Below are 61,531 nucleotides of genomic sequence, written 5' to 3' on the forward strand. Positions count from 1 at the left end.
ATCTGGAAAAAAAATGGGAGTTGTACTTTATTTCCCTACCTCTGTACTTTTTTCTTCTTGTATTCGGTTTGTTTGCTTTGATGCAAACTGCTATAAATCATTGTGAAAAGATCATTACCAAACAGAATGCCATCTGTTTCATACTACCACCCCCTAAATAGAATCACAATTAAGAATTAATCAGACTTCAAACCACAGAACTGTTAGCAGCAGAGAATGTAGAATAAGTAACACAATTCTCATCTTGGATAACAAATACAGTATTCTGTATTTTATATATTCAAAATTTTTGTTTATTCTGAACTTTATCCTTTTCTCTTTGCTTCAAATTATGCACCATCTCCTATTTTAATTATTGCCCTTCCACCTTTTCAAACTGCTCAAATATTGTTTTTCAAACGTTAAAATGCTATATGCTATAAAACATCAATTTTACATTCATCTTCATTGGCTTTCATAACCTTGCGTGTTTTTAGTCTACTTCCCAACTGCTTTCCTGATTGCAGTTATTAAATATGACTTTGACAAACTAGTCATTCTAGTCTCCTGATTTAGTCAATTGACTTCTTCAGACTTATTTTCCTCTCTGTCATCTACCTTCCACTACTTGTATATGTTTAACTTGGTTTATTAAGATCACTTTCTGTTCCTTTAATACACTGTTGACATTTGGGGGGGGGGTGTCATTTTATGATCACCAAAATATTTTCATCTTCTAAAATCTCCTTAAAACAGAATGTCATCAAAGTGGTTTATGATACCGCTTTTTCCTTGCAACTTTGTGATATAAATGATTTTGTTTTTAACCAAAGAAGTGTGCAACATTTTCAGATGCAAAGGCCACGTATGGTCTTTTAGTACTGTGCTAGGAAAACTAAACAAAAAGTTGGAGTTGGGGAACTGGAGAAAAAAATATTTAATTTACATTTATATTGCATCAAAATTCAACATAGCCTAACAACATGATTGCTGTCAGGCATGCATTTAAAGACTTTCTATTACATAAAATTAACATTTTGATACAACTTTTGGGAGTCTTGTGGGTTGCATTTGAGGACATCTGCTTTTAGGCAGCTAAGTACAAAGGAAAAGAAAAAGGGGAAGGAGGGGAAATGAATTGCCTATGGCTGTATTTATAGGGAATCATGTGTACAGTCACAGAAACTCTTCCCTAGTAGGATGGCTTATGGACATCATCTATCCTCCCCATCATTTGTTCTTCACTTCTATGGTGAATGAACATGGGAACAACCAAGAATGATCTTGAATTTCCATTTTTCCTTTACACCCACCGGAATTTGACGTAGGCAGCCCTATCAATTTGATAAATAAATATTTCTAATCAGTCTAATCAACATAAACGTGCACCCCCCTGACCCTCTCCTTCCATTCTTTTCATGTTCTGTGAAATGCAATATGTTAATAATCCTGCATCAACACAAATGCTTTTAAAGAAAAAGTTAATTATTCAGATTTTTTTTCCAGCTTCTCCTCCTGCAAGGAAAACAGCAAGGGGGATGGTAGGGGATATGAATGTGTGTTTTTGAATCTAGCAGGAATACTAAAACCTTGAATTTATTTTTTTACACTCAAGGTTAATGTTGCATTCTTACATTTTGAAATAAACAACACATCAGACAGGAGGTAGTAGTGCTTTGTCTTCAGTACTCTCTTATGTTTTAGGAAACATTAAAACAGCAGGAATCAAAATTAAAACTTTACAGTGGAAAAAATGTTTTTATACATAGGGAATTTTTCTACTGCATGAAGATGTGAGTAAAAAGAAAGGAATTCCTATGCTCTTCTGAAGACAAGAAAACCTGACATTGGATTTATTTTTAAAATTTCTTCATTACATGAGCAAATATATTTCTCAATGCTTTGAATCTTTAAATGAATCTTCGAAGCATGTATGCTATTACTGACATATATTGATCCAGTAACTTGTTTCTCCAAAAATTATTTTAAAAACCACATACTTGCGTATTTATTACAATAGGTAATGCCTTCAAATTGAAAAGCAAATGGACATATAATATATTAAGGACAATCACCTGAGCAGAAAAGAATATGCAAATCTCACTTATCTAAAGCCAAATATGAAACACAATAGCCATTATTCCTTCTACAATACTTCAACCAAGCACAGAATGGTGCAGCCTGCTAAAAAATTTAAAGACTTTGTCAATTGGTAGCAAGTTGCCAAAAACAATTTACAGGGAAAATGTTTTACAATTACCTGGTATTTGATGTGTATGAAAGGTGGTTCTTGAGAAGAAGGGTAGACAAGAGACAATCTCCTTCCATTTTTAGTGTATTCTATTAATTCAAGGAGTCTCAAACGTACGTCATTGAAGCTGCTATAGCATCTTTCCAGATTTATGGATATTTCAGTTGCTCTTTTATCGTTATCCAATATGCTATTTTTAGGAGAATTTAAAGATTTGTGTGCTACTTTAGATGAAGTCGATGTATTGGAAAATCCAGTAGGTGTTTCAGCACCAAACAAGGCCATTGACCGATTAATTGGTTCAGCTTCCAAAGTTTCTAGAACGGATGATTTTCTCAAGGCTCCTTTTTCATAAAAAATGCACACATTGGATGGGGATGTTTTTTCATAATTAGAACTTTTCACTTTCAGCATGTGTTTCCTTCTACTGGGTGACTGAATAAAAGTATTAACTGGTCTTGAGAGCTCCTGCTCCACAATACAATCCTCTGAAGCAAAGTTCTTAAAATGTCTTCTTTTCTCAGGAAGGCTAACAGAAGGCTCAAAAGTGAATGACAAAGTTTGGCTAGTCCCAGATTTTGATGAAGAGTCTTTGCCAGGTACTAATTCTTTCATCAGCAATCTGATGACGTATCTGTCTGAATTAGAGGAAGGAATAAATGTGGGATCGGTGAATTTTTGCTTGCCAACCAAAACTAGTAAAAGTTTATCTGTCAAAAAGGATAGACCTTTAGGTCGTTCATTTCTATCTAGCTGGATCCGTTGCAAGTTGGGCACACAGGATGATGTAACTGAAGAGACCAAAACAATATTGCAAGTATTAGAAGCTACTGCGACCATTTGAGCACTAAAGTCAAAGGCAATTACATCAGGGACCAAAATGCCTGGAATGCTGACTTTTCTAGTTCTGGTTATCTTTCCTTCATAAGTGACCAAGATCAATTGTGAAGAACACTGACCACTTCCTAAAGGGTTGACCTTCCTCCTCAAAGGTATACGACTGCGATCCAGTTTCCTGTGGTTTGCCAGGATACTGGTTAGATCAACTGGGCCTGAAGAAGATGAAGCAAGAGAATGCACTGCTACTGATTTATCCGAATCAAAAGACTTCCTTCTCAAATCCATTGAGTATTCTTCATCCCCAAGCACCAGAGTAGACTGCGAAGAATCTGTAGACATAAAATCCATTTCAGAACTTACCGGTAATTCAAATATAATACCAGCATTTAAACCAGGCACCTTATCAGGAGGGAGTTCAGTAGCCACAGCAATTTGAAAATCCAAAGTAGCTTCAATAGCACAGATATAGCCTCCAACATCAAATATTGGGCAAAAAGTGCAAGCATTCAGTGTTTTCTTGGCCTCATCCCAAATATAGGAATGAAGAGAACTGCTTATAGCAATAACTAGACGATTGCCCTCCTTGGTCCAACAAGCACAGTGGATGAGTCCTCTGCTTTTAATGTCTGCTTTAACTTTGGAATTGTCTAAACGAACTGCATATAAAACAGAAGCATCCCTTTTGGTAAATACTGACAAAATATCTTTCTTTGGGTGCCACGCACAGCCTTGAGGAAGCAACTGGAACGGCTCAGCAATTTCACAAGTCCGGAAAACCATCAGCTTATTCTTTTCCAAAACGTTATGGATTAGCTGCCAAATGCTAACGCGCTTCTTATGCTGAACAGCAAGCAGAGCTGGCAAGTCGGCAGAATAACATGCATTCCAATAAAGTGCGTGGACATGTTCAAACTGACCGATAAGAATTGAATCACCAAACCTCCATTCTTTGCTATGAAAACGCAATGGTATCAGTGTAACCTGCTTGCCATCTGTCCATGCAATCCCATATACTGGATGAATAGCCTGGTATAAAGCATTAAGGCCAGTTCTAGGAAGTTTAGCTTTTCCTAGCTCCATGCTTGACATCTTCTATTACTATTGCTTGGTGTGAAGTAGAGGTTCCATCAGATTCATCAGAACAGCTTGATGTATCAAAGTCTTCTAGTTATAGACCAATTCCATGTTGATAAGTGATAGCCTTTCTTTTAGGCTTGTAGGTCACTTCACTGTGAAATTCTACTGCTATTACTCTAAGAATAAATCTACTTCCAGACTGCTCTTTCTATGTTCTTTTCCTGGGAGAAGCTAATGAGCTTTAACTAATTACTGATCTCATCTATTGCATTTCCTTAAAAGACTATTTTTAACTTTTAAATACTGGGCTTTAAAAATAGCACTTTAATACCTGAAGTATATCTCCTATACTCAATAGAAGAAAGCTTTGAGTGTTGGAGAATAATTTGTTGTAGCATGAACTGAACAACCAAACTCTTCTGCTCTTTGAAGGGAAAACTAAGTGAAAGGAACCATTTCTTCAAAGAGTGACATTTGCAAATAGTTCACTTCTAAGCAAGTAATATTAATGATAAACAAAAATCAAAATAAAATATTACTGTATTCTGACTGATACTGCCATTTCCTTCTGCTGCATCTAACCTCTTTTCATTTTGCTCCTTTTAATTTGGACAACAAGAATATAAAAATATTTATTTCACATTTGCAGAAAGAAAATCTAGGTCTTAATCCTGTCATATTATTTTTGGAATAGACCTCTGATCAAAGATGTCTGCAACTATGCTCAGGAAAATAGGTTTTACAGTGTTTAATACATTTGAAAGCTGAATCACAGCTTTTGTAAGAAATCCTGGATATGACAAAAAGCAGATGTTTACAGTAATATTAAACTAAATGGATAAATGGTATCTTGGTACATTTTTCACAAACTGAATTTTTAACATACTATATTGTAGATGTTATTTGATAAGGTACTTATAATCTGTCTCATTAGTAACCTGCATCTGCATAATCAACCTGTCTTGCCCTCCCCTCTATAGTCTCATTCCAATCTATTTGAATCCTACATGAATTAAGCCAGGGGTGGGCTGCTGGGGGTTCGCAGGGGTTTGGGAGAACCTCTAGCTAAGACTCTGTGCAGTTCAGAGAACCCCCAAATCCCATTCCTGGCTGGCCCCACCCACCCCTCCCCTCCCTGGAGTCCCCATGCGGCCTGTTTTGGATGCATTTAAGTGCAGGGCACGCATAGAGGCTTGGGGAGGGTGAAAAACGTGCCTACCGGAAGTTCGGGAAGGCCAGAAATGGGTCCATTTCCAGCCTCCAGAGGGCCTCCGGAGCCTGGGGAGGTCATTTTCGCCCTCCTGGAGGTTCAAAGAAAGCCTCCAGAGCCTGGGAAGGAGAAAAACGCCCCCTGCCATGGTGCAGGAGGCCGACTAGGCCATGTCCACCATGGCCACGCCCACCCAGCAACCGGGCAGAGAACCCCTTGCTAAAATTTTTGAAGCCCACCCTTGAATTAAGCCATTCGATGAAGCTGATGAAATGAGATATAACTCACAAAAGTTTATGGCTTAAAGCAGGGGTCCCCAACCCCCAGTTCGTGGACTGGCACAAGTCTGCAGCATGCCAGAAACTGGACCGTGCAAACAAGTGAAGCCCCATCCACGGGATGCAGGCAACATGTGAAACCATGCCCCCTCTGGTCTGCGGAAAAAAACTCTTTCCACCAAACCAGTCCCTGGTGCCCAAACAGTTGAGGGCCATTGCCTTAAATTCTGTTAGCCAAAAAAGATGCTACCAGAATCCTTTTGACTTTTAGCTATAAATGGCAGAGAATTTGTACAAAACACAAAAGCCATACCTCAATCATCACCTTAAAAATATGCCAAGCAATCATTGGATGGACGCACCCAACAACACAGATAGTTGTACAATTACAATAATAACTGAGCCCAGAATTATAAGTCGTTATGGTCATAAGTTGAGTCTTACATGACTGGACCTGATTTTTAAATATTTTTTGTGACAGTCATTAAGTGAACATCATGGCAGTGGTGAAATCCAATTTTTTTTACTACCGGTTCTGTGGGCATGGCTTGGTGGGCGTGGCAGAGGAAGAATACTGCAAAATCTCCATTCCCACCCCACTCCAGGGGAAGGATACTGCAAAATTTCCATTCCCACCCCACTCCTGGAGGAAGGATATTGCAAAATCTCCATTCCCACCCCACTCTGGGGCCAGCCAGAGGTGGTATTTGCCGGTTCTCCGAATTACTCAAAATTTCCGTTACTGGTTCTCCAGAACCTGTCAGAACCTGCTGGATTTCACCCCTGCATTATGATCATTGAGAATATGGCAATTGTTAAGTGAACATTGCAGACATTAAACAAATCCATTTCAATAAAATGTAGAAAAAGTGCACTTGGGGAACGAATCTAAGCTAAATGAAGAAAGCGCACAACCTTCTCTACCTGAACTAACCATGAAGCAGTCAGTTTTTTTCAAAGTCCTTAAACTAGGTTACCCCAGTTTCTCAGGTAGGACAAAGCACATCACAGCTCCACCTCAGCTATTTCCAAAATTGAAAGGAACCATTGGTTTTTCTTTTCTTTTTTTTTTGAAAAAAGTTTTATTTTAGATTAAAAATAAAATAAAAAACAAAAAAAAAACACAACAACAATAACATAAAAATATCATCCTTACAAACGATCATAGACAGCATCTCAATCGGTTAAAATCATTTCGTGCTTACAATTCTCCAAATCTCCTCATATAACAATTATTCTTTACTTAAACTAAAAATACGTATTTAAACATTTCATATATGCTATCTCATCTCCACACTTTTTTATCAAACCATTGATAAAATATCTCCCATATCAAATAGTATTGTTTATCTTCCTGTTCTCTTATTTCAAATGTCAATCTACTCATTTCCGCACAGTCCAACATTTTCATAATAATTTCTTCATCGGTAATTATCTTCTCTCCTTTCCAGTTTTTGGCAAATACAATTCTGGCCGCTGTTAAAATGTTCACAATTAAGTATTGTAATTCTTTATTAAATGTCTCTGGTAAGATTCCTAATAAAAATATTTCTGGTTTAAAGTCAATATGTTTCTTTGTCATTCTTTTGACAAAATTGAAAGGAACCATTGGTTTTTCTGAAGATGCCTGTTTGTGTGATTCCAGTGAACATGGACGCAGTTGTGCTGCGGGGGGGGGGGGGGGGGGAATCAGAATACTTTTAGTCTTATCATAAGGTCAAGAGCAGCAGTTGCAGCCTTGGGGAGCGGAGGTCGCTATAGATACTTATCAAGTGGCTAGGCCTGTCTGCGTAGGTGGTTAGATACCACTGACGCTGACCCCTGGATGCATTCAACACCTATCAAGGATGAATTCAGCACAGCGCATTGATGCAATCTCCGTGCGTTAAAAAAAAAACACACGCACACACACACACCAAAGCTGGCCCCGAGAATAGCTCTGCCCGCAAGCATCCCGCCGTCAAAGGAGCAATCGCCGCTATCCAGCAGGAAGCAGATTGCCCATTCAGCTGTGCTTTTAGCCGCTCGCACCCACCCCCTTACTCCAAGCTGCCGCCGAGCAAGCCCAATGAAGCAAAGCCGGGGGCTTCCCTCCCCTCCCTCTCCGAGAGCCCGGCCTTTCTTCTGCCATGGAGTAGGGGGATTGGCTAAGAGAGCCGAGAACACCCCCCCTCCCATCTTTTTCATTGGCTGGACATCCTGATGGACAGCTCAGAGGGCAGGTGAGAGGGGTATGCGTTTGCCGAAGAGTCTTGCGGAGCCGGGGCTGAAAACGACAGCGTTGATTTAAGAAGCGAGCTTGGACTGGTGTGGGGGGGGCGGGAAAGCTGCTGTTGGATTCGAAGGCGTTGTAGCCATGGGAGTGGAAGTCGAGACCATTTCTCCGGGAGACGGTACGGTTCTTTTTTTTTTTTTTTTAACCTCCCTTTGCGACTTTCGGGGGTTGGAAAAGAGACTGCGGAGGTAGGAATGGTGGTGGTGGTGGTGGGTGGAATTGTAGCCCGAGGGAGCCGCAGAGGAGGCGCGCTAGCGCTCCAGCCGCCGCCGCCGCCGCCGCCGCCACTTCTCTGCAACTGCTGCAGGGACCAAGGTGGTATCTGTAGGGGAAGTGTGTGTATGTCGTATGTGTGTGTGAGAGAGAATGTTTAAAAAAAAGAAAAATGAAGACATCGGAGGAGAACTGGAATCCAGTATTTGGGACAGGAAGCCGAATTGGAGATTTTTTTTTTATCCCGCGAGAAGGATGTGCTTGCTACAAGGCAAAGGCGATGGGATGGACCAACATCAGTCCTGGTGAGTCAGTGTAAGGGAAGAGCGAATAGACTTCCCCGATGGACACTAAACTAAACAAAATGTTCAATTAAGGATAGCTGTCTGAATGGTGTAGCACCTCCCCGTGTATTCATGAATTTTTATATACTCTGTCCAGTTGGTGAGATTCAAATAATTTAACAACCGGTTCTCTGCCCTAATGATTTCTTCCAACAACCAGTTCACCAAACTGTTCAGAAAGTTAACAACCGGTTCTCCCGAAGTGGTGCGAACTGGCTGAATCCCACCACTGACTCTGTCCCTCACCTGTGTTTCCTTTGCCATAATCTGGGCTGCCAGATCAGTTGCTGGTTTCCTAAAATGTCTCCGGTAGTGTTTGATGGAAGTTTCAGATAAAAAAAAAAACGGTGAGGAGTTGGATGACTTTCCTCCAGATATTAGGAACTGTAACCCAAAGAGAATTGGAAAACCTAGAAGCAAAAATCTGTGAGGAAAAAACTGCCAGGAGAAAAGGAGTAGCAACAATGCTGTCAAGCAAGGAAAACTTGAGACTTCCTGATTTAGAAAAACGGAGGCTGGTGTCTTTCCAGAATGGCATAAAGAAGGAAAAATATCCAGAGGGCTCTATGGGGGTCAGTCATTTGCAGTTTTTGGCAAGAGCAGCCACCCCTAGCGATTAGGGTTTATTTAAATGGCATTTACTGACAGCTGCATAAATCCAAGCATGGTGAAGTAATTTAGGAACAAGAGCAAATTATAGTGACTATCACCATTTAGCAGACAGAGGAGATCTGTTTCTTGGTGCCAACCTGGAGAAGACTTTTATTCTTAGAGCAGCCAAGATTACAACTGCAGCACTTAGCAGCACAGTTTTGGGAGAATCAGGAGAAGTGATCAATAATTAGCAGGAGATTATTATTATTAATGGATATTAAAGAGTGAGGATTCAAACCCAAGTTAGTTTGCAAAGTTCTTGCTATTAGGGGCCATTTCTGATAGCATCTTTTCCAATCAATCCATTTAATTAAAAAGTATAAACTTGTGGTGACCTGAAGCTCACTTCATCAGATGCATAACAGAATAAGAGAGTTGAAAGGGACCTGGAGGTTTTGTAGTCCAACCCTCTGTTCAGACTGGAAACCCAATACCATTTCTGACAAATGGTTGCCAATCTCTTCTTAAAAACCTCCAGCGTTGGAGCATTCACAACTTCTGGAGGCAAGTTGTTCCACAGATTAATTGTTCTAACTTTCAGGAAATTTCTCCTTAGTTCTAGGTTGGTTCTCTCCTTGATTGGTTTCTATCCATTGCTTCTTGTCTTGCCTTCAGGTGCTTTGGAGAATAGGTTGACCCCCCTCTTTTTGGGGCTTAACCCCTGAGATATTGGAACACTGCTATCATGTCACCCCTAGTCCTTCTTTTCATTAAACTAGACATACCCAATGCCAGCAACCTAGCATAGAGGCTACACTGATGCAGATCTTAAATTGGGGTTGGGTTAAGCAGGTGCTGCTTACATGTGAACAAATTACAAGTACTTTATCAATTAACAATTGTAATTGGTTAAAAACCAGTAGTGTTTGTTAATATCCTCCATCCTTCTTAATTTGGAAAATGTTCACTTCTGATTTTTTGCCATCATAAACTAGCACAGATTTCCTCCTATGGCATCTGGGGTCCAGTGTTGAGGAGAATATGTTTCCCAGATGGCAGACTTGACATTGATGTCGATAGCACATAGGCAAAATGTGGTCTTGTGGTATCTTTGCAGAATTTACATGTGAAATTTTTGTTTAGCATATCTCATGACACAAAAATGACTCCTGTGAGCGCCTAAAATAGCCATAGTATGCTTGTCCTTAGCTATAAAGTTTTTGCAAAGCTTTCAGTCTTTAATATTTAGATGAAATGATGGCTAGATTTGGAGGAATAATGCGTTCACAAAACTCTTCGATTTCTATTAGTCATGATGAATATTTAGTACTTCCTGATTCAGAAGAGGAATATTTCTGATGGTTAGTTGCTAGGAAAATTAAAAAAGGGAGCTATTGTTTTCCAATTAAGATTATTAGCTTTTCAGAGGCATTAAGTTTGCTACTGTGAGAAATAGGCTATTAATGTGAACTGAGATTTTTTGTTATCCTGATCAGATAAAATCAAGAACCTTTCTTTAATAATTGCTGAAGTGTGTAGCAGGGATCTTAGAATAAGACTACCCCCATATGTGGCTGGTTGATCTGTCAAAAACATTGGTCTATGTCTATGATGATCTATATTGCAAACCTTTCATCAAACTGCTAATCTGGAAACATCAGTTGTGAGTGAATGTCATTTAGTAAAAAGACTGTTGATTTCTGTATACAAGCTAGTTTATTATTCTGGTTCATTGCACATTCAGCCAGATGTTCAGACTGGATTTATTATTTTTATCCATCTATTGAATCTTTCCTAAAGACCTGGGATAAGGAGATGTGGATGTGTTAAAAGTATCATTTTATTTATTTGTATCCTGCCTTTATTATTTTTACAAATAATTCAAGGTGGTGAAACATATCCACCGCACCGTCCGCCTCCTAGTTTCCTACAATGACAGCCCTATGAGATAAGCTGGGCTGAGAGAGAGTGAATGGCCCAAAGTCACCCAGCTGGCTCTCCTGGCTAGGGTGGAATTGAGCTCATGGTCTCCTGCTTTCTAGCCTAGTGCCTTAACCACTAGACCAGGGATGTCAAACTGGCGGCCTATGGGTCAGATGCGTCACATGCAGGCGACGCCCACCCCAGCTCCGCAAAGGGGAAAAACTTCACGGTACGTCACATGACAACACCGCGAGTTTGACACCCATGCACTAGACCAAACTGGTTTATATCTGAAATCATGCTTCAAAAAAACCCTTGAACTTTTAATAAAAGGTACAAGTAATAATGATTTATTCCTTCTATTCCTTTTCAGTAGTCACTTTTTGTTTTTTGGGTAATGTTAATTATTAGCATTTTGTTTCTGAAGATCAGGCTGAATTTCCATGTAGTCTGAACTTCCTTGAAAACTTAGTTCCCCAGAAACCCAGTCTACCTGACTATAAAAACTGGTTAAGACTTACATTTTTTTTTCTTTTTCAAAGTACAGCAAGACGAGACTACTGGATATTGCCATGGCATGTTCTCTGTTGGACTTAAGAAAACCTTGTAGTGGTTAATACAATGTAGGTGCCTCCTGGGATGCATTTTGCTAGAGACCATAAAAGATATGACAACAGGTTGATATGGAAGGTTTTACCCAGGGGGATAGAATTTTGAAAACCTGAATGAAGGGAGTAATATAGAGACATTACACTGATTATATGTGTAATTTTGCAGTGTGTGACTTTCCATTACATGTACAGACTGTTTGGCTTTTACTATTAGTGTTAAAAACTAAACTGAATTATTAAACTGCTTTATATTTTTCTTATGTAGTTTTATGTATTGGTTTATTCTGTTTTATCTTTTTAAAAGAGTATATTTTTACCAAAGAGATATCTAATAACTTCCTTTAAAGCATGTTTTATATTTTTAACAGGAAGGACTTTTCCAAAGAAAGGCCAAACATGTGTAGTCCATTACACGGGTAAGATCCATTATGAATAAAGTGATTTGTTTATTATTATTGCTGCTTTTTAAAATTTCTTATAGTCTTCCTCTCCCACCCCCCCCACCCCACATTTATACTTATGAATCAGTGGCATCCTAATCCATTCAATACCTATTTTTGGATTAACATAAATTCTATTAATTTGTGTGAACTTGATCATTGATATTGATTTCAGCTGTATGGTCACCTACCCATTCCACTTTGTAAAGAGTGACCTTGATGGAGATAGAGGTTGAGGCTGTAAATTGGAAAACAGCAATTTAGTATATTTTGAAGAGCAGAAATAGTTCTATTGCTAGTGTGCTACTTTTCCCATCCTTGAGTTTAATGCCCTTCCCCAGTCATTGATGGCAGGATAATAGTGTTCCAGGCAATGCTTTGAGATATGAAGAGGTAGAATGTCTCTTGATTCCAGAATGAATTATGGAAGCTTTAAAAAACTATCAAGCAAGGAGCATTAGAATCCAAGGATTTCTTTACCTTTACAGATGTGACAACTGATTTAAGAAGTTATAGTACAAAAGAATTCCTTCCAATATAGTCAGTATTATTCCAGTAAAGACTCCATCAAAATCTCAGAGCAGATTGTACTAATAGTACCAAATATTTACTCCTAATATTTGAGACAGGTGTTTCCAAAATGATGAAATGTTCTAACTCTAAATTCTAGAAGAAAATTTGAGTGACTTGAGGGAAGAGTGACTTGGTTCATAATATGGCTGCTCAGATCCTGTTTATCCTCTTCTGATAAGAATTGCCATATGTAGTATTTATTTATGTAGCAAAGCTAAGTGTACAACTGGAAATGAATATGTGGGAGTAGACTGTTATAATATCAGTTCTTGCAAACAGTGATCATATCAGAAGTAAATTGGATCTGGTACCTTGCTGCTGTAATTTTGGTGTAAATACAGTGACTTTAAAACCATGGTAGAATTGGATCTAAAAGTGATGGCTATTAAATTTGAATTAGAAATATCAAGAAGTCTACACTTGATCATGAATCTCAGTGGCTGAATTTTGTCCAGTTACTCTCCCTTGAAGGTCTGCTTTGGAGATAAAATTAGGGAAGACAGTTGTGTATGTGATAGAAATAAAATCAATGTGGGGAAACGTAGAATATCAACACAATAAGTAAAAATTGGTACAGAATTAGAGTGAGCAATCCTTCTCCAAGTCTGACAGTAATCTAATTGTCAAATATTTGTGCACTCTGGAAGTAAAGATACTTTTCATATATTCTCCCCCCTCCTTCTGTACCAGAAATGTAGTTTGGTTTTTCTCTGATTCTTTCTACACTTTTTACTCATGTTTGAATTTTTCCATTGTGCACTGAAGCTCATGAATCCATTTGATTCAAGACAGAGCAAGCTTGGGGGCTGTAGTAAGTATGCTTTTTGATACCAGAAGGAAACCAGGTGCCTGATAAAGGAATATAATCTAATAAAATATATGTGTCGTCCTAGCTAGATGGAAGACATCTATTACAGTGTAATGCCAATTGCACTGGAAGTAACATTACTGAAAATTGCATCACCACACATATTGTAATTGTGCCCTAGGAAAGATAAGCCAGCCAAAACTGGATTAGCTACAAACCACCACCTCCCCTGCAATTTTATTGTTTTTGCAAAGCTTCATCTTTTAAAACTGTTGCAACCTGAGATGGGATGTTCATTTATATACAAAGGTTCATAATTCATTTTTCTCTACATCATTACCATGTCTCAAAAGATGGAGATTTTTCTTTTCTCAGAAAATTGTAATGGCATCTGATTATGTATAAAATGCATTGCCAAGAGTTGTGGGGGTATTTAGTGATTCATAATAGCAGAAAATACAATTTGTATGTTTTATGTAAAACACGTCTTCTGAGACTGCAGAAATAGTTGTTTTGAAAAAGTCCCAGATGATGTCAATAAAATTCCCATTTTGCTTTTTTAGTGTTCTGTTTTTTAGAATGAAAGAAACTTAAGAGGACTACAGTATTGTGAACTGAATTACTAATAATTTATATTGGTAATCATACTATGTAAATAATTAAGGTGGTAGTTCTTGTTTTCATTTTTCATTTTCCTTCATAACAGGAATGATAAATTATTAGTGTTTGTTGCTTTAATTTAAAATGAAATGGACCAAAACTTTAGTAGCATCTGCGCTTTATTGGATACTTACACTACAGAAGCAAAGTAAGCAGAAGTATATACAGGTAGCCTAGAATTACAATCATAAGTCATTGCAGTTGTAAGTCAAGGCACCATGTGACTGAATTAGAAGTTACAACTTCTAACTAATGACATCATTAAACAAATGTAGCAATCATTACATGAATCCATTTTTCCCAATGGGCATTTTATGCTGGAAACCAGAAGTAAATGCTCTAAACCAGGGATGAAATCCAGCAGGTTCTGACAGGTTCTGGAGAACTGGTAGCGGAAACTTTGAGTAGTTCAGAGAACCGGCAAATACCACCTCCAGCTGGCTCCAGAGTGGGACGGGAATGCAGATTTTGCAGTATCCTTCCCCTGGAATGGGGTGAGAATGGAGATTTTGCAGTATCCTTCCCTGCCACGCCCACCAAGCCACACCACGCCCACAGAACCGGTAGCCAAAAAAATTGGATTTCACCACTGCTCTAAACCAGCATAAAACATTGCAAATCATGGTTATGTGCTGGGGGATGCTGCAAATAGCTGTAAAAGTGAACAAGTTTTGATAGTAAGTCAAGGAATACAAGTAACTGACTATAATATAAATAGTGGTTTGATTTCCATATCTCTGTTTTTAACAGTGCTATAAACATAGCCATTGTCATTTATTCACTTGTGATTTATGGCTCGCATTTTATAAGAACTTAGCAAGTTGTTGTATATTTAAGTTTACTATGGGTTGGCAGTTTGTGAAATTAATGTAAACCACAGGGGTCAAACTCGTAGCATCACATTGCTGTCATGTGACATTTTTTTCCCTTCGCAGAGCTGGGGTGGGCCTGGCCTGCGCGTGACGCATCCAGCTCATGGGCCGCCAATTTGACACCCCTGATGTAAGCTTTCCTCCAAAAGACAAGTTTTGTCCAAGGAAACTATGGACAAAATATATGGATCAGAGGTGGGTTTCAGCAGGTTCTGACCAGTTCTGGAGAACCAGTAGCGGAAATTTTGAGTAGTTTGGAGAACTGGTAGTAACCAGTTTGGAACCATCTATTCTCTGCCTCCCAAGTCCCAGCTGATCGGGGGGAAACGGATTTTGCAGTATCTTTCGCCTGGATTGGGAAGGGAATGGAGATTTTATAGTATCCTCCTGGAGTGGGGTGGGAATGGAGATTTTACAGTATCCTTCCCCTGCCACACCCACCAGGCTACGCCCACCAAACCATGCCACTCCCACCAAACTACACCCACAGAACTGGTAGTAAAAAAATTTGAAACCCACTACTGATATAGATGATGTAGTGTAGTGGCCACAATTTTGCCAAATTTTAATCCCATAGGAGTTGTGGATCCCAGATTTTTGATGCATTCTGTAATTTAGCCCATTTGAGGTATCTTGGTTCAGAAATTGTTTCTATGTGATGCACCGCTTCACCCAATTAAACGGACAACCAGTTTTATACAGATTATGGACTATAATAAGAGTACATAATACACAGGTACTATTTCTAACAGCATCGTTATTCTTATAACTTTAGGCCTGCTTAGAACCCATGTAATAGACCTGCAGGAATGAGATTATGCTGTGACCTCCATACCCACCATTATGTTCCTGCTGCTCAATTACAACATCTTCCAAAAATTAGAAAACAAAGCAGGTTAAATTCATATTCTCTATGTTTTGGCTTCCCATACCATTTAAAGCATAATCCAAATTCTACACTCTGCAGTAGAGAAGACACAAGAAAAGTTTATTTCCTGTGGCAGATATTAGTCCTTCAGCCTATGAAGTGTAAAAATGTGGGATAAGAATACAACAACAACAAAAAAGGCAAGGCCAGTGAGTGTGATCCACTCTTCTAATTAGAGCTGAATTCCAAAACACCTCAGTTGCTCTGACTTGCCATCATGAAAATCTGCAGTGTTCAAGATGTAAGAACTGCTTCTGCTTCTGTATGAAACTAGCTGAAAATTCTCTGAACAAGAACTCTTTATGCACATCAAATAATAGAATATATCAATTTAAATGAACAACGGTGGAACCTGAGGCTCTGTGACTTTATACATGCATCTGAACCAATCACCAAAAAAGGAATGTCTTTGGCCCAGATAAGGTTGCTTCCAAATGGAGGATTTTTAATACTGCACGTTGGGACATTGTAGAGCTAGTTCATTATAGTGCAGATACATAGCTGCACTTAACCAACCTGAAACGATCTCACAAGCTAAGATGGATTGGTATTAGTTAGTACTTGGGGGAACATTTGAGAAGAGTACATTGGCAGACCACTTCTGTATTGTTGCCAAGAGAACTGTATGAATGAATCAAGCTTGGCTCTAAGGAAACTTTATTTACATTTCCTTAATTTGGTTTTCCAAGGAAAGGTCAAAATAGAAAACGGGGGATTGAAAATGGAAGACATCATTAACTGAAAAATTCCCACCCCATGGGTGGAAAGCACCAAATTGAGCGAAGGCTTATAAATATTGTGGCTTTTTCTTATTAACTGTGGTTATTTAACCATCTCCAAGTTCTATTTTTTGCCTGGATCCTATGTCAGACACTGTAAATGAAAGAGACTTGAGCGATGCATCCAGTGGTGGGATTCAAGTAATTTAACAATCGGTTCTCTGCCCTAATGATTTCTTCCAACAACCAGTTTGGCAAACTGCTCAGAAAGTTAACAACCGGTTCTCCCGAAGTGGTGCGAACTGGCTGAATCCCACCACTGAATGCATCCCAATGGTGTTATGAAGACTGGGATGTGGATTAAACAGCTACTTTGCTTTTCATGCCAGTGTTCTTATACCTTTAATATCACTACAAGAAACAGCAGTTCAATCCTGCTGATTCTTAATCAAAGGACTGAATATCTAGGTGCTTTCCCAAATACTTTGAACATCAACTATAAATTCCACTCCATTCCCAACAAGGAAAATAGGATCACTGTTTGTGGGAGATGTAGTCTCAAATATCAAATAATACCACCCTGTTTGGTATCTTTACATCCAGATGTTTGGATGATTTTCATCCTGCTAACGTTCAAGAAGAGATTTCTCTATTATCCCAAGCTTTGGGGCAGGGGAAAGTTTGAATGCTGCAAAAATGGGGTATAGATACTCTTCAACTTACAACAATTAACTTAGTGACAGTACAAAGTTAGAACAGCATTGAACAAGGGACTTATGACTGTTGCAGCATCCTTTTGGTCATGTGATTTACATTCAGATGCTTGACAATGGTTTATGTTTATGATGGTTGCAGTGTCCCGGGGTCAGGTGATCATCTTTTGCAACGTTCTGACAAGCAAAGTCAATGGGGGGGGCAGATTCACTTAGCAACCTTGTCACTAACTCAAAAACTGCAGTGATTCACCTGACAAACATGGCAAAAAAGGTCGTAAAATGGGACAAAAGTAACCAGAGATCTCTGGGCATTTGACCAGTTAAAAGTTATGACCACAAATTACCGTACGTACGTATAATAAATATAGATATATTATAAAGTTGGAAACAAGTTAAAACAGCTTTAGAATAATATCTTGGATTTCAGTATGTTTACTGCAGAAAGGGAAGCGTGTTAAGCTAAGAGATGGTGGCTTGGCTGAAGCTATTAATAAGTTCATCATGACAAACATAAACATCTTCACTTCATTCCTAAGGAGGACCATATTCCATGCCAGGCATGTCCAGCCCACAGGCCACATGCAGCCCTGAGCAGCTAATAATGCAGCCCCACAAAATTGCAAACTTTTAACATTATTATGCGATTTATATGTGTTAACTGCAGGTAGTCCTCGACTTACAACATTTCATTTGGTGACTGTTCAACGTAACAACAGTACTGAAAAACGCATTGTAAGCCGCCCTGAGTCTCCGGAGAAGGGCGGCATATAAATCAAATTAAAAAAAAAAAAAAAAGTGACTCATGACCATTTTTCACATTTACGCCCATTGTAGCATCGCCATAGTCATGTGATTTACGTTTGGATGCTTGACAACTGACTCACATTTATGACGGTTGCAATGTCCCAGGGTCATGTGATCCCCTTTTGTGACCTTCTGACAAGCAAAGTCAATGGGGGAACCAGATTCACTTAACAATCATGTTATTGATTTAACAACTGCAGCGGTTCACCTAACAAACATGGCAAGAAAAGTCATAAAATGGGGCAGCACTCGTTTAACAAATTTCTCACTTAGCAACATAAATTTTGGGCTCAGTTGTGATTGTAAGTTGAAGACTACCTGTATTTTGGTAGTATGTTGTTTTGAGGCTGGTCCTGATTTCTTTTTGTCTTTTTAACTTAAAAGAAAATTTTTAATTATAAGCTGGCCACAATAATTGGCAGTCAAGTGACTATGTACAACCCATCTCTGCGTTGACGAAAGCTTACATCTTTTGAAGGTGGTCTCGCCATGCAGCTGTTTATAGGGTAAACACCACTTCTGAAAGAGAGACTAGCACTGTAGCTGTATTGCTGGCACCTGTCCCTTCACATGTTTATTTCCTCTCCATGAGATCAGACAATGTGTGAAAATACAGTCTAGTGTGAAAAGTATCTATGAGTGATTGGAAATAAGTCATAGAGGTGATAATATGTGAATAATTGCTGCTGCGATTAAGGACCTCTTGATGCATCAGTTTGGTCTCTCAGTTGGATATGAACAGCTGCTAGTACTGTGTCAAGTAGAAAAAGAAAAACAAGTAAGAATCAATTCTATCTTTTTTCTGTCTCAAGTTCATTTTTACGAACAGAGTTTTTTTTTTTTTAAGGAACAGATTTTTCTGATTTGTGAATATGGGATATGGACATGGCTAATAATGGAAACCTTTTAGCTTCTAGCCCAATTTTCTGTGAAATTCATATTCATAAAAATATGGCAATAAAAATGTAAAGAAAATTCTCAGCTTAGGCTTCATTTTTTCATTTTCTTTTAGTTGTCCAGCTCTGTCAGTGGCTCTTACAGAGGCTGAACAATTGAGGGAGGGGCAGAGGTGGTATTCAGCAGGTTCTGGCCAGTTCTGGAGAACTGGTAGCAGAAATTTTTAGTTCGGAGAACCGGTAAATACCACCTCTGACTAGCCCTGCCCCCATCTATTCTCTGCCTCCTGAGTCCCAGCTGATTGGGAGGAAATGGGGATTTTACAGTAATCTTCCCCTGGAGTGGGGTGGGAATGGAGATTTTACAGTATCCTTCCCCTGCCATGCCCACCAAGCCACACCCACCGAACCGGTAGTAAAAGATTTTGAATCCCACCACTGGGGAGGGGGGGGGAGTTGCCTCTGCTAGAAAAAATGTTTGCCTGTCCCATCACAGAAGCACCAAAGATGACATTGATAATCTTTGAATACGATTCTAGTTTGGAGCCAATCAGTTTTGCCTTTATGCAGCATGCCCAGATCTTTTCCCCATCACAACTGAAAATTGGCAGATATCACAATTAATGCTATTAAAATGTTTCTGTATAAGATACTAGCAAGCCACAGGCTCCCTTTAGTGCTGCTTCTTGTTGAAATACAACATTTGTGCGCATTTTGCACCTTGATGCTTTAAGCTCAGTCTTATAAAAATGTATGTACAACATGAGAAAGTTGCTATAAATTTATTTGTCATGAGGGGAGGAATTGGGCAGAATGGCATGTGAGAAAGAGATCTTGGGCTGAGAAGAGCAGTCTGCATCTGGGACTGAGTCACAGTTTTCTCTGTGTCAGGGCATCCTGTGCAGACATTCTCCACAGGTCAAGGTAAGCCAACACAGGTCACTAGTTCCTCTGATTGTATTCTTGGGTTTATATTAAGCACTTGACTGACTTCCCACCTTCAGCCTCACTCTACTTCTGTAAATATTTTCAATGCTGGTATCTATTGTTGACAGAGAACACCAGCTGAGAGTTCTCTTAAACCTTTCCTTAATGTGTGGCTCTCTGCCAATGGAAACTAGACTCTCTTGCTTAGACTGGGGAATGCAAGGGTGAGCAAAATTAAGATAAGCAGTAACGTCCTGAGTACAGTTTTCCACCAAATGCTTCCTGCGTGGAGAACAAGTGTTGTACTCCTATATTTTAAACACAGAGAGGTTTATATAGCTGCTTCCACCAGTACCCAGCAGGATCCAGTTGGCAAAAAATAATGATTGCCTGCAGCTCAGGGAGGGTGTGATAGCACAGTGGGGCTTTTAGTGGTGATGGGGAAGTCTGCTCATCCACCCAGAAAGAGGAAAAGGATAAAGAGAGATCTTGTGAAAGGGAGAGCAGAGAGTATATGCAGGGACCTTCTACTTATTTTTACATTGTGGCCTGGCTGACAGACATTTTCAAAAGCACCCACAACAGTTTCTCCCCATTCCAAATATTCCCCCTGTAAAAAAAATATTGGGGATGCTACTGTACAGAATGCAAATTTTCTAGTGGGCTTGAAGGTTTTAATTTAGTTGTGTTTTCTTCTTATTAAGGGAAGAATACCCTATACAGGTAGTCCTCACAAACACAATTGAGGCCAACATTTCTGTTATTAAATGAGACATTTGTTAAGTGAGTTTTGCCCCCATTTTTACACCTTTCTTGCCACAGCTGTGGAGCGAATCACTGCAGTCAATAAGTTAGTCACATGGTTGTTAAGTGAACCCGGCTTCCCCATTGACTTTGCTTATCAGAAGGTTGCAAAAGGTGATCACATGGGAAAACAACAACAGTCATAAATGTGAACTAGTTGCCAAGCATCTGAATTTTGATTGTGTGTTCATGGGGATGCTGCAAAGGTTGTAAGTGTGAAGCACGGTCATAAGTCACTTTTTTCATTACCGTTGTCATTTTGAATGGTCAGTAAACAAACTGTTGTAAGCCGAGGACTACCTGTAGTAAAGACATCAACCTCATGTAAGCTCAAAAATAAGCCATACTGACCTCAGTGAAACTTTATTTATGCAAGTTTGTGAAGTGTACATAAGTAATGTAAAATTCCATTTAGGAAAATGATAGAATGAAACATCTGTATCTCTCTGCTTTGGGGCTATATATATATATATATATATATATATATATATATATATATATATATATTCTGAGAATATATAATTGCCAAGAAGGCAGGGAAAGTTGGGTATGGACTTCAGTTCAGCTTTTAACTGTTGGCTGTTTGTATGTTAAGAGGTTACTATCTCACAAGTTTGTTTTCTGAAACTCTGCTTTCTGTCTAAGAATGTGACTAATAACTCTTTTCTTGCAGATGATACTAAAAATAAAGGGTATTTTCTTTTATTTCCTTGCAAAAACAGGTGGTTGAAGGGGCGTATGCATGAATTTGAAAAAAAAAAAGGGGGGGACAAAAGCAAAAGTGATAGTGCTGATTATACAGGAGAAAATAAAGGAGCGAGCTGGAAAAAGGGCAGTTAGAAAAAATGAGGGGGATTGGTTTGGGAAAGAGGAGGAAGAGAGAAGATTTGGCTTGGATAATCCTGACAACTTTATTTCCCTGAGCTGTTCCAGACTTTTTAAGTGGTGTGAGAACTTATCAGACTCTGTCTGTATTTTTGTGTTAAAGTTCATTAGAGAATATTCTATATTTATAAGTCTACTGAGAGATGGGGTGATAAGTTTTCAACACTTACTCAATAAATACAGCTCTTATGCTTGCAATTTGCAATACTTACTTGTTTTCTGATACATTAAGTGACTAATTAAGTGCCATCAAGTTGTTGTTGACTCTTAGTGACCATATAAATAGATTTTCTCCTTAACCTGGTTTTCCAACATTATACCCATTGCCACTGTAACTGAATCCATCCACCTTGCTGCTGGTCATCATCTTCTGTTTCCTTCCACCTTTCCCAGCATTAGAGTCTACTCCAGAAAGATAGGTCTTCACAAATGAAGGCAAATATACTGTCCCAGGATAATGTTGCAAGTTCCAATCTGGGTCAGTCACTGGGACCAGAAGTTTACTCTTCCGAGCTTTCGGACTCATGTCGGAGTCCATCCTCAGGGAATTTCTCTCTACAGGAAAATAGAATACGGAACTTCTCTACTACTTAACTTAGTGGGGCAAATTCAAGAAAACAACCAAATCCTTCTGAATAGTAAGAGCAATTTTAGATACGTCTTCATGTACAAAGTAGGATAAATTAAGTATTGTTATTTGTGCCTCAGTGAGAACTCTGGATTGATTTGTTTAATGATTCATTTATTTGTTTTCTTGCTTGTCCATGGCATTTTCAGGAGTTTTCTCCAATACCAATAGAAGTATGCAAGTATCCAAGACCAATAGAAATATTCAAGACAAAATGTTCCATCTTTGGAAAAGACCTAATAAGACATTCAGAATTTGGAACATTTCTGCATCAAAACATTTGCATATCTCTACAGGTAACAGATATGCAAACGTTTAACTGGCAACTCCCTTGTTTAAGTTAGAGAAGGTTCCCTGTGGTAAAGTCATGTATGTAAATTGGGTTTTTCTTTTTTGTCTCCACATTTCTTCTCTTAAATGGGCTTTGAAAATCAAATAGCTTCAGAGAAAGTTCCTGTTTGCCAAACTTAAGTTCAGACACTCTGCTAATGTCATTTGATGCCTAGCCAAGGAACTTGTGAAAAGCATGTTGGAATGAGTCACTAGTGAAAAAGGGATACAAAAGTTTGTTAAAAAAAACATTTACAATATTAGGCAGCAACAATCTATATAATTCCATTGTATTTGGCATCAGTCATACTTTATTTTTGTCATTAAAATGTAACAATTCAGGGAAACTGGAATGGGTTTTTAAAAAAGGCAAACTAGATGATAGAAGAAAAAAGAATCTGAAGTAGGATAGGAAAATCTTTTAAAATATCTGATGGGAAGCCATGTAGAACAGGGGTCCCCAACCCCCAGTCTGTGGACTGGCACTTGTCTACAGCATGCCAGCAAATGGTCTGCGCAAACAAGTGAAGCCCTATTTGTGGGATGCAGACAGCATGTGAAACCATGTCCATGGAAAAACCTTCCTCTATGGCAGGGGTCATGCGATGGCTGATGAATTCTGGGAGTTGAAGTCCACAAGTTGTAAAGTTGCCAAGGTTGGAGACCTCTGCATCTATGGAACCGGTCCCTGGTGACCCGAAGGTTGAGGCCCTCTGATGTAGAATGCCAAGATCAAGTCTTTTTTGTTTCTGAAGTAGGACAAGGCATAAAATACTTAAGTTAGTGAGGCAAATTCAAGAAAAAAAAATCCAAAACCTTCTGAATAGTAAGAGCAATTTGTGATTGGAACATGTGTTCAAGCAGATGCTGGTCAGTCATCTGTTAAGAATGCTTGAATTTGGAATCCAGCACTACTAAGTGGGGGATGGGAGTTTTTGACAATCTAAATGGCCTCTTCCAATTTAGTAATGGGTAACTAATCAAAGGTTAATATGGGCTTTTACCCAATGCTTGAACCTGGCTTTCAATCTTCTCCTGCCATTGATAGTTCCATTTGAGGGCAATTTTCTATATGTGGTCTCAATATTTCCTTTAGCATGTTTTGATGCATCCATAGGTGATCAATCCCTACATGAGTTCACTACTTGCAGCATACTTGGCTATTTATTTATTATAAAGAACCAGTCCAAACAGGGGCAATCCACCACTTCTCTGAGGGCTGCGTGCAGCTTTCCCAAGCTCTGTTTTTGCTGGCAGAGGCACCGCGGCCCGGTCCTTCGCTGTTTCCAGGACAACCCCGCAGGCCAGATGTAAGCAGCCCATGGGCTGAATCTGGCCTTCGGGCCTTAAGTTTAACATATATGATATGAAACATAACATGTTGGGAAAGCCGGTTGTAGAGTATGGAATAGATTAACATATCTGAAGCTTCATTGGAGATAGAAAAATTAGACAGAAAAGTCTAACATGTGGTCAGTAAATACACATTTTAGTATTATAGAGAAATGGAAAAAATAACTAGTATATTTCCTGCCTATGAAAAATTAAAGGCTAATGCACAAAGTTTATTATATGCAACGGGTCATTTGGTTTTTTGCAATATCATACAGAACATTAGCTTGGGTAGTAAATCTCAAAATAATCCCTGTGGCTCACTTGGCCCCATACCTGGAATCCATTCGATCAATAAAGAACTGAATAGCAGCTGCTCATTACCACAGGAATAAAAATAAAGGTTGCATTTTCACAAAGCCTGCATGGCATTTCTGAAGAGTACCTGTAGAATTCAATAATAAACCAAACATAACAATTATATGTCATTTGCATATAATGCAATAACTTCTTTACTGTGCCATTCAGTAACCAGAGATCTCTAGGCACTTGACCAAGTAAAAGTTATGACCACAAATTACCGTACATACATATAATAAATATAGACATATTATAAAGTTGGAAACAAGTTAAAACAGCTTTAGAATAATATCTTGGATTTCAGTATGTTTACTGCAGAAAGGGAAGAGTGTTAAGCTAAGAGATGGTGGCTCGGCTAAAGCTATCTAATAAGTTCAGCATGACAAACATAAACATCTTCACTTCATTCCTAAGGAGGACCATATTCCATGCCAGACATGTCCAGCCCATAGGCCACATGCAGCCCTGAAAAGCTAATCATGCAGCCCCACAAGATTGCAAACTTTTAACATTATTATGTGATTTATATGCGTTAACTGCAGGTAGTCCTCAACTTACAACATTTCAAATAGTGACCGTTCAACATTACAACGGTACTGAAAAAAGTGACTTATGACCATTTTTCACACTTACGACCATTATAGCATCACCATGGTCACTTGATTTACATTTGGATGCTTGACAACTGACTCACATTTATGACGGTTGCAATGTCCCAGGGTGTTCCCTTTTGTGACTTTCTGACAAGCAAAGTCACTGGGGGAACCAGATTCACTTAACAATCGTGTTACTGATTTAACAAACATGGCAAGAAAAGTCATAAAATGGAACAACACTCGTTTAACAAATTTTATGTAGCCCAAGACAATTCCTTTTCATTCAATGTAGCTCAGGCAAGCCAAAAGGTTCCGCACCCATGCTCTATGCCATAGACAGTGATCTATACAAGTTGGAGCAAAAATGAATGGATTAGTAAGGAATCTGCTGTCAGGTTTTATTTTGAAGCGAAAGATTTAGAAGGACTATTTAGCAATCCCCTTTCTGGTTGCAGTTTTTTAGTTTTGGTCTGATCCAAAGCTTTGGTAAGCAAAGAAGGAGATAAAGACTAATAGCAATGTTGATGAAAGTGACCAAGTTTACCTAGACTAAAAATGAGAATGTTACAGGTTATGTATCTTTCCTGGTTTTTCTTGTGACGAATGCTTTGGTGGTTGGAATACTGCATAAAATAAGTGCTCTCAATTTTTCCTTATTACTTTTCCACCCGACATCACCCTTTAATTTTTTTTCTCTTTCTTTGCTTCTCTTTTATGCATATCCATTTATACACAATCATAATAAAGTAAGCTGGGGGTGGTAAAAATTTATCCTATACAGAACCATACATACCAGGCTACAAATGAAGCATAAGTAACTTCTGAATACAAAATGCACCGAATATTCCTTGGTTTGAAAAAGCTAAACGGATCTGAAAGCAACCCATTAAATCTCAATATGAAAATGACAGAGTCTCAGTAATATTCATTGCAGATACAGTACTCAGTCCAAGCCTGCCAGATTGCTGACTCGCAGCTCTGAAATGAATGGTATCCAGGCAGTCAATGCCTCTGCCACCGTCTGAGATCCTACGTGCTGCATTGGTTTAAGGAGGACATAGGAAACGGCAATTAACTTGCAAGCCTTGCAAAAAAAAAATTGCACTCAGTGACTGTCTGTGTTGGAGATGATGAGCAATTCTGATGCCAAAGCCGTATTGGGTTTTCAAAATCGTGACAGGCTCGTAGCAAGAGCTATTAATAGCAGTGGCAGAGTTAGACATTCCCCAAATAACAAGCTGCAAAATATTTTACAGCATTTATGGGGCCTGATCAAGATTTAGAAGGAAATGAAAATCTTGTTGGAAAATAAGTTCCCTGGATCCATAAAACATGTATTCGAAATTTCGAATAAAGGCAAAACTGTCCATATCGCATGCCTTTACGACGTTTTAGATTATAGTTCAAAACAGCTGCAGCTATATTAGGGTTTGGCAGATGTTCATACTATCTGCTGGCCGTTTAATTTTTCAACTAAGCCATAAGTCCTGAGGGTGCCTGAGGCATCAGCACATCTTTGGTACAGCAATACCTCATAATGTAGTTGAATGATCTAAATTGTGTTCTCATGATTAGAAAACCCTAATTAACTCAGATGGGCTGCAAGGCATGAAAGGAACAATACGGTAAGGCTTCCTTGATCATGGATGAGGTGCTGCTCACCCACAGGGTGTCAATTTTTGGTATAACAAAGAATAAGGAGAGAGTTATTTTTGTGCCTTGCTTTCTACATTCTATCAGTTTAGATTATTTTCTCCTAGGCTAACTCACTTTCTGCACTAACCAACACAGTTGGAAAGAAAATTTGTTTAAATCATATTTTGCGGGGAGCTAAGGAGCGAATGCATTCAGCTGTTCCTGCTCTCACAACTCTCTTAAAAAATGTAGACCAACCTGCCTCTTATCGTATTTGCCAACCAAGCTGGAGTATTTTCTTCTCTCTAACATGATTATTTTCTGTTTAACTGAAAATGGCCTTGGAGAGTTGAGTTTCTTCTAGTTCTGGGTTTAGTTTGGAAAAAAAAAATTATGAATAGGAGAATGAAAACATCGTAGTTAGCCTATAATATTTTGGTGTCTTCCTAATGAGTTGGACTAACTACCACAATGAAGTATTTTTGCTATGAATGGGATTATATTGCAATCAACATTCAGACTACAAAAACTATGTATGTATGTATGTATTTATTTATTTATTTATTTATTTATTTATTTATTTATTTATTTATTTTTCACATTTCTGAACCACTCACGTCCCTCAGAGACGGACTCTGGGCAATGTACACCAAAATGATAAAATATAAAACGGTATCTATAAAAGTTAAACATTTTAAGAGAAGGCAAGAGATTATTCTTTTTAGAGAACCAGCAAATGAAGGAACATACGTACAATGCCTGTTCATGGCACTTTAAAGTGTGCTTAAATATACTCTTGATTCTTTGATATGCTACATGTAAACGCTTAAGGTATCAAACATAAAAATACAAGCCAGAGGCTTCAGGGGATGAAGTCTCCTTTTCTCTGCAGTCCTTCATCTACCCCTCAATCCTTTGTGAGAGTTAGAAGATCCATTAGAATTTATCCTAGCAGAGGGCTGTGGTTATGCTGAAGGACTCAGAAAAAAATAAGTACCCATATCCCTTACTTGAGAAAAACCATTTTAACCTTCTTGAAAGGCCCTATACCAGTGGCGGGTTGCTCCCGGTTCTTTCTGGTTCTTGCGAACCAGTAGTAAAAGTGGAGGGAGGCTCCACCCACCCACCCGGATGTCATAATGGATGATCTGCGCATGCACAGAAGCACTGCGAACCGGTAGTAAAGGTAAGTAGAACCCACCCCTGCCCTATACAGATCTAAGCCACCATATGTAGTTTTACAATCATGTTGCGAGGAGGTCATTGTGATCTGAACTGCAATGAAGAATTGTAGGAATGTATCATTTGATTAAATAGACTAGGATGTATTCTAGAATCTGGAGGTAATAGAAATTTGAAGAGGAAGAACAGAAAATGCACAGTTGTTTACTCTCTTACTCTTAGGATTCAGACATCTTCCCACATTCCAACACTTTTCAAGGCACGTCTGTTTTTGGTAGCAAAGTCACATTTCACTAAGTTTCCAAAAAGACAAGGTTTTATCAGGAGGAAGATAAACCTTCTTTTAGCAGCTTCCAGTGTGTTTAGAAACAGCAGTGTTATGCAAAGTAGCATTGTGTCCAATTCTCTGAACCGTTTTTATATTTCTGTGATAAATAATCTAACTTTCTTCCTTATCTGCCTGCAATTTCCGCTCTTTGATGTTTTTTTAAAGTTTTCTTATTTGTAATAATCCTTTAAAGGCCCTGTGATAGCATTAGGCAAGAAAACAAAACAAAGAAAAGTAAGTAACATATATTGGAAAATATATACAACTCCTGCCCAGTCTTCCAAATTTTGCATAAGTTTTCTGCCATCACATTACTCATTCATCTATTATTAATTATAACACCATAGTGGTGTCGGTTTATATGTGGCATGAAAAATCATCCAACATTCAGTTTGCGAGTGTGAAAAAATAATTGGCCCCAAAGTCAGTCAACTCAATTAAAGGGATACTTGGCCAGTGGCTTTGACTATTTCATTAGACAATGAGGGCGGGTTTAAATGCATATACATTTTATAAACTTTGACTTTGACTTATCAGAGTGACAGTCTCACTATATGGGTTCTAGAGATACATCAGGCCCAGCTCAAAAGAAACGGATGCCTTTCAAAGAGATCCTTCATGAAAAAGCCATATATAGATACATATCTCCAAAAGATCCAAGAATCTGCAGGCCTCTTGTTTTGGCTAAAGCCAATGTTTATGACTTCACCACCAGAAAGACATGGGTAAAACGGGATTTATGGGAGAGTAATAGAATGGAAATAATATCTCACTAAGGAGAACGTTGAGGCTCATTGAAGCTTTGCCAAAAAGCATTTAGATAATCTTCCAGACTTCTGGAGGAATGTTTACGTACAAATGAATTTGAAGGTGAACTTTTGACGCTACAGAAGTTTTGTTATGTCTGGCAGAACTAAACCTTGCATTTCACAATAATCTCAAAACAACTGGAGCGTAGTTTGGGAAACTTTGCTGTGTTAGGACATGAGCGATTTGCCATCATGAAAGAATCATAAAGTGTACTTGTATTAGAGAATATTATAGAAGGACAGGAATTATAATGTGAAGTGTTCAAATCTAAATGGGTACCATCAGGTTCTTTGGACCAGAATGGCGATATTTGTTGTAACTGCTGGTAGCTCTTTAAAGGAGCTGTGTCTTTTCCTTGACTGACACAGTAGCGATGCAGGCTCAGGAAAATACATATTTGAAGATATAGTAAAGAAGTTGCAACAGAATAGAATAGAAAATAGAATAGAATAACAGAGTTGGAAGGGACCTTGGAGGTCTTCTAGTCCACCCCCCTGCTTAGGCAGGAAACCCTATACCACTTCAGACAAATGTGTGCAGCAGCTGCCAAAAAAGCCAACACAGTTCTGGGCTGCATAAACAGAGGGATAGAATCAAGATCACGTGGAGTGTTAATACCACTTTATAATGTCTTGGTAAGGACACTCTTGGAATACTGCATTCAGTTTTGGTCACCACAATGTAAAAAAGATGTTGAGACAATTAACCAGTGGAAAAACCTGCCTCCAAAAGTTGTGAATGCTCCAGCACTGGAAATTTCCAAGAAGATGTTGGATAACCATTAGGCACATAAACTTGGTTCACAGGATGCCCTTGGATCCATAACTAATTATTGCACTATTATTCATAATACACTCTAACCCAAAACCAAACAAATCAAATTTAGAGGGTTTTTTTTTTAGTTTACTTTATTGTCATTGCACCTCGTACAATGAAATTAAATGCCATCTTCAGTGTACATTATAACTATAAAAATAAAACAGAGACACACATCCTTCACATTCTATACAATTGAATTGAAAACCCGAAATTGCATTAATATTGCACTATATAATAGAATTCAATATAGTTACTGCCTTGGGATAGAAGCTGTTTTTCAGCCTATTTGTCCTTGTTTTTATTATCCTGTACTGTCTGCCAGATGGTAATAGTTGAAAAAAAGAGTGCCCGGGATGAGATGGATTTTTAAGAATGTTTTGGGAGCTATAAAGCTCTTCCAAAGAGGGGAGAGGGCAACCAATGATCCTCTGGGCAATAACGTTAACCCTCTGGAATGCTGTCCTATTTGCCACTGTGCAATTGGCAAACCATACACAGGTGCAGTAAGTTAAAATACTCTCTGTGGTGCCATGGTAGAATGTCACCAGCAGTTTTTCATTCAGTTGTTGTTTCCTGAGAAGTCTCAGGTAGTATAATCTCTGCTGGGCCCTTTTGACCAGTGCTGCAATGTGAGTGTCCCAGGTCAGGTCCTCTTTTATGATAACACACAGAAACTTAAAACTGGCCACTTGCTCCACTCGGTCTCCATTGATAAGCAAGGGCTGGATATCTGATCTATTCCTTCTATAGTCCACTATAAACTCCTTGGTCTTATTGGTGTTAAGGACCAAATTATTGTCTCCACACCACAAAAGCAACATCATCTCAATGGGCAGACTCATCCCCCTGGAGATGAGTCCCACCACTGTTGTAACATCTGCAAATTTAGTAATAGTATTACTAGCGTGAGTGGGAATGCAGTCATGCACATAAAGAGTATAGAATAAGGGACTCAACACGTAACCCTGTGGTGTATCAGTGTTAAAAATAAGGGCTGAAGAGAGATGATTACCTAATCTGACCCTCTGAGAGCGGCCAGACAGGAAATCCATAATCCAAAGGCAGATTGAATAAGAAAATCCAAGATTCATAAGTTTCAATACTGGTCTATGTGGAAGTATTGTGTTAAATGCAGAGCTAAAATCTACAAAAAGCATCCTCACATAGCCCCCCCACTGTTCCAAATGAGTCAGAACAATGTGAAGAGTGATGGCTATAGCATCCTCTGTAGATCTACTTCTTCTGTATGCAAACTGGTGTTTATCAAATGTATGCGAAAGATCAGAAATGATGTGCCGGCAGGCCAATTTCTCAAAGCACTTCATGATAATAGGAGTGAGTGCCACTGGTCTGTAATCGTTGAGGTTATTGATAGGGAACTTCTTTGGCAGCAGAACAATGGTGGAAGCCTTAAAACAAGATGGAATAGTGGACTGGGATAAAGACCGATTGAAGATCCTGGTAAAGACTCCATCCAACTGATCAGCACAGTCTTATTATGATTTTTGTACAATGATTGTGTCCAGTCAGCATCCCTGAGCCTAATCTACTTCACAAGTTGTTGTGTATGTATGTATACACACACACACACACAAATATATACATATATATACATACACACACACACACACACACACACATATACATACATACATACATACATACATGTTCCCATTTGGAAGAGTTTCCTTGGGTGTAGACTTTTTTTTTTAAAGCTTGTGTTTATGTCATCTTTTCCCTTGAACAGTTAAAGATCAACTTGTTCATCTGTAACTGGATACCTTGCTAAAGCTGCTTTGCTTGCCAATCGGTCTGGATGACGCTGGGATCTTATCAGGCAGCGGTACTGGCAGAGGGTGGTTACATAAAAGTGAGAAATTTGCTGCTCCTTCCCAGTCTGGCACTTGAAGTATAATGACAATCTAGAATACTGCAAGGAAATACCTTGCAAAAGAATAGAACTGGAGGGTAAATTAAATCAAACAAGAAACAGAAAGCACATGACATGTGGTCTAGCATTAACTGACCTGGGACTGTATATACATTGATGCAGTGCCTCAAAGTATGGGTACCCTTCCACTTTTCCCCAAAGAATCCTAATTTGCCCTGAGATAACTTTCAACTGACACAAATAAATGGCATCCACCATTCCATTCTTTCTTCCATAATCCATGGAGCAGATACTTTGATTCTGATATAGAGGTGACATATTCTTGTAAATAAGGGGAAAGATGGAGGGATACCAATACTTTTGGCTACATCTGTAAGCAGGCCTGGCTGCTTCTACTTTAGATGCCACCAGCCTTTCCTACCTACAGTCTTCAAGATTCCTTGGGCCAGTTTTCTTGGGCAAGTTGAAGTAGTACGGACTCTTAACTCTCAGAATGCTGACTGGGGAATTCTGGAAGATGAAGTCCATACAATTTTAAGTTTCCAAGGATGAGAAACACTGCCTTCGGATCTCAATTCCTTATTAATCTTAGCCTGGCCCTCTGTTTGAGGCTTCAGCGTATCCTGTACCCAGTCTCCCTTGTAATAAACTTGTCCATTTTATTTAGACCAGGGATCTGCAACATTAAACACTCAAAGAGCCATTTGGACCCGTTTCCCACAGGGGAAAAAAAAAAACACTGGGAGCCACAATAGTGCTGACTATTTCTTGAGCGGCCACAAAACTAGCATATGTAGTGGAATTAAACATTCTATTTTCTTCTGAAACTTTTCTTGGATTTATCTATGATTGGCCTACTGGGATTGAAAAGCTCAATAAATTGTGTGCGGGTGGGTGTCACACATTGGTGGTTGTGATGCATATTTTGTGTGACGGAGCAGCAGCAGAGGAGTAAAAGAGCCATATGCGGCTCCAGAGGCGCAGGTTGCTGACCCCTGGTTTAGACTGAGGTTTGCCTCTTCCTATTGTTAACTCGGGCCTGACAAGAATAGGAAATGTTTATGTTGCTTTGACAGGAATGCTGCAGAATGGAAAGAAGTTTGATTCTTCCCGAGATCGAAACAAGCCTTTCAGGTTCAAGGTTGGTAGACAAGAGGTCATTAAAGGATTTGAAGAAGGAGCTGCACAGGTAAGAGAATTTATGTTTTCCGAATAGAAAAAACCAGAGTAATCATGCTAACAGTGTCATAAATGAAAGAGGAAAAAAAAGTATGAATTTAGAATCTCTGCAATGTGTGTGTTGGTATGTTAAAATTAGTACAGATAGGCAAACAGCTCTAAGGTATATTTACTTTTAAGTAAATTACTCAACAGGACGCTTCAGATAAGCATTAGATAACCCTAACATTAATAAATTTTTTTTGCTTTTTTCCTTGGGTTTTCTGCTCAGGTTCTCCTCTTATATAATTTCCTCCTTTTTTTTTTTTATTTGATTTATATGCCGCCCTTCTCCGGAGACTCAGGGCAGCTTACAATGCGTTAAGCAATAGCCTTCATACTTTTGTATATTTATACAAAGTCAGCTTATTGCCAAACTGGGTCCTCATTTTACCTACTTTAGAAAGGATGGAAGGTTGAGTCAACCTTGAGCCTGGTTAGATTCGAACTTACAGTAATTGCAGACAGCTGGTGTTAATCACAATGCTTTTTGTCTGTTGAGCCACCAGGTCCTTTTGTTCCTATGATTGTTTGATTTCACCCCTGATTCTACTTTTGGGATCACAATTTCATATGAAACACTTCTGAAGAGAATAAAACGTAAGCTTAGAAACTGAATCATCCAGCACCATTTATGCATCCCTAAAGTTTTCCAAATGAACTTACAAGTGCCTTATGAATTTAGGGCATTCTGTACTAATTGAGAGAATTTAACTAAATTGACAGCAGCCGAGTATTTACTCTGCCTAATACAGGGGTGTCAAACTCGCGGTCCATGGGCTGGATGTGTCACATGCTGGCCCCAGCCCAGCCCGGTTTAGCGAAGGGGGAAAAAGTCCCAATACATCACATGACGACACTGTGACGACACGAGTTTGACACCCCTGGCCTAATATGGGCTGCCCTGCTTCCCACTTTCTTTATGTAGGTAACTTAGAATACCTTCTTCTACAAGGAAGTAAGGGGCCTATTTAATCTTGTTAGGATTTATATAAGAGCAAGCTGCTTAGTCACTTCTGTAGGTGTTTGCTTCTAACAGCTACCTGTTGTCTCCACCTAGTGGTTTGTTGTATGCAAAATTAAATTTAAATGAATATGCCTCACAAAGATAAAATCTTCTTTCTGTCAAGTGGTCAATTTTTTTGGCAATAATACAGGTAGTCCTCGAGTTATGACCACAACTGAGCCCAAAATTTCTGTTGCTAAACAAGGCAGTTTTTAATTAAGTTTTGCTCCATTTTACCACCTTTTTTGGCCACCGTTGTTAAGCGAATCACTTTAGTGGTTAAGCGAATCTGGCTTCCCCCATTGACTTTGCTTCTCAGAAGCCGGCTGGGAAGATTGCAAATGGTGATCACATGACTCGGGACAGTGCAACTGTCACAAAAACATGCCAATTGATCAGGTGACCATGGGGATGCTGCAATGGTTGTAAGTGTGAAAACTGGCTACTTCAGTGTCGTTGTAACTTCGAATTGTCACTAAACAAATGGCAGAAAGTCAAGGACTATCTGTATGGCAGTGCTTTCCCATTGTCTGCTTAGTGAGGCTTTTTTTTCCCAAATTCCTAGCCAAACAGGAGCATCCACTGAAACTTACTACTTTTATCAAAATGATGAAGGGAACATTGCAACTTAGGCTGCTGTCGTAAACCTATTCATTTTGACTGCTTCCTTTGTTGCTTAATCCTAAACTTCAGGTTTATTTTTCTTTGTATCCCAGCATTATTTTTACAAAATACTCAAGGGACAAACAAATATCCAACATACCTTCCTCCTTTTATTTTCCCAACAACAGCAGCCCTGTGAGGTGAATTGGGCTCAGAGAGAGGAAGTGGCCCAAAATCACCCAGCCAGCTTTCATGCCTAAAGTGGGACTAGAACTCACTTATCTCCCAATTTCTAGCTGGGTGCCTTAACCACTAGAGCAGACTGACTCAGATGGACTACCAAGTGTTTATTGAAGTATATTATTGCATCAATTACCCTCTTCCAGCAGAACATTCATCTGAGAATTTGAAAATACTTTTATTGGGCTCGAGTATCCTTTCTTATCATTCTGTCAATTGCTATATTATTCCTGTATTATTTGAACCTGAACATTGGGCTGATGGATGAATAGGCATGAGATTCTGGTCTAGGGACAGTGGAGATAAGGCTTTAAGAATCCTACATATTGTTTTGGCTTACAAGTTTGAAGTATTTTTTGGTTCAAAATGGTAGGAAATAAATTTGGTGATATGAATTGCATTTTGATCTCATGATTTGAGGTATAGAACTTTGTTATTGTCAGTTTTAAAACTTGTTACATCCTGGGACATTGGGCTCTCAACCTTTTTTAAAAACTCTTCTTTTTCATACCATCTAATGCCAGATGAGCCTCGGACAAAGGGCAAAGCTAACCTGTACACCTGATATGGCATATGGAACAACAGGCCATCCTGGAGTTATCCCACCAAATGCTACTTTGATTTTTGATGTGGAACTGCTCAGGATAGAATGAAATTTGGACTAGTAATTAGAAAAAAATCTGTTAATCAGTGTTCTTTCCCCATTCTCTTTAATGGAAGAAATCTCACTGAAATTTCTATCTTCACTCAAGTTGTCATGCCAATAATGCTTATGAAGTTGTTTTCCCTACTTCCTTTCCCTTTTTTTTTTTTAAAAAAAACTGATTATTGGTATTTGTTCAGTTAGTTGCTTCTTTGCTATGGAATGGAAGTTGTACATTTTATTTTGCACGTGAAGCTTCAAAATTGTGATTAGAATTATATATATAATTGAAAGTTATACTGTATACAGATTTTACTTATTGAACAATCACTGCCTTATAATCCACTAAAGGAACATCGGTGCTCAGAAAACAAGTGTACGCCATGTACACAAGTGGGCATTAGCCAAACCAAGTTACCTGCGCTGCCACTTTTTTCTCAAGCTGTTCCACTTGCAGCTGTTTTAATTAACACATCATGTGAAAACTTTCCAGAAAAATAAAATATTGATATTTTATCTCTGTTGCCTTTCTCGTTTTAAACTATCGTTGAGCCAATACAAGGATCTATTCTGTTGTTTCTGTTGTTGAATGGATCAATCTTAACCAACCAAAATCATGCAGTCCATAAATATAAAAGCTTAATTTGAATTATGCAAATTCCCTATCAATACACTTCAAAGTCTGCATATCAAAGGTAAGAATTTTCCAGATCATCTGAGGGTTTACAGAGCAATCTGCTCCAAGTTCCAGTTTAGTTGTCCTCTTCTTTAGATTAAGGAACTTAATCTAAAGGTAGCACTTGCTGAAGTGGGAATTTACACCTCAAAGAAAAAAAGATGGCATCCTGAAGAAAGAATAGTCTCTTTTGCTTCTGGAATCTTCCCCATAAACTGGTTCTTTTCTCTTGAATAGAAGTTGGGATGTATTCATTATACTGAGGCATATGGTTTGGTTTAGCTTAAAATGAATGTGAAGGAGGGAGGTGGGCACAAAATTGTGTAATATATGTATGGTGACTGATTCCTCATGGCACTTCTTAGTACAAGTAATGTATTAGTTCTAGTAGAAATGGGAGAGTGGAAGGGTCAATCACAGTTGTGAACATAAAAACTTAATCAACTATATTCAAAATAGGTCATTGCTCAGTCTTGATATACATGTAAGCTCAAACCCACCCAGTTTGAGTATTCAAACCTACCCACTCCCTAAGTATGAGGAGTAGAAACCACTTTCAACTTTTAATCTTACACTTATTTCTCAAGCTTAGGTTCCTAGAATTTGTATCAACATAAACCTGTGCATATGCTGTCAAAATTAGACATGAGAATCTGGACATTACTCTTTTCAAGACAACCCAAATATTAAAATTCACACGTTTTAACTCCCTAGACCAGGACTGTCAAACTCTTGGCCCGTGGGCCTGACGCGTCACGCGCTGGCCACACCCACGCCGTTTAGCAAAGGGGGAAAGTCCCGATACGTCACGTGACGTTGTGATGCTGCGAGTTTGACACCCCTGCCATAGACCTTTGTATTATATGTTGTATTATATCTATTATATAGATTTAAGGGAACTGTATTTTTTCCCATTATTTATATTAAAGGATGACAAAGTGTTGCTACAAAAGCAAGTGAGAAATGTACTGCATTTATACTATGTTAACTCTTCCATATCTTTTAGCTATTTGTACAGTGATACTAAGCTGCAACAATCTTGAGTAATCTTATACAGTTAGACCTCCAGACATTTGCTTCCCATTTCGTTCTAATTATTTCACCTCACCCAGAAAACTAGACCAGAAATAGGATCCTTAAAGCAGACTAATGAAAGGTCAAGCCTCTGGTCTGGTTTCATAAGTTGTAAGAATTTTGGATCCAGCATGTCTATGACCAGTGCATGGTATGGAGCAAGATATATGTTGTGTTATTGCAAACAACCCAAACTAAGGTACAACCACTATTTAGATATTTGAATCATATCTATGAATTTCCAAACTTCTCAGTGATGTCAAAATGCTGGAATGGGACTACTCCTCATGGCCAACTTGCCACAGGACAATTCATCACAGGATAATTCAAGAGTGGGACAAGTAAAATTTCAGCTTACCCAGCATTGAGGATTTCTAGCTTGAGAAAGTTCAAACCTAAAGCTTTTCAGTTTTGACTTTGAAAAAATCTGAAAATACAGCACACAGCTACAAAAGCCTTTTTAGAGTATAAGTAAAATGGGCCTGGGTATTTATTCAAAGAGCACTACAAAAACCAAAAATCAAAACAGCAAAAAATTGGGTATGTAGCAAATCATAATACCTTAAACAAATGTAATATCATTGTCAGAAAATCACATAACTGTTCTCTTAAAGACCCAATAAGCTCACTTTATTAAAAAAAAACCACCTTATTTCTAAAAAATAAAGACATTATACAAGATTTAACCAAATATTTAACCTCTACTGTATCCGATTGCAAGTGTTATCCCCCACTTATAAAACAAAAGCTATCCAATAGCAAAACTGAACATTTATGTACATTTTAGCAAAGAAAATTCAGATTACATGTCTGCACAACCCAAAACTCTTTTTGTTATATAAGCAGTTAATGTCATCAAGGTTTATTTTTTTCAAATGCTGTCAGATTCTTGGTCCAGCACATTGCAACAGAAGAGACACAGAAGTGGATCTCTGCAGATCAGCTATGGAACTCTCAAACAACAGTTCTGAGCCACTTGGGACATGACAACCTTAAACTGACATTATTCTGTAGGAGTACTTACAAGATAAACTTCCAAGGATTTTTCACTTCCTCACTTCTCTTCCTACAACCCCGAAAAATGTTTTACAATGTTTAAAGTACATCAGTTTTTTTTTCAACACATTATGCAAAGCAGACAAATTATGGACTATACTTAGGAAGTAAAGTACCAAAATATATTTTAAAATATGCATGCTTCTCCTTTACAAAGAAATATGAGACTGAGCCCTCAGAATATGTTACACATCTCACTGACTGTAATGGCTAAAAAAAGTTATATTAATACGGTCTCTTGTGGAAAAATATTATTCCAATGCCTTAGCTAATTTCAATATCCAAGTGCCAATCATCATCATATACCAGTGAGTAATCCTTCCAAAGGTGAGAATAATCAAGATGGTTATGTAATCAAATGAGGAACTAAAATTATCATTGCTTCATATACCAGTGTCCATATTTGGGGGTGACATTTGGCCCAGAAACACTGATGTTTTTTAAAAATCCAAAACAACCAGTTCTTTAGGGAAAGTTTTATTTTGGTGGATCTGTGTTTATTCCATATTTCTCCTTCAGAAGCTTGAGCTGTTCTTCTTTCTTCTTTGTATCCATTTTTTGGAATGCCTGTCACAGGACAAAGATATATATTAAAAGCAACATATTATGAATGCAAAAAACATTTAAACCAATTTCACTTTGGGAATAGATAATCTTGTGCAATTCAGATTACTTGCCATCAAAATGGTTTGTGATTTAACTACACAATTCATACATGAACTTCTTGAAAACAAGTGAAATTGAGGGTAGGATATGGTATGCTACAATAACATGCTGACCTTAAGTTATATCTTGCTCAAGTTGCCCCCACCCCCACCCCATTATGCCAGTACTACAAGAGAGAGAGACCTTATGAGTCCTCTTGTATGACTATTTGTAGGTTTGTGAAATGCTTGCGATACATGGAAGTTTGAGACCACTCATACACCACAAACAGTTAAGCTAGATAGAGTAAACAAGTTGGTAGTTGTTTTCTTTAAGGCGTTTAATTTTTATAAACCTCTCTGAAGGGCTATAGCCAAAACTGCATGAATGATCTAGTGAAAGGAGGAGAAAGTATTTGTTCCTTTTCTCTATTTAGTATAAAACTAAGTTTTTAGAGTAGGAAATCCTTCTCTACCTGACATAGAAATCTCTTAATTATCAGCCACCCCATTCGGCAAATCAGCAACATGTCATGTTTTACAAAAATATCCTTAACATTCACCAAAATATTAAATAGTTTTTAAGATTGATTGAGACTATTACACCATGCTACAAGCTCGCTGCAGATTTTAGCAATGAAGTATCAAAAGCTGAAAGAAATATGAAACTGAGAAGGCTAATTACTACATACATTGGCTTTTATTCCCAATGCTACTTCCATATCCAGGATTTATAATCCATAATTAATAATAATCAAAATATAGTAAAGCAATAATGCATATATACTGTAAATGGATCTTTATACAGGAGGTTGATTTTTCATTTTTTAAAGAGATTTCAGTTGTTTCTTTTTCCAGCTAACATGAATCCCAATAAAGCCTTGTATTATGATAGATTGACGGCATAATTCTGAGATCATATTTCAAAAAGGTAAGAGTAAGCAAAAGAGCGACCTGCAGGTCAATGCTATCTGATGTTAGAAAGTTTCAATGCTGAAGAGGAAAGATCTGTAGAATTGACTGCAGCAGCAGTGCACACACACATGCACACATACACATACACATAATTTTTCAAACCTGACTCACAAGCCAAGCGGCACTTGCCGCTCTACACTTTAATATATCTGTGGTTAGTATTGGAAAACTATGTCTATAGCTGTTTTTCTTTATACGTTTCAGAATATACAAAAATGTACAAAACACCATCTCACTTCTCTAACCAGATCCTTCAGTTTGCTACAGCTAAAATCTCCCTGGTTAGAATATCTGAAAGGAAATTAAGGGTCCCCATAATAATCTCATCAAAAGGGAAAAAGACAGCAGAATTAAAGAATTGATATGCTTTAAGAATATACTTGCCCTGTTTGCATTGTAGTACAAAACAACAAGGTATCTGTTGCACACGTTGAATCCTGACAGATGATCACAAGCATTTTTGGCATCAAAGATATCTTCATAGACTACATAGGCTGTTCCTCTCGTCTCAGGAGTATTTCCTCTGTAGAATAACAAATTTAATGTCAGCAAACCAGTATTTTGAATCTTTGGGATGACATTTGTCATCAATACAATTCTCCTGACACTTCAGCTGATATATGAATTTACATGTGTATAAGCCAAGAATAGGCAGGCACTAGACTTCATACAGCATCCTATCTGCAAACCTCAAATTCTGTCCCCCCCCTCCCAAATTAACAGAACTAACATTTTCAGAACTTTTTATATTGACCTAAAGATATTAAGGGATGAAATAAATAGCTTAATATTCTAGCATCCCTCTGTCCTAGTAAACCACTCCCTTAACGGGGAAAAATTCCTAGATTGAGGCAGTATACAAATAGAATAAACTGAAATTATCCACTCTGGTCACTTCACAATCTGCAGCCTTAGGCAAGACACAAGCTAAAATTTAATCCTAAAACTGAGCAGATTGCTCATCTCTGATTTAAATACATTTTATTACTCATTCAACTGTGCTACACAATAAATCACAGACACATAATTTCCATCATATTTTGTCACACTAGCTGTAATGTAATTTGTTCGCTTTGGCTTAGGGTGATTGAGATTAGTTACAGAGCCAGGGAAAGTATCTAACATATCAAAAGAGTTCTCAGTAGCTAAGCCAGGTTTAAGAGGTTTCTTGCACACTGACACTATTATAGAAACCATTTTATTAAACTGTGATAATGATTTGTTTACCAACTAAAAAACTGTTTTGTATAACTACATAAAGTATAATTTGAAGTTTAATTTATTAAGATACACAACAGACTTACACTCTGATTTGTCGAATAGGTCCATATTTTCCAAAAATGTCATACATTTCTTCAGCTGTGATTTTATACGGTAAATTTCTGATATACAAAATTCGGTTGACTTCAGGTGGTAGACGGATCTAGATACAACAAGCATAACTTTTAGTAACATAAACATACGTATAAACATTTGCTTGTTTTCACTATATTACTTTCAGAGTTCCCAGAATTTGTTAGAAGATAAAAACAGGCAACTTTGATAAGCTATTACTGATTTAAAAGCTTTGCTGTTCTCTCCCCTCCGATTTAATATATACATAAAGCATCTGATGAGATTTTCTGCAGGTTTGGAGTTCAGTATTACAAATAGGTTATGATGTCCAATTATAGTTCTCAACCCTAAACATGAGATGATATAACCCAGAGATGTAAATGTCAAATAGTGACACTATTGAAATCTTTTACTGGTACCTGGAGACTGTGTGTAGCGCACAAGCTGGGAGTCCTCTTAAAGAGTCACAACTGCTGTTTGAAGAGCTGCACCCATTCCTCTGACACTCATGTCCAAGTGACTTCATAGAAAAATTACTACAATGCTATATATCTGAGTCTGCCCTTCAAAAGAATCAACTGGTCCAGGATGCAATGATGCTGGCAGTGATGGGCAAGCCTCAGTGGAACCCTGTGACACCTCTGTTGTGCGAACTGCACTGTTTATCACTGATACCAGGTGCTATTCCAGGTGCTGCTTATCATCTATATTACCCTGCAGGGCACAGGGCCAGATTATTTCAGGGACCACCTATCTCCTATGGTTTTTGCCCAGCTAGTACACAACCAGCTGAGTTGACGCACTCTGGGTCCCTTCAATTAAAACAGTGCATCTATTGGTACTCAGGAAGTGTGCTGCTTTATTATGGTGTCTTCTCTTCCCCCCCCCACCCTGAAAGTCTTAGAAATATGGCTGTTCTTCTAGGCCTTGGGCTACAATGGACAGAGTTCTTTATTGGATATGTTTACATCTACGCTTTTTTTTTTAATAGAGCAACCAGATCCTGCTTTGTTTTGTACTATGTTTTTATAGTTTATTACCTTGTGAGCTGTCAAAACTCAAGAGTTGGGCAGAATCTACACTTAAATCAATTAAATTGCTGGAATAACTGGAGGGGGGGGACTCTACTTTGTGATAGTGAATAGGATGATGGTATGGCAATGGAACTGCCCCTAAAGTTTACCTCAATACACATAATATATTCCAATGCAAGTTAATTCTTTATATTCTTCTACTCACAACAACCGGTTCTAAGTGTCAATACCTGAACTACAACTGTGGCTGCCAACTATGTGTTACACTGAACTCAAGGTTAACTTATAACACAGTATTACATTCACCTGAGTCCAGTTGATGGCAAGCTACTAAAGCTGAGGAGACCCACAAGTTTCTCTATTCCCAACCTATCTGTTTCCAAATATGATCTGATTGCTTATTTGTTCCCTATGACTATCATTAAGTGTTGTTCCTTATGATTCTTAACGAACATATTTTTTCTTTTATGTATACCGAGATCTTATTCACCAAAGACAAATTCCTTGTGTGTCCAATCACACTTGGCCAATAAAGAATTCTAATCTATTCCTATTCTTATTCTAAAAAGCACGCCTAATTTTAATTTTGTGTTTACGATGTTACTGGTTGCTGCCTTATGCAGCAATCCTGAGGGACCAGACTTCAGTTCCCATATTTCCCTAGTAGTCAATACCGGCCATAACGGCAGGAGAGTTATGGGGCGCAGGTCAGACATTCGGGCCATTCAGACCACATCCCCTCAAAAGAAAAGAAAAAAAAAAGCTTTTCTCAAAAGGGGAAGCTCTCGAGAAGGCCGGGACTACAATTCCCATCATACATAAGGCAGTTGTGGATGACGGGGATTTTAGCCCAGATGGCTTCTTCTCCCAAACGACAAAAGGCAAACAGAGGGACGGCAAGTAAGGGAGAAAGGTGTGTGTGTGGGGGGGGTGCGTTCAAAATGGTCACCCTGCCCGACTCACATTCGCGCGTTTCGCCGCTTGCATCGCCATGGCAACGGTCCTCGGATACTTCGGGCTCACCCGCAAAAAAAAAAAAAAAAAAAAAGACCTCGGTAGGCGCCGAAACCGCCGAACGCAGAGAAGGTACGCCGAAGCCCCTGCGCTGCGCGTCCTACACTTCAACCGGAAGGAGATCGGACTTCCGTGTGTCGCACTTTCTTCCTCCGCCCACTTCAAATTGCTAATATGCGTTCACGCTACCACGATTTCCGGTTCCGATTAAACAGACAATACAGCAGGGGTCTCCAACCTTGGCAACATTAAGACCTGTGGACTTCAACTCCCAGAATTCCTCAGCCAGCAAATTGAGGAATTCTGGGAGTTGAAGTCGACAAGTCTTAAAGTTGCCAAGGTTGGAGACCCCTGAACTAGAGTACAGTGTCAGAAGGCGGGGGGGGGGGAATTCCTGCGACCGAAGGCCAAAATCGATGTAATTATATTCTTAAACTGGGATGTGCGTAGAGATTTTTTTTTTTTACATGACTTGGAAAGATTCCTGCTTTTTTTGCCACCAGCGTTCATTCTCCAAGTTGGAGCAGAATTCGTTTATTATTTACCTGGATTTGTGATACGTAAAAAAGAAGTACAGTAGGTGATCCATTGCTGCTCAAAAATAAAAAGCCGTTTCTTCGCTTACCTGAATCAAATGTACCAGAGTACAAAGAAACAACCTGGAACGGGTTCAAAGAAAGGCTATAGGGATGATCAATAGATTAGAAATAAAGTCCTTTGAAGAAATGTACATGGAAGCTCTTTAAATAACCTGAAAAGTTGTCTCAAAGAAGAAAGTCAAGGCCTGTTCCATTGTTCCAGAGTGCAAGGCCAAGAATAATAGGTTTATTTTGTGGAAAAGTGGATTCTGATTGATATTGGGAGTGGCTTCTTTTTTAAATTATTACTTATTCTTTTGTTGCTTTTATAATAATGACAGAAACGGGGGGGGGGAATACCCCTCAAAGATACACGCATTGTCAAAGTAAAGGGGGGAAAACACTTTAAAAAAAGTGAAAAAAGACATCAAAAGAAAAAGGTATAATGTATCATTTTAACTGTAAATAATTAAAATTCAATATACAATCTATGTGTGTATGTGTATATAATTTATATAATTATATTTTATTAACCTACTGTATTTTGTATAAATACAGTCCCATATTTCATTATATTTGTCCGTGTGAAGTCTAGGACTACTGGCAATCTGCTCATAGGTGGCAAGTACAATCAGATCTTCAATCCATTGAATGAAAGGAGCCATACCTTTTTCTAATAGCACAATATCATTTTTTTGGCTATAGTAAAGGCATAGATAATCCATTTACTTTGTTCAGTTGTCAATTTCCATGTACTAGGTATGTAGTTCCAAAAAATATCATTTGAAAATTTTGCCTTTTGTGCATAAGTACGTTTATATAATTAATAATTTCTCCCAAAACTTGGTAAATAATAAGACATTGCAAAACCAAGCATTTTAAAGAAACATTATAATTAGCACATTAAGTATGATCTTTACCTGCTTTTAGTATAACTGTAATATAGGCCTGGTTAAATACTGGTGATAAAATTCCCTTATCAAACATCTCTTCATATACAGTACTTGACAAATTCTTTGCCCCAAATGTTCTATAAATGTTTTATTCTACTTAATAAGGAACCTATTTAGTCCTGGTGTTTTACTAGATATTGGAAGAGGCTTCTTAACAGTAACAGTAATGTATGTAGGTATGTATGTGGATCATGTATGTACATGCATCCTGTACATGATAAGTTTCAAAGTTGGTCCATCCAAATCCTTGCTTTTAATAGCAGCATACAACAATAAGGAGGGGGGAAATTTGCACATTCACATGATTTCTTCCTTAAAGTGGCAATAGTTGGGAGCTGAAGTCTTATAATTTAGCCATGAGATGGCAGCAACAGAATTGTCCGTAAGGTGTTTTCAAAAAGCAACTGGACTTCGTTTTTTTCCTTGAAAACATTTAGCTTCTCATCAAAGAAGTTTATTCCGCTCAGAACTGAAGCTTTTGTTACAACTTTTGTGTATGGTACACCCCTTCATCTAAAATAATCATCATGCAGGGATGCCTACTTGTGGCTGGTCTACCAACATCTAAAAGAGCTACTGTAGATATATTCTTCATTTATTTTTACTGATCTGTAAGATTCATGGCTGAAAATGAGAATAAAATGTTTCATATAAACAACCTGTGTATGGTCTGAAGAAATATACTTTTAGATCTTACAGTCCATCATTTTTATGATCCAAAGATATTGTGCATTATGGCTCTAAAGCACAGTGATACCAGTACCTCAATTTTAAAAGGGTTTTGTTTTGTTTTTGGTCATGCATTGTAAAACATTGCCCAATGATCTGCTTTCACTTAATCCAATTCCCAGAAATCTCTGTCCACTGTTACTTTTCCTAGCAAAAAATGGCAGCAAAGAACTATAAGATAAACCTTTACTATTTTTTTCCCTTTGTTCCCTAAAAGCGGCCAAAACAATAGAGAACAATCTGGATGTCACAGTGCTTTTCAAACTCAACAATTTAAAAATGTGTGGACCAGCTTTCAAAATGCCTCATGGTGCCTTGAGAACTTGGGGGAGTGGGGAGGCTGAAGTCCACACATCTTAAAAGTTGCCAAGTTTGAGCAATACTGCTTTCAATGTTTCCGAATCATACTCTTCAGTCTTGCAGGTATAACATCTTACTGAAAGCGTCCGCATGGCAAGTCTCTTTGAGCCACCACTGTATTCTCAATGGATAACTTTGGGACAGTCACTTTTGCTCAGACTACCGTGTCTCTATCATAACATTGTTGGTCTAAAGATAGAAAGAGGAAGACCCTTCACATGGGCCACCTTGAACTCATAGACAGCTTTTCTCACAAGTAAAAAACGAGTTTAAAAATGTTCAAATTCTTTTGATTTCAGTTATTTCTTTTTCCAGCTAATATGAATCCCAATAAAGCCTTGTATTACGATAGACTGACTTGGCATAATTCTGAGATCATATTTCAAAAAGGTAAGAGTGAGCAACACAGTAGCCTGCAGGCCAGTGCTTTCTGATGTTAGAAAGTTTCAATGCTGAAGAGGAAAGGTCTGGAGAATTGGCTACAGCAGCAGTGGTGCACACACATGCACACGTACTCATACCCAATTTTTAAGTTACGATCACAATTGAGCCCAAAATTTATGTTGTTAAGTGAGAAATTGGTTAAGCGAGTTTCGCCCCATTTTACGTCTTTACTTGCCACAGTTGTTAAGTGAATCACTGCAGTTGTTAAATTAGTCACCCGGTTGTTAAGTGAATCTGGCTTCCCCATTAATTTTGCTTGTTGGAAAGTTGCAAAAGGGATCACATGACCCTGGAACGCTGCAAAAGTATGAAACAGTTGCCAAGCATCTGAATTTTGATCAGAGGATCATGGGGATGCTACAAAGGTTGTAACTGAAAAACGGTTATCAGTCACTTTTTTCAGTGCCATTGTAAATCGAATGGTCACTAAATGAACTGTTATAAATCGAGGACTACCTGTATTTACAGATGCTTTCAAATCATGTCTGGCCTGACCTAAGTCTTTCCCCTTTTTAAATGGAAATTTTAAATTTGGTTTTAAATTATTGGGGTTTTAAATTTGTTCAGCCAAATTATTTAATTCGTTTTAGTTTATTTTAAATTTTATATCTATATGTTTTATTCTATGGCTGTTCACCGCCCTGAGTCCTTCGGAAGTAGGCGGTATACAAATTCAATAAAATAAAATAAATAAAATAAACATTCTTTTTCGCTTTCTTTTCCTTCGTTTTGAATCCAAGCCACGCCGAAAACATTACTATCCAACTGCGTTACTGTTACTATATTTGCGATAGTAACAAGAGTTACTAGGGTAGTTGCACCGCCTCCGCAGAGCATCCGCTTCTACTCTCGGCTTCCCACGCTGGGAGGCAGCTCTGCCTGTGGCTGGTTTGCGAGCAGCGGTGAGGTTATTTTTCAAACTTGACTCACAAGCCAAGCGGCACTCGCCCCTCTACACTTTAGTACGTCTGTGGTTAGTTAAGCCAAGACCGGAGCGAGGCTGCGACAACTAGCAGAAGCGGGATGCCGAGCGGGAAGGGGAAATCGGCAGCGGCTCTAGCAGCAAAGCCCGGCGGTGGCAGCAGTCGCCAATGGGTGGTGGTTCTCCCAGGTAACGTTGCCCCAGAGCCAGCCGATCCTGGAGCGTTAAAAGAAGCGGCTCTCTTCCATGCACGGGGAGGGCTAATTGCAGCCTGCATTCAAGCGATTGAGCTTTTGCCTGGAAGCAGCCCGGTCGGTGGTTGTGTGAATGGTGCTGGGCTTTGGTGTTAGCCTTCCTCGTTTGCGATCTCTCCCTACGGCCCCACAACCGAACCTGCCCTTCCGAAGAGGTTGGCTGGCCCAATGTAAAATGAACCTGTCTGCAGAGTTTAATTCAATTTCTGGGACTTCCCAGGAGAGCAGGGCAATAAGCAATGGATGGAAACTAATCAAGGAGAGAAGCAACCTGGAATTGAGGAGAAACTTCCTAACAGTGAGGACAATTAACCAGTGGAACAGCTTTGCCTTCAGACGTTGTGGGTGTTTCATCTTCACTGGAGCTTTTTAAGAAGAGGCTGGATAGTCACTTGTCTGAAATGGTATAGGCCAGGAGTCAGCAAACTGTGGCTCTGGAGCCGCATCTGGCTCTTTCACCCCTCTGCTGTGGCTCCCTGTCACTCAAAATATGCATCACAGCCACCAATGTGTGACACCCGCCGGCACGAGATTTATTGAGCTTTTCAACCCCTGGTAGGCCAACCATGGATAAATCCAAGAAAAGAAAAGTTTCAGAAGAAAACAGAATGTTTAATTCAACTACATATGCTAGTTCTGTGGCCGCTCAAGAAATAGTCAGGCACAGGAAGGGTTTTGTGGCTCCCGGTGTTTTCTTTTCTGTGGGAAAGGGATCCAAATGGCTCTTTGAGTGTTTAAGGCTGCAGACCCCTGGTATAGGCCAACCAGGATTTCCTGCCTGAGCAGGAGACTGGACTAGAAGACCTCCAAGGTTCCTTCCAGCTCTATTCTGATTCTGTCTTGATGGGAGCATTTGGATAGGGCATTTTGGTTAAAATGCTGGGGAGATTTGCTATTGCCCCCTCATGGTATGTTTTTGTTTTGATTGCCCAGTTGATGCTGTGGTCTCCCATCCAGGCCTGATATTGCTTAGTTTAGGACAGTGTTTCTCAAACTTGCTAACTTCTAAGGGGTTTGGGCTTCAAATCCAAGAATTCCTTAGCTGGTGGGGAGTTGTTTCATCCAATTGTTTGGTGGGATTTTACCTACTGACTAAGTGGTTTCTAAGCGTAAAGTAGCAGTGATTGGTGCCCTCTTCCCTTGATTCATCTCTTCCATGCTTTTTAGACAAGCATACGTAGATCAAAGAAGCTTGACCGCCCAGCTTCACACAATTCCCCCCCCCCCCAAAGTTTCTGTTCTAGCCAAGTAAACCAGGCTCTGAATCCATGTGGTCTCATTTCAGCATCAGTCTAGACCAAATTTGGTAATTTTAAGACAAGTGGACTTTAATTTCCAGAACATGCTGGGCTGCGTAGTTCTGAAAGTTGAAGTTCACATATCATAAAGTTGCCAAGTTAAAATAACACTGGTTTAGAAACAAAGAGAGAAGGAACAGGGTAGCATGTTTGAAGACAGTCCTGCTCCAAATATTGCATTTCTTTTATTTTTAATCTGAAATGGTGGCACTGATATCACCTAATTGAGTAATAAAATATCTGCAAACAACCAAGCTTAGAGAGATCACAACAGACTCTTATGCATTGGTGGCATCCAGGTGTCTTCTGAATCAGACTATGACATCAGGATAAAGTGAAGTGGCTTGGCCATCTTACTTCCATGCCCATGAACATTGATGGTTTGGGAAAAGCAACGTCTGGGCTTTTCCTTCCAGCCTCATTTATAAGAAGGCTGCCTTCAAGAGGTAGGGTTCAGCCAGTAAACTCTTTTCAAGTTTGAAGAAGACAAAAGGAAGACTTCTTTGGTTCTTGGGAGAAAAATTTCTTTCCCTCAGAACTGACCAGACCTATATTTACAGTCATGGTTTTAAAGGTGCTGTTATAATTTATATATGGGTGTCACATTCTAGTATTCTCTCTTTTTCAGAAACTGCAACAGATCTCCCAAAGAAGCCGGGTGCTGGACCTTTGTTTACAAGGCTGCCACATCCAAGTACAGGCAAGGCTCACACTGTAAAATATTACTTGCTTAACGCTGTCTGATCTGTTTTATTCCACTGTGTAGTAATAATCTTGTCCTCATAATGGTTACTATCGTTGGTGGGGGGGGGGTTGTTTCTACTTACCTTTACTTCCGGTTCGTAACGGGAGTGCGTGCGCTTCTGCGGATGCGCAGATCATCAGTGATGATGTCGAGGTGAGTGGGCGGAGCCTCCCACCACCATTACTTCCAGTTCACAAGAACCAGACCCAACTAGGAGCAACGCACCACTGGTTACTATTCTCCCTTTGTCAGATGAAACTTTAAAAGCTGACATGCTAAGGTAACTATACTCAATTATTGTTTGATTATTTAACAGTGGAATAGTATAATTGATTTCCTCCTATTCCTTTTTTGCCTTTTGTACATTTGCTAACTTTCCTTTTGCTTACAACTCATACATACTGAAATATTTTTCTGTAAAATTACTATTGGTTTTTTTTTTTTTAGTTAGATGAGCCTCGGAAAAATATTGCACAGCAAAACCATGATGTGATAGTGGTTTCTTTCTTAACAGGACAAGCTGCCCTTTATTTATTTGGTAGTGATGCATGCCAGATATTTGAAATAAGAGCTTTTCATGAAGAATACCGGTCATGGTTTATTAGTCAAGAAGTTCAATATGGTAAGTCGAAAGCTGAACAGGACAAAGATCTATCTGACGTAATGCTTGAAGGCAAGGCTGGGGAATCTGGCTTTCTGGATGCATTGTCAATGATGAGAGAGGCTAGGAGTTGTAGTTTAATGTAACATTCTTGGAGTTCCGTAGACTCTCCACTTCTCTTGCAAGTCCTTGAGCCTCAATTGCACTTCTTAAAATATTTTCTCTACCTTGAAGTTATTCATATTACAACTTCTTGTTTCTTCCACCCCTCACAGAAGTAGAAATTGGGATGTTTCAATAAATTTGCATTTATTTCATTGAATCATCATGACTTGTATCAAGTGTTATGATGGTCTCTTCGCAGTGATTTGAAGGTATCACCATCCACCTCTGGATCTGGTGTATCTTTATGTCTGGTAGGGGAGGAAAAATCCAGGGTTTTTTTGATGCCCCTTTTCTTCCATGTCTTCATTGCAGTCGTGTTTTGAGACAATGTTGAGGTCAGAGAAGGGATTACACTTGACATTTTTCAGTGATCCACTTTCCCTGGTAGCACCTGGGAGAGAGATATTGGTTTTTTCCTGAAATGTCATTTCTCTTGAGGTTAGATAGACAGAAGATAGAATTAAGGCTTTATTTGTTACTCTGTATTGGGCAAGCTATTCTACTTAGACTCAGGTCTTGGGGGGGATGGGTGAATAAATCAACTTATTCATCCATGATCTCAATTTTTTAAAACACCAAGTGGAAAATTACTATGCCCAAATAGGGCAATTCTGGAGAAATTTTTAGCAGACCATACTTACCTGAATCACAATATCCAATTTATTTCTTCTCACTTTGATTCTCATGAGATCCCGTTTTGCCCTGCAGGTAAAAATTTTAGAACCATATGGAAAATACTAATACAGCAGTTATTTTAACAAAAATGTAGAGGTTTTTATGAAATTTGGAGAGGGTGCTGTGGACACTTCAAATCTGATTTCAAAAATGGCTCAGAGCTGATTGAGCCACGGGCATAAAACTTGCCTACAACTCTTTAAACCAGCTGCATCTTTTCCTGGTTTGCATGATGTTCTTAGAAAGGTAATACTGTATTTGATGTAGCATAGCATATAGTCCTGTTTATTTTTATTCTCCTTTATGTATCTTGTATATGTGTGGAAAACAACAAATGTTTGGAATTTGAATGTACAACATCTTTCCTATTTATAGTGTACTTATCCTTTTAAAAACTTTAAAGTCTAAATTTAAATTATCAAGAATAGATTGTAGGTCTTTGACTTTGCTGCTGAATCAGTGTAGCTTTTGCCCCTAACCTATATGGAAGCAGTCTGGATTGTGTATAGAGTTCCTTTTAGAATAATATTTATTTTTCCACCTTCAGATGGACGTCTATTTTTTGCTACGCCAATGGATCCTTTGTTTCTTGTGCTTTTTTATCTCATGAAAGCAGAGAAAGAAGTAAGCAACTAAAATGTTTCAGAACAATGACATTACATTATGTATCTCTGCCCCCTCCCCCCAAAATATCCATCATTTCTAAATGTCTCAAGAACCATTTGTGAAATTATATTTAATGCTCTGTTGCTTTCTTATGTATTAGAATATTTGGCTCAGTAGTAAGATAGTCGTATTTGGGGGGAAAAAAACTTCTATTAAACTCTGGGAACCATGTTTTGGTTAAAAATTGTTTGAATTAATTGTTTTATTATTTTTTAAAAAACTGATTGTTCCTCTGATTCACCCTCAGCAGGGAAAGTTTCAGCCACTGGATCAGGTTTTGGTGGATGAAGGGTTTTCTTCCAGCATGCAATTGCTACAGTGCACAAGTACTTCACAATCAATTCACCACATAGCTGAGCAAAAAGGTACAAAACAAGCAAACATATTAATAATTAATGTAGACCTGCAAACTTAGGTTAGGCCAGTAGACATAGCCAACTTTCTTAGGGGCCCCCACAAACCATCCATGCACGAGCACAGAAATGAGATAGAATAAATCTGGTGTCCTGTCTGAATCCAAAAAGATCCTGTCTAAGAGGAACTGCTGAGGTTGCCTACCTAGAGTTTATATCCAGGCTTCTATCACTTGAAGTTCTACTAGAGAGAGTTCTGCTTAGGATAGTTTTCCTGGTCAGGTAGAACCAATACTCTCTTAATTCCCCTAATCCTAATTCATAACTCCATCTCCTATGCTGTGGGGGGGGGGGGGCTTAGTCCTTGTTTAGCATCTACAATTGGGATCAGCAACTCAGTCATTAAGCAAAGCGATCAATAAGTAAAACTGACTAATCTTACTTCAGCTTTTCTTTGCTTTGCAACCTCTGAATGTTGTGAATGCAAAAATAGGTTGCAAAGTTACTTTTTCATCACTGTCATAATTGCGAACTATTGCGAAATGAGGACTACCTGTATAGGAATTAGGGAATAGGGCAGGGCATCTGCAGGGGTGAAATCCAGCAGGTTCTGACAGGTTCTGGAGGACTGGCAGCAGAAATTTTGAATAGTTCGGAGAACCAGCAGCGGAAATTTGAGTAATTCAGAGAACCGGCAAATACCACCTTTGGCTGGCCCTAGAGTGGGGTGGGAATGGAGATTTTGCAATATCCCTCCCCCAGGAGTGGGGATTTTGCAGTATCCTTCCCCTGCCATGCCCACCAAGCCATGCCCACCAAGCCACACCACACCCACAGAACCGGTAATAAAAAAAATTTGGATTTCATCACTGGGCATCTGGTAGCTTTTGTAGGCAGTCTGCAAAAATTGCTGCCTGTCCAGTGCTCTACTAAATGAGAAGCTTTCTATGGATGAAAAGAGCTCATCTATTTTTAGGAGGCAAATGCAAGATCCAGCCCATGAAATTCATATTTCTAGAAATGCCCTCTACAAATATTTAAGCATTTGCTCCAACTGTATCTAATAAAAAGAGGTATCAAACTCAGTGCCAGAGCCCCTGCAAGATTGTGAAAGCGTGATTCTCAATCTCTAAAGCAGTGTTTTTCAAACTTGGCAACATTGAGGTGTGTAGACTTCAACTCCCAGAATTCTCTAGCTAGAACGTCTTGTTGAGGAATTCTGGGAGTTGAAGTCCACACATCTTAATTTTGCCAAGGTTGAGAAATACTGCTCTACAGGGCTGCTACCAGTTGTAGTGAAATGTTCTGAACCTGGTTCCCTCAGCTCTCCTCATTCCTGCCCCTTATTAACACAGCTATTCTGAGGATACTGGGAATTATAATGCAACACAGTGGAAAGGCACTAGTTACAAAAGAAAAGTGCTTTAGATAACACTCAGATAAATTGACTAGACTGTGGTTTGGATTTAGTATTAGTTAGGTGTGTGTATTCAAGGTGTGTATTCACCTCCATAATATTCAGTGATGTTGATAAACTTTCTCCAGATAATGAAATAAATTTGTATTTTGTCTCAATTCCATTAATGCGCAGACTAAATATATTTTGATTATTTCTCTTTCTCTTTATTCTCAGAAATAGGTGGTAAGAAATTTTTTAGATACAGTGAGAAGAAAACACTGACATGGCTAAATAAAAAGGTATATTTTTCTCTATCACCCATTTTAATATTAAGTATAGCATTTCTTTTTTCAATGATAGATCGATTGTGTAATACATTGTATTGAACTATAAAGCAAATAGGTAATAGTTATGACTGGAAAACACAATGATGTAAAAAAATTGATTTTAAGACATTTTCTCTCATTGTGTAGAGAAAATGCTAACCATTTCCTATATGGTTTTTATTTGACTGCAGTTCTTGACTGAGGGCTGATCTTGCTTCTTGGGACATAATTTTTATTTTTCAAAAAGTACACACCATTCTAACTTAGCATTAAATTGTATATTTATAAAATGCCATACCAAGGACTCAGATCCACATGTCATCAGTTTCATAGTTTTATAGTTGCTTCAATATTAGCTGTTCTAGGGAATCTGAAGAAAAAAAAGTAAAGCTTTTTAGAACACAATGATTGAATTAAATTGGACAGAATGTCCCATAGTGGTTTCAGTAGATATTTATAAATTCATCCACTTTTTAATCTATAATATAGTATAATCAATTTAGTAATAGTCTAAAAAGAAACAGGCATGGGTCCTGTAACAGAACTGTTACTTTTTTAAAAAAAAGTTTTTTGTACAATTTCAGGAGAGTAATTTCAGAGAAATGGCTGATACTAGCATAATTGTGCTAGCTTTATTCTTCCTACCATGGTATGATTACTGTGCAACAATTTTTGTTACATTAGGGGAAAATGATTTCGATATTGCAACTTAACAATGTGCATTAATCACTTACTAAAATGTGTTTATTTGAGTTCTACGGTTGCCTTTTTAATGCAATGATTCTAATGTGTACTATGAGTATAATTCTTCATAGTCTTCTGCTGAACAACTTAAATAGGAATATCTTACTCTTTTAAAAAAATCTCATTGCCTGAACAGATACCATTTTGATAAGTGTCTATGCTTCCTATCTCTATGACAAAGAGGCATTTGCTATGAAAAATACATAATGGATTTCAGCGTTTGGCTTCAAACTTTGATTATGGTGGTTCTATTTCGTGGCTTTTGCTAGGTTAACCAACTGGTGAAAGTATTAAAAGAAAATAACATACCTGTTGGTGGAAAAGTACAGGCTGCTACATTTATCAGCAACAATCAGGCCAACGGTGGCACAGAAGGTAAGGTTACTACATTTGTTGAAGAAAGCTATTTGAAGTAAAATATACCATTTTTGCCTTCGTGGATTTTGATTTATAAAACGTACTTTTGGGTTTTACTTTCCTTTTTAATCATTGCCAAAAAGGGACCCTAGCAAAATCATTTGTGTCTTGGTTTGTTTTTTCAACAACTGGGAGGAGCTGATTAAGAGAAAAACAAATGAATAGAATTGGCGCATTTGGGACACGAGGCTGCTAAATAAGATAGATGAATTAACATGCAATTAACTATTTCATTTATTTTTCAGAAGATTATATTCGTTATGCTCATGGCTTAATATCAGAGTATATTCCTGAAGAGCTAAGTGCAACATTAGCTAATTATTTAAGGTGAGAATTTAATTTTTTAAAAAACTAACTGCTTCAAAGAAGAATTTCCCTGACATGCTTCCATGACTAATACTGGTTTGAAAAACGTGCTTAAGTAGCGTAGTGGATCCCGCCCTATTTCCCTGCCTGTCCTCCATACAGCAGCCTTTCTTGTCCCCTTTTCCAACTGTTCAGTGAAGCCAACTGGGTTAAACAGGACTCTATAGAATGGTGAGGATATTCCCCAAAGCAGCAGAGATCTTTCTGTGACTAGACCATGCTTTGCATAGGGTTTGTTTGTCTGATTTCTGAGGATCCCTGTCAGGCCCCAAAACCAGGAAAGACACATGGTGATTCTTCCAAGCAAAGTTATTTATTGTTCCACACCTGTAGACAGAATCTTGCTGAACTGAAGCACTCTACTAACTACATCAAGCATATGCTCTAAGAACTATTAAGGAGGAGCTATCATCATCCTCTTTCTCTCACACAACATATCTGAACTGAGCTGCCTCTTTTTCCTCTGGAATGCATCCCCTCCCTCCTGGAAATTCTATATTCTATCAGAATTCCAGAGGGGAGTTGTAGAGGAAAGAAGGGGCACCCCAGTTTTGTTTTTGTGTGTAAATCCATGTTTTTTTGTCTTTGCTACATTTTAATCTTTGGGAGAAGGTTCACATGCTTAAAGTGTTCAGTGCAGGACTGATGCAGTAAATACACAGTGAAGACTTTGAAAAATATAGCCATATAGCTGAAAAATGGTTCTCAAATAACGCTCTTAACATTTGTTTTCATTAAGATGAGTTAGTAAGTGTATAAAAACATATTTGCCCAGTTAGGTAGCTGACCATAGCTGATCTTGAAAAAGCTTTAGTTCAGTCAAATCTAGTTAATACTTGGAAGATGGAAGACGGTCAGGAAATATCAGGATTGGAATAGTGGGGAAAAAATATCTTGGAAGTAGGCAATGACAAATCATTTCTGTATTGCTGTACTGTTAAAAGACCATTAGGACGTGTCCATAAAGTCATCAGGAGTTGAACTTGACTCAAAGGAAACTTCACAGTCTTTAACATTTTGTTTATTTGTTGATGAATGCGTTATAATTCTGTAAATTAATTTCTGTGGAAAACTCACAATAGGCTTCATAATCACATAATTAGGTGAAGTAAATTTGCTGATGTAATCAGATAGCTCTAGAGTTTAACTTGATCTTTCTGGCTTCCAGACTCTCACAAGATACAGATCTTCCCACAGAGCCAGCATCAAAGGTAAGGACTTCTTACAAAAGGCCGCATCTCAAAACTTACAACTGAGCCATTCAGAGGTGCTTGAATTCCAAATCCTTGTGCTCCATTTCTATAGCCATTGGTCAGAAACGGTGGTAATTATAATCCAGTAATATTTGAGAACTGGGACGCAGTGGCTAAGATGCTGAGCTTGTCGATCGAAAGGTCGGAAGTTCAGGGGTTCAAATCCCTAGTGCCGCATAACGGGGTGATCTCCCGTTACTTGTCCCAGCTTCTGCCAACCTAGCAGTTCGAAAGCACATAAAATTGCAAGTAGAAAAATAGGGACTACCTTTGGTGGGAAGGTAACAGCGTTCCATGCGCCTTTGGCGTTTAGTCATGCCGGCCACATGACCACGGAGACGTCTTTGGACAGCATTGGCTCTTCGGCTTTGAAACGGAGATGAGCACCACCCCCTAGAGTCGGGAACAACTAGCACATATGTGCAAGGGGAACCTTTACCTTTAATATTTGAGAAAACCCTATAGTTTCTCCACCCTTGGTTTAGATGTTGCTCTCTAATTATACAGCAGGACTGAAAAAAAATCCTGGCTATAAAAGAACTACTTTGAATTCATTACTGAAGTGGAAGATAATTCTTGAAATATTTATTACCTTTGTTATAAAAAGACTTTGCTTTTTCAAGCAAATGGGAAACATCAACTTAGTTATGCTGCTTCATCAGGGGCCAGTGAGCTTTTCAGATGCTGGACATCGTTGTGTAAAAATACACTTTAAACAGTAGGTTCAGTCTTATCCTGACATCTCATATGAGCTCATTATGAAAATGCTAAAGCCTTAGGAGAATTAAGCAAAAATAAAACCTGAGTCATTTTAAAAACTCAAACTGAGGAAGGAGTAATTACTTAATTAGGAGAATTGTATCTCACAGAACTCAAGCTGACCCCTAAACTAATATGAGTGTTCAAAAAATGAAGAATGTGTTTTGTTTTGAACTCAAGCCAAAATTGCACTCAGAAGTTCTGGCAATCTATTTAGATTGGCTAAGGATTAGAAGAAGCAAAAATCTGAAGTAATTTAAATATTCTGTGATTGTGTGGAAACAAAACCGTATTAGATAATTTGGCTATTGGAAACAATAAAATTCAGAACATGCAGAAATCTGAACAAACACCAGATGGCATTAAAGAGATAATTTTCAATTACATTAAATTAAAATGTAATGGAACACCTGGAACAATGGTGTTTCTGTCCATACCAGGAACAGAAGATCTAAAACATAGAATTCATGAACAAAGCAACGGAAAACCATGAAATGGTTCATGGACAAACTGTTTTGCATATTTTCTGGCTACACTGATATGTATTTTCAGGTGGCAAAGTGGTACGCGGTCCAAATTCCAATTGTGTCATTTCATGACTGTCTCATTTTGGGGGTTTTGACAAATGTGAGAAGCATAGCAGCACTTTCAAAATTCACACCTCAGCTTTAGATTTACTAATTAATCATCAAAGATTAAATCATACAGTGATACTTCCTATTTCTCTGTGGTGTATGTCTAAGTTTATTCCATAAAGTCTGGACATTTATAACTGTGAGGTCCACAAGCCCAACATATGATTTATGACACAAATCACTCTTTAACGTTACAGAAAAGAAAACTATCAGATGGTCTTGTGGAAGCTGAGGAGGATTATACTAAATTCAATACTGGTGATCTGAAAAACAAAAAGGTATGTATTTTTGTGTTTTCTTGCCTCATATTTAGGTAGGGTTTCCTGCCTAAGTAGGGGGTTGGACTAGAAGACCTCCAAGGTGCCTTCCAACTCTGTTATTCTATTCTATTCTATTCTATTCTATTCTATTCTATTCTATTCTATTCTATTCTATTCTATTCTATTCTATTCTATTCTATTCTATTCTTTTGTCTAATAGTAAGATGGTCTATTAAAAAGGGGGGGACAGGGCAGCTGTTTAAGCAAGTGCAATCTATAAGACATCAATAGAATTCTGCATTTCAGAATAGTGTAAACAGATTAACTGTCAAAACAGCTAGATAAAATATTAGGAAGAATGGGGAGAGAAGGAAGAGAGAATTAAAAGTACTACCCTTTTTAAAGAGCTGATTTTTAAATGGTTTCTAGAGGTTCGAATTACTTTTCAACTGGATTCACTAATCACACAAAGCCATAATGTAGTTTGCTTGATTTTGACTCAGTGTGGTATTTGAACACTGCCGGAGGGTAAATGTTACCTTAGTGCGATGTGCACAGTACATTGCAATAATAGCATTAATATATTTAGTGTTTTTCCTAATTGTGCCAGGTTTTAGCTCTGCAAGCATCTTAAAAGGGTTATTTTTGGAAAGTGCAGCTCAGTACAATGTTTCCCACAGAGATCAGTGGGGCTTGGAATATTCTTGTGATACCGATTTAGTATAAAACCAGGCTGTCACATAAAAGTACCAGTAGAGGACATGAAAAGTAGCACAGAAACTGAAAGCACTGGTTAGACTGCCCACTTAATCTGGTCTCCTACCAAGCCAATGAACTGAGAGTTGCAAAGAAATGATTGATTCCTCACAAGCCAGGTTTCCTATGCATGTGGCTGCTTTGATATGCATAATAGTTGGTGTTAGTAGCCTCTCATTCATATTGTCTGCTTTACGCGAAGTATCAGTGTAAATCTGTTTTTAAAAATTGTGTGGATTAGAATAATATTTTGTTGGGAGGGCCAAAAATAGATTCATTCTTAGGAATGCTAGAGAAATACAATTTCAAATTTTAGCTATAAAATTTAAATATAAAACTTTTTGCTATCTTGCTCAGGTCTCATAACTATTCAAGTCTATCTTTACTATTGCCTTGGTGAGGTATTTCCTCTGATAAGTATTTTAACTCAGTTTAGTCACCCTAAGTGCTGACTAACAAATTGATAAATCAAGATTGAAGTAGAAATTTTATTCTGGTGTTTATGTCAGGCTTTGTTTCATGATTATCAAAATCATACCAACAATGATAAAGATGTATATATCAATTTTTTCAGGAGGTCACATGGTTTAGGAAGAACATGCCTGCATTGGATTTTTTTCATGATGTAATCTGAAAAAGGATGTTTTTACATGAATTTGCTTCTCAGCTCATTTACTGATTTTTTTTAATCTTAGTTGATTCTTTGGGATTGGCGTGATTTTTATAATGACCCTCTGAATAAAATGTGTGAGTGATTCTGTGCAATTACCATTTATGAGTCCTGTACGTGAAAAGAATTGAATCCTAAACTTTGTGCCAATGTTTTGTTCTTACTTCCAGGCAAGCAGTAAAATGTCAGCTGCACAAAAAGCTTTAGCGAAAGTTGACAAGAGCGGCATGAAAACAATGTCTTCTTTCTTCAGACCAAAAACTACCACACCAAAATGAAGGGAAGAGGGTGCTGTTTAGTAATTATCTTGGATTTTTTTTTTTATGAAACTCAAGCTCCTTATAGCTTTCTTTCTTCTCCTATTTTCCCCTATTAAGACTTGTCACAAGTAGAAATCTGCGATACTGATATGAATGTAATCAAAGTTAATTTTGTGTTTGTGTTAGGAAAACTAAGCTCAGTCATCTGCTACAGATAGGAATCTGTCTTTATATCATAATTACTGAAAAGTCACAGTATAATGCAAAGCATACATTAATTTCCGAATAAATTATTTGGACTTCTTGTTTTTTAAATTGTTGATGGTTTTTGGCTGAGGGAAATCTTACATGCGTCTTCTTTGTATTTTAAAAACTGGCTGGGCATTATTGTTGGCTGTTTATTTTTCCACACTGGTGACCAGGATGATCAGAGTCTTTGCTTACATACGTCTTGAATGATGAATGATGAATGATTTGAGGTATTTTTTTCTAAACTGAAGAGAGTTTTAAAGATAGTGTTTTAAGGAGAAGCTGAATTTTTAATATAAAGGTCTTCAGTACAGGCAGTCCTTGACTTATGACCAGTTGGTAAAGGACCATTCAAAATTACAATGGACTCACAAAAAAAATATTTACCACCCATCCTTGTGATGACCGCTGTATCACCCGTGGTCATGTGTTCACATTTTGGATGTTGGCAACCGGCTTGCATTTACGATGGGTTGCAGTGTCCCACAGTCACAACACACTTGGTTTCTGACAGTTTTGTCTTCACAGTCCCAAGTGAACATGTGATCAAATTTTGGGATGGATATGGACTTTCGACCGGGTGATTCGCTTAATGACCACATTACTAGCTTAACAATGATGGTAAAATCAAGGATTTGTGGAGTTGCAGGGAGTGCATTCCCTTGTACTTTGTGGAATGACCCCCAAAGCGTAGTGTTAAATCATAGTTAAATCATTGTTAAATCATTGTTAAATCATAGTTTACTATGGTACGTGAACCCAGTTTCTATGTTCTTTAACACAATGGGAAATGATTTAAATGTTATCTTTGGCCTTTATATTATGACCAAACAGATAGTGTGTTGTTTTCTGAAGTCTTCTATGACAACCCTGGTTAATTTATGAAGAGCGAAAATAGGATGGGGTTTCCAAAATCTGTTTACATATATTTCCAAAATTTCCATTCTGTCCCCAGAATTGGAAATTCAGTTTGCAATTTCTGAGGAGCACCAAATAGAAAGACTTTTCTGTTCCCTGACGTAGATTAACAGACCAGCTTTCCTTCCTCATTGTATTACTTACAATAGAGTATAACCTCCCTCTCCCAACAGCCACCACATTGTTAAGTCTTCCCAGCAACAGAATAAGGTAATATTAGTAGACTCTTGGTTTCTCCCATCTTTTGCAGCTGCATGTATGCTCAAAGGCAGGAAAAATGAAGCTTCCCTTTATATAAACCACTTTTTAAAAATATGTATTGTTTATCTTAAAAAGTAAACTAGAAAACAAAACAAACAAAACAAAACATACATCCAACACTAGCAACAATGAAAAAAGAAAAAAATAGTGTACCAAAAAAAGAGGAAAAAATTGATCAAATAAATTTAACATGTAGGATCCACCCTGGCTGGGTGCTGAAAAGAAAAGCAGTAAATTCGCTCCTTTTGCAAATATACATGTGTGAAAGAAGAGAGAGAGAGAGAAAAAAGTCAACAGATTAAGTTAAACATTACTCTAAATCTTAAACTCCTATTAACCATCTGTTATTGTATTTAGCGCGTAGAAAGTCCACAAATGGTTTCCAGTCTCTTATAAAGCTGTCTAGCCATTATCTCTAAGCAAAGCAGTTAATTCCACCATCTCTGATAATTCAGTCAA

The 61,531-nt window shown here is 38.2% G+C and overlaps 4 protein-coding genes across 5 annotated transcripts in view; 2 read left to right on the plus strand and 2 right to left on the minus strand.

The window, feature by feature from the left end:
* The window catches only part of LOC139325798 (WD repeat and coiled-coil-containing protein-like), an 8,874-nt gene extending 4,715 nt beyond the window's left edge, over window positions 1–4,159 (minus strand). The window contains exon 1 of the mRNA XM_070955804.1: window positions 2,240–4,159. Within this exon, the coding sequence (XP_070811905.1) occupies window positions 2,240–4,159 (1,920 nt within the window). The remainder of the gene's footprint in view (window positions 1–2,239) is intronic.
* Window positions 4,160–7,917: 3,758 nt separating this feature from the next.
* On the plus strand, window positions 7,918–35,737 carry FKBP1B (FKBP prolyl isomerase 1B). Of its 2 annotated transcripts, XM_070955817.1 has the most exons (4): window positions 7,918–8,028; window positions 11,964–12,011; window positions 32,615–32,727; window positions 35,130–35,737. In XM_070955817.1, exons 1-4 carry the CDS (start codon window positions 7,992–7,994, stop codon window positions 35,256–35,258), a joined length of 327 nt encoding a protein of 108 aa, XP_070811918.1. In that variant the 5' UTR covers window positions 7,918–7,991; the 3' UTR covers window positions 35,259–35,737. The 2 variants fall into 2 exon arrangements, with proteins under 2 accessions (XP_070811918.1, XP_070811926.1); XM_070955825.1 differs by lacking the exons at window positions 7,918–8,028; window positions 11,964–12,011 and adding an exon at window positions 26,403–26,498.
* A 2,778-nt stretch (window positions 35,738–38,515) lies between these two features.
* SF3B6 (splicing factor 3b subunit 6) lies at window positions 38,516–43,191 on the minus strand. Its single transcript, XM_070955835.1, has 4 exons — window positions 43,006–43,191; window positions 40,978–41,096; window positions 40,058–40,196; window positions 38,516–38,621 (listed from the first exon to the last, which is right to left on the minus strand). The coding sequence occupies exons 1-4, from the start codon at window positions 43,033–43,035 to the stop codon at window positions 38,532–38,534; spliced, it is 378 nt and encodes a 125-aa protein (XP_070811936.1). The 5' UTR covers window positions 43,036–43,191; the 3' UTR covers window positions 38,516–38,531.
* A 3,936-nt stretch (window positions 43,192–47,127) lies between these two features.
* Window positions 47,128–59,922, plus strand: RNASEH2B (ribonuclease H2 subunit B). The gene is made up of 11 exons (XM_070955850.1): window positions 47,128–47,231; window positions 49,223–49,294; window positions 49,854–49,961; window positions 51,328–51,404; window positions 51,694–51,811; window positions 53,433–53,497; window positions 54,538–54,643; window positions 54,931–55,012; window positions 56,220–56,262; window positions 57,896–57,976; window positions 59,555–59,922. Exons 1-11 carry the CDS (start codon window positions 47,144–47,146, stop codon window positions 59,660–59,662), a joined length of 948 nt encoding a protein of 315 aa, XP_070811951.1. The 5' UTR covers window positions 47,128–47,143; the 3' UTR covers window positions 59,663–59,922.
* Window positions 59,923–61,531: the final 1,609 nt, after the last annotated feature.

The sequence above is a fragment of the Pituophis catenifer genome, unplaced genomic scaffold (genome assembly GCF_029215685.1).
Source record: "Pituophis catenifer annectens isolate HBS135680 unplaced genomic scaffold, rPitCat1.0.hap2 SCAF_1, whole genome shotgun sequence".
NCBI lineage: Eukaryota > Metazoa > Chordata > Lepidosauria > Squamata > Colubridae > Pituophis > Pituophis catenifer.

Bases quoted from the DNA above. Each gene is read 5' to 3' on its own strand.
- FKBP1B (XM_070955817.1), top strand. From the start codon at position 7,992: ATGGGAGTGGAAGTCGAGACCATTTCTCCGGGAGACG. The intron at 8,029-11,963 runs GTACGGTTCTTT...TATTTTTAACAG, and splicing joins GACCATTTCTCCGGGAGACG to GAAGGACTTTTCCAAAGAAA. The intron at 32,728-35,129 runs GTAAGAGAATTT...ATCTAATGCCAG, and splicing joins TTGAAGAAGGAGCTGCACAG to ATGAGCCTCGGACAAAGGGC.
- SF3B6 (XM_070955835.1), bottom strand. From the start codon at position 43,035: ATGGCGATGCAAGCGGCGAAACGCGCGAAT. The intron at 41,097-43,005 runs GTGAGTCGGGCA...TGTTGTATCTAG, and splicing joins AAGCGGCGAAACGCGCGAAT to ATCCGTCTACCACCTGAAGT. The intron at 38,622-40,057 runs GCAAGTATATTC...GTCCTGTGACAG, and splicing joins TGTACTACAATGCAAACAGG to GCATTCCAAAAAATGGATAC.
- RNASEH2B (XM_070955850.1), top strand. From the start codon at position 47,144: ATGCCGAGCGGGAAGGGGAAATCGGCAGCGGCTCTAGCAGCAAAGCCC. The intron at 51,812-53,432 runs GTACAAAACAAG...CTTTATTCTCAG, and splicing joins CCACATAGCTGAGCAAAAAG to AAATAGGTGGTAAGAAATTT. The intron at 55,013-56,219 runs GTGAGAATTTAA...TCTGGCTTCCAG, and splicing joins ACATTAGCTAATTATTTAAG to ACTCTCACAAGATACAGATC.